The sequence below is a fragment of the Ciconia boyciana genome, chromosome 2 (genome assembly GCF_034638445.1).
Source record: "Ciconia boyciana chromosome 2, ASM3463844v1, whole genome shotgun sequence".
NCBI lineage: Eukaryota > Metazoa > Chordata > Aves > Ciconiiformes > Ciconiidae > Ciconia > Ciconia boyciana.
The window spans coordinates 48,616,065-48,688,153 of NC_132935.1; the positions used below are offsets into that span (position 1 = coordinate 48,616,065).

General features: G+C 39.4%; 1 protein-coding gene across 1 annotated transcript; it reads left to right on the forward strand.

Moving 5' to 3' along the window:
• The first annotated feature begins 16,157 nt into the window (after positions 1-16,157).
• On the forward strand, positions 16,158-40,313 carry LOC140646927 (opsin-5-like). Its single transcript, XM_072851286.1, has 5 exons — positions 16,158-16,245; positions 19,861-20,023; positions 21,447-21,574; positions 22,112-22,446; positions 39,613-40,313. The coding sequence occupies exons 1-5, from the start codon at positions 16,158-16,160 to the stop codon at positions 40,222-40,224; spliced, it is 1,326 nt and encodes a 441-aa protein (XP_072707387.1). The 3' UTR covers positions 40,225-40,313.
• Positions 40,314-72,089: the final 31,776 nt, after the last annotated feature.

Consider the following 72,089-nt stretch of genomic DNA (forward strand, 5'->3'; position numbering starts at 1 on the left):
AAAAATTTAGAAAGTGTCAAAAGGAAAACAAGAATGTGCTTTGGCACCAAAGTCACTGTTACATGGAGCCTTTCTTGTTGTAGTTTCAGAGTCTCCCTCAACCAGCTGAAATGAGAGCCAGTGTCTGTCTGTAAGGGGGATTTCCTGGAAGTCTATCAGCTCGATTCTGTGTTAAGTATAAATGTAAGCACAATTTACCAAAGCATCAGCATTTTCACTAAGTCTGTCCTAGAGCGGGGGTCTCAGTCCATCCCTTCTCAGCACCTAATATACTGCTGGAATGCCAGGGAGTTGGAAACCAATCTGCCTTACTCTTAAACTGAAGATAGGCCTTTTTTTCTCCCTCCACCTTCATCCCTTCCCTGATCAAGTTCAGTGAAATTCACTGCTGTGTGCGTTCACATTCCCAGTCATTCACATACAAAGCCACCTGGAAGGGACTTATTGTGCTGCTAAATAGGTTGGTCTTTTTTTGACAGGAGCAACCTATGTAGAAGGCCAGACAAATATGTGTTGATCCATTAATTCACCTTGCTAACCCAGGCAGATGCCAGGCAGGGAAGGGGTGACAAGACGCCTAGCACTTCCTAACCTAAAATATCTTTGAGCTCAAATCACTTTAATAAACCCAACTATTTCTGTGGGATAAAAGTTGATAATTAAAACCAAATCTAAGTCCCATTAGTTTTCCTTTAGGAGTCCACAGAGATCAAACAGGACACACAGCATAACAATGAACAGATTGCGGAAGAGAATTTGAGCCAAATTTCAGAGCTGCATCTATGTCGTGCCCACAAGGTTTGGTGGATGGGGGCCTGAGCCACAGCAGGCACTGCAGAGCACTGGGGAGCTGCCTTGTGGTCCCTCACTGGTTTTTCCTGTGATATTTCTCTCTTGTGTCCTAACTTCCAACCTTTTCTTGTATTGGGGCTGCATGGTTGGCTGGATATGGACATCTGGCCAGACTGTTTCCACTGGGAGGAAGGAAGGGGACACAAAGGCTGGGGGTATGTTGTGCGTATGACCCTGCATATTTGCACGGTGTGCATGCAGAGCACTGCACACAGCTGGAGGACAGACCTCCTCTTTCCAAAGTCCAAACCTGCCTTTTCAGCATGTACTCTGTGTAAGACATGATGCAACTCCTGCTGCTTTCCAGCTGTCTTCACCTTTCCATTCCTTTCATTTATACATAGCCTGTCAGATTGATGTCCTTGTGTGTGCAGTCACTCTCTAGGAAACGCTTCCTGGCTGGCTGTGCAATAGTAGTTTCTATTATTGCTGTGCATCACTTTACAAAGAGACACTTAAGCATCCCTTTGTATCAACACCAAAAGGCTGAGTGTGTCTACTAACTTTTACTAGAGCTGGAGCCATAGCTGCATTTAGCATTTTCCAGAATATTGCTGCAATACTGATGAATTGAAAAATTAATTCTAAGAGGTGGTGGTGGTGTTTCTGATGTTCTACATTCTGTTAATATTGTAATTACATTTTTTTCCTTTATCTGCTGAATAAATTTGGTGTCAGTCAGCAGATGTCTCTGCTGTAGCAATGAACCAACTCCCAGACAATCTTGAGCTTTTGTTTGCTTTCCTATTGTTTCATCTCACTTCCAGCAATGACAGATGACTTAATCAGCTTCAGTTTTAGCTTTTTTATATACTACTCTTCTAGTTAAAACATGCCCTTTCTTCTTCCAGCTCCATCAGACCTGTGAGGGAATGCTTTTGTTAAAAGGCCTTTGCTTTGTTGTTCTTGTAGATTCATACATCCTTATACATTGTTATTATGCATCTCGTGTATGGTGTAAAGTGTTGTGTGTATAAAATGGGAAAATACTCTTCCTCAGGCAGAGTTCCTTCAGCGATCATGTCTATATGTCTTTCTAAGAGTAGATGATCTTATGTAATGTTACTAAATATCCAGCCATTAATAGATCACCACTTGCTGATTAGAACAGAAAGTATTTTTAAGAATTCATGTGTTCGGTGAATAAGATTTAGCATTATTTATTTAACAATTTAACTGTAATTCCTCTTTTCCCTGAAGACAAACAGGAGAAATTAATTTCCTCAAGAGAAATCAATTGTTTTAGGCCTCAGTATCAAACAAATGGTTTCTGTCATTAATTACAATGCTCAGATGAACAAATAAAATCATAATTTGATGCCATCCCAATGAAATAACAATGGAATAAACAGTATATTTTTTAACCTTAATTTTTAGCATTTGTGATACAGCAAAGTGCAAATCATTAGAATGGAAAACCTCACATTTTTTTTCTCCTGCTTGCTAGGAGACTGCAAGATATTAACATAAAATCCCTACTTGAAATTAGTTTAGAGAATTCTTCAATTGATACTTCTTGGTCAATGTACAGTGGAAGTGCAGTCCATGTTGTGCTGATTAAATATATAATCCATGCAGCATTGTTCCTATTCTTAATTGGGCATAGCTATTTTATGACATAAAGTGGAAATTTAGTAATTAAACTGGCAATTCAAAATTCTCTTTGCATAACTCATTTATTGACCAGGTCTGTCACTGACCTACTGCAAGCAGGTAAATGAATATACTGAACTAATCTACCATAGCTATAGAAATAATCATCTGAGGAAGTAGCTCATATGCTGCTTCTCCTAAAAATTTGTTTCGGACATTGTAGTGCTTTAATGTTTGTGGGAAACAAAAGAAAACACTTCAACAGAAATACATGTTGAAGTTGGTCAGAATTTTGAAAGAGTTTTATTCTTTATATTTATTTCTTTGTATTTATTTCTTGCTCAGTGCACTGTTTTATTAATAGGGGCTTGGTTCTTTAGTAGTATAATCTGCTGTGTGTGTAGTGATTTTGCTAGGAAAAACAGTAGCTTGATTAAAAAAAAAAAATCAATGTAGAACGCATTAGGTTTCTAAAATGGTTATCTGGAAGTACCTGAAAAGTAATAGGGGAAAAAGAAAAAAAGCATCATAAGCAGGATCTATCCATAGGTCTGCTGCAGGCTAAGCATATTTCAATTTTTTCAACAATGATTTAGCAGAAATCTTTGCTTTGTAATAAAGAAAGAGCTGGGTCAGTCAAATACAGAGGCACACACGTAGCATAAACCTGCCCAGAATATTAGAAAAATAAAAGGGCTTAGCAGCAACTTATGCTTGACCAATGAGTTGTCACTGCAATGCTCTGACTGAGAAGAAATACTAGCTATGCCTATCAAAACTGGGCAATATTAAGTGGGAGAAGTTAGATACTGCATTCATGAAGGTATTTTGGGGTTAGGAGCCTTGTGCCCCCACAAGAGAAATGCAGGCTGAACAGTTGAGAAGGAGCCAGAGAGAGCTTCAAGAGTGATTTTAAAAAAAAAAGTTCCATCATAAGATAATTAAGAAACTCAATTTATTTTACCCAAGTGATGACCATGACTTAATCATGCTTTGCAACTATGTATTTGGGGAGTAGATTCCTGATACCGGAGGGTTTTTCAGTGGAAAATGGTAAAATGTAAGCTAGTGGTTGATAGTTAATGCTAGACAAGTTCAGGTTAAAAATAGGAAAAGAAAGATGTAAAAAATTCTGTATTGAGAATAATTAACCTTTAGAAAATGTTGACTAGGGATATTAATCTCTAAGTTTCTGCAAACAGAAATTATAATGTGCTTTTGCTTTGTAATTCAGGAGGTTAGCCTGGAGGCTGTGGTCCCTTTGCTGCTTACAGTATTTGAGCTACACAAATTTAAATCAGATGAGGAATTAACTCCTCTATATAAGTTGATATTAAAAGGCATTCTTACTCTGAGCCTGGAACATTCCTGCAAAAGGTTAATAATTTTTTTTTCCACACAGTTTTGCCCCAAGGGTTTTTTTTGTTTGAGAGTATTTTCAGATTCAAAAAGGAGCAATACACAAAAAAAGCATTTATTTCTCAACCCCTGCTCTGGCTGCATATAGAAGCAAGGTCTGTAAAGCAATTTTGAAACTGATAACTTCCAGAGTAGGAATACATAATTTCCCCAGTAATCTTTACGTTTAAAAAAGGCAATGAGGAGAAGAAAAAAGGCAATGAGGAGAAGAAACAATAAGGCAAGGGAGAAATAACCATAATTTAGTGGGATGTCTTACCTGAAGAAGAGAAAATGGAAAGAAATGGGTACCTTCTAGACCAGACCTTCTTTTTTGTCCCATCCTATCAGTTTATTACTTTTAACATGAGATAATATGATATAGAGAGCATATGATGCTTAAGCCATAGCTTCTTTATAAAGTCTACTTTTTATCCCAAATGTAGATGATGCAAAATTCTGCCTTGAAATAGATAAAATTATTTGTGCAAATGCAGACCAATTCATTAGCTGAATTATCATAACAAGCATTAATAGCTGCACTGAAAGGGCAAATGAAAGTTTATTTTGTATTTTACTTTTCAAGTGCCTAGCAATAATTCTGGCTATTTTTACTATCCTTATGACTATGCAATATTATGGAAGTGTCTGTAATTTCATTTAATTTTTCTTAGCACTATAAGTAATTGATCACATTAGCTATTTTGATGGAATGAGCAGCAGCTCATCTTGTTTAACCTGTCTAGTCTATAAATGTCTGGAGAAAAAGGAGAGCAATCAAAATGCATCCCTAAGTCTCTAAAACTTGCTAAGAGGCTAATCAGTTGAGATGCTGGCAGACCGACAGGGAAATGAATTGGAGAGTCATGGACCACTTGCACAAAACACATTGGCAACTGTTCCATCTGCTCTGGAGCAATGACAGTAATGAACAGCAGTCCACTGCTACTGCAAGCCCTTCTTGCAGGGGGGGAAGAGACTTTTCAAGTAGTCAAATTGCAAATATCTAGTCATCCAAAGAGTATAAAACCATATGGAGTATAATGGGTAACCTGCATGAATCACAGGCACTGAGGTAAGAACTTTGCTAATAAGTGGTTTTTCAGTTAATTTTTCAGTGATGGAAAAAAACAGCTGAAAAATTTTGAGTTGTTCAATAATTTCAATCAAATAAAGCATTCAGCTTTCAAATCTTAAGAAAAAATAATTAAAGTAAATCTTGAAACAATATATCAAGCGCTATTAAATTAAACATATTTAGTTAAAGTATTATCCTGGGGGTTTTTTGGTTTATTAACCAGGACAGTAGGAAAACTATGTGTGTTTTATGGAAAAATGAGTGTTGAGGTCAACTAGAACATTTAATAAGATTTATCAAAAACATTTTACACAGCTGTAGTTAATGGATTTGAGGATAGGATTTTGTGCCCATTGTAATGAGGTCACTTTTCTCATCAGCTTCTGCTTCTTGTTTCTCTTCCAATGTAGCCTAGTTTGCTAGGTCAAAACATAAATGACAACAGTAGCAGCATGTATTTGTGTGAATTATGACAACCATTTTACTAGGTAGGCATGAAATAAATTATCTTGGACCCAGTTGTTCCCTGGATACCTGTGACCTAATCAGGATTAATGAGACTTTTTGTCCTGTGAACCTGAATCGATACTGTTTCACTCCTTCAGTTCTTCGTTATAGTCAGTTCTCTTTCTAGCAAGCAGTAATATTCCTGCTTGTATATACTGATAATTTGTTTTTAAAACTTTGGAAAGGTGTTTCAGCTTGGCAGACACGGCAGTATAGAAAATAGTCTTCTTTATGACCTCTTGAGAGACAAAATTAGCAAGTTACTGCTGTAACTTCTCACTGAATTGTCATTGTTTTATTCTGTATTTGCACCATTTGTAGCCTGTGATCTGATCAGCTTTCAGAAACCTATTGAGTGCAGGGTATGTTATAAAGTCCGGTGGAGTATTATGAATTTCTAAGTTTCTCTTTATTGTTTGGTAAATAAATCCTCCATTCATCAGATAGAAATAAAATTATTTCTATTGGAAATAATTGGAATTAAACCATGCAAATTTTTTCAAGCAGGTGTACAGTTTGAACTATGTTCTTTGTAAATATTCTGCACTTAAAGTTAATATTTGTGTTTTTTATGATGTTCAGGAATGTTCTCAGGTACTCAGTGGGAATAGCTTGATTGTTGTCAAAGCTGAAACCAAGTTCTGAATATAAACAGTAGTTGCATGATTTTTTCCCCTTTTTTGCTTTGATTTTCTGCTTATTCATCTCATCCCAATAATTAAATTTTGATTCCATTTTACTAACCTTGTCTTACAATTGAATAGTGAATGCTGTTTATGCTTTGCTTTGAACAATTGCAGCTTTCTAACTAGAAGGTGACTGAATTATAGTAGTTGAATCTGAGATCTTTTTGTATATGCAATAGATTTATAGCATGAATAATAATGTGCTACAAATAATGATTTTCTTTGCTCATCCTCTGGAAAGGACTATATCTAAGAAATGAGAGTGCACACTGCACATCCCATATGCGTAAGGCCTGCGTTGCTGGAGAGCGGAGGAATATCTTATCTACATCCATATAAATTTGACCCGTTGGGAAGCATCAGATCTAATATGAATTCAGTAATATCGTGGCAGGCAGCTCACCTTGCCAGGAGAAATTGTGTATCCTGCTCAGGCAGAAAGGTTGGTCATCACTCCCCTCAAACATCAGGATTTTAGTCTGAACGCACGTAAGTGAGGTAGAAACGAGTGACTAGGCTGTGCAGGCTAAACAGTGCTAAGGGAGGGCATGGGGGGTGTCCAGCTTTAATGCATTAGCTGAGCGAGTCCAGCTAGACTGATGTCCCGCTGTCAGGTGGGAGTAACTGTCGGTGAACTTCACAGTTCTAATGACCTGATGCCATTTTAACCTAATCAAGCTGTAAGATCTGCTATTTTCTCCCCTGGACAAGCTTTTTCTCAGACTGAATGAAGAGCCCAAGTCATTCACGACACAGTGGTGCTTCAACCAGGGGTGTTGGTGGAAGGACGCCTTCGGCTGTCACTGCAGTGACGGAAGCTTTTGAGCTTGTGTCTCCAATGTACTAAATTTGGAGTGAACTTCCCTGTTGTGGTGGTCACATTACACTGCAATTCAGAAAGGAGACTTCAATGTGGTGCCACTGAATGGGTGGCATTTTAGGGCTGGGTTAGAGAAGTGTATTGCTAAGAATAATCTGTTTTATAAAAGATGGGATATGTGCATGGAAGATTATGATATTTTGCGACTTCCAATTATTTCAGAGCTTGGTCAGTGAGACAATAGAAGATTTTGAGGTGCATGGCATAATCTCTGTGTAACCCAGTGGAGTGCATGATGCATATTTTGTATCTTGCTTTGCTTCCAAATATTCATTTTGATGAGGGAGTTATCATGTTCATATTTAAGCTTAGCTGTTCACTCTGTTGCTCTGTGGTGGGTTGACCCTGGCTGGACGCCAGGTGCCCATCAAAGCCGCTCTGTTGCTCCCCTCCTCAGCTGGACAGGGGAGAGAAAATATAACTGAAAGGCTTGTGGGTCGAGATAAAGACAGGGAGATCATTCACCGGTTACCGTCATGGGCAAAACAGGCTTGACTTGGGGAAAAATTAATTTAATTTATGACCAACCAAATCAGAGTAGGATAATGAGAAATAAAAATGAAATCTAAAAGCACCTTCCCCCCACCCCTCCCTTCTTCCCAGGCTCACTTCACCCCCCAATTCTCTACCTCCTCCCCTCCAGTGGTGCAGGGGGACGGGGAATGGGGGTTGCGGTCAGTCCATCACACATTGTCTCTGCCGCTTCTTCCTCCTCAGCGGAAGGACTTCTCACACTCTTCCCCTGCTCCAGCATGGGGTCCCTCCCATGGGAGACAGTTCTCCACGAACTTCTCCAACAGGAGTCCTTCCCACGGGCTGCAGTTCTTCACGAACTGCTCCAGCGTGGGTCCCATCCACGGGGTGCAGTCCTTCAGGAACAGACTGCTCCAGTGTGGGTCCCCCACGGGGTCACAAGTCCTGCCAGCAAACCTGCTCCAGCGTGGGCTCCTCTCTCCACGGGTCCACAGGTCCTGCCAGGAGCCTGCTCCAGCACAGGCTCTCCACAGGGTCACAGCCTCCTTCGGGCATCCACCTGCTCCGGCGTGGGGTCCTCCAGGAGGTGGATATCTGCTCCACCATGGACCTCCATGGGCTGCAGGGGGACAGCCTGCCTCACCATGGTCTTCACCATGGGCTGCAGGGGAATGTCTGCTCTGGTGCCTGGAGCACCTCCTCCCCCTCCTTCTTCTCTGACCTTGGTGTCTGCAGGGCTGTTTCTTTCACATATTCGCACTCCTCCCTCCGGCTGCAGTTGCTGTTGTGCAGCAACTTTTTCCCCTTCTTAAATATGTTATCACAGAGGTGCTACCACCATCGCTGATGGGCTCGGCCTTGGCCTTGGCCTTGGTCTGTCTTGGAGCCAGCTGGCATTGGCTCTATTGGACGTAAGGGAAGCTTCTAGCAGCTTCTCACAGAAGCCACCCCTGTAGCCCCCCCTGCTACCAAAACCTTGCCACGCAAACCCAAGACATGCTGTCATGTGAAAAGCAAAGTCATTACGAGGCAGAAATGACAAGGCCAAAGAGGAACTACACCAGGGAGCTACATGTCTTTTGGGCAGGCCATTATCCACTTCAAGGCTGGGGGAGAGTGTGACCTGAAGCCTTGGCACCCAGGTCCCCCATGTGAAAAGTGTTTAGGTAGCAGCCTGTCAATATGGTGTATACCCCTTCCTCTCACTGCTCTGATCAGTTGTAAATGCTTCCATGGTCTTTGGTAACTGCTGAGATATTATGAAGATTGGAGATGTGAAGCAGGTGATGAATGCCCAATAATTTTGCAATTTGGTCTGCTGTTTCTACATGAAGAAAATTAAGGGCAGAAAGCATTTTGAGTTTGGAAAGCAACGTCAGAATGCTCCAACATGATGGGATCAATTCCTAAATGGTCTGCAGATAGTGCTGCATTTCCAGAAGACTGCTTTTTGAAATGTACTACACATCCATCAGTAACACTGGCAGAGGTTAGGGATCAAAGATTCTGTGGTTCTCTGAATTTGCAAGATTTTGATCAAATTTCTCCTCCTGAAGAAAATCTAAAGTGTAAAGTTAATAATAAGGCAGCATTATGGGATATTGAAAACAAAGGCTGGTAGCCACAAAACTCCTAAGAGATGGTGCTAATCTTGAGAAGTTTTAGATAATGGATTGGTCTATTGTAGAAGGTGAAAGGCAAAATCCTGGAGTGCCAGATCTTCTACTGAGGTCAGTGAAGTCAGTTTGCTGGAGCAGAAACAGCCTCTACCCTAAACCTCTGGAGTTCATTCCATTTAAATTGTCGAGGAAAGGTTAAGAGTGACTTATTTTTGGTCTTTTTGTGCTGATGTGGGAGTTGGTGTGATTGGAAATTGAAGCTAGACAAATGGCAAAACCAAAGCATCATCTCCTCCTTCCCCAACTAACCCTCTGAGTGACTTCCTAAGGATTGTGCTGGACCTTGTGTTTTAGGTCAAGCCTGGATAATTGCTTCAATTTCATGAAGTCCAATAGCTTGTATCAGATGGTGATCGTGTTGTGTGACCTCCTCTGATCTCTTATGAGAGGTCTCTTATGAGGTGTCTTACAGCTCTGAATGTGGGATAACTTCTTAGTATAGAGAAGTCTGTGGGAAGATTTTAATCTTGATTTTGGGGATGGAAATGTAGAAATAATTACTCTGGTCATAGCAATGTACACAACAGGGCTTTTTTTCTATTTTATTCTTTTCTCATTTACTAAATTTAACAGATCTACCTAAAAATTGTCCCCTTTTGCATGCTGTTCTCCCTTTCTGTGGTGTGGGGTAGCAGTACTGCTACACTGGGGCTTAGGGATTTCTCCTGTCACACTTCATTCAGAAGCACATAGGTTGTCATTCTCTTTGCACAACTTTTCTCATCTTAATGCATTTGATTCATGTGGATGCTTTTAATGTGGTTGGCAGGACAAATAGAAGCATATTGTCTGGCATTCAACATTTTAAGAAAAAAGAGTAATTCAAGGTAATTTATTGATTTGTAATATCAGAACTTTTGAATTGTGTCCTTGTTTTGTCTTGCAGAACTAGCCCTTGTACATTCATGGATAAGCTTCTGCACACAAGACACAATGCTCTTTGACTTCTAATTAGTCCTTTCAGCAATTGTTATTTATAGAAGGTAGAGTGGCATGATGTTGGAGATGAGAATGATTTCAGTCCTGTTCTCCAAAAATATGCCTTTTTATAACCAGAGTGGAAAATAAATTAATTTCCAAGAGAATTCTCCATAAGGTTGAACAATGATAGGACCTCAGTGCATCCATGCATGCATGCATAGCCAGCTCACTTCATGATTGCATGCTGAAATGGCAATGGGAGGGAACAAAATGAGAGAGTAGAAATCTGTATATGGAAATGTTTATTCATACGAGTGAATGAGTGATTGTGGTCTAATACATTTTTAGAGCAGATAGCATTATGACTTCCAAAGTCTTCACAAGCATGGCCATGGCAGAAAAAGAGAAAGTTTCCATGTTTGTTGGTAAAGGCGTCTATGTGCTCCTTATTTCAGGAATCTTTAATGCACTGTGAAATCATCAAAGTTGCTGTGTTGTGCTGGTTTTGGCTGGGGTAGAGTTAATTTTCTCATAGTAGCTAGTATGGGGCTATGTTTTGGATTTGTGCTGAAAACAGTGTTGATAACACAGGGATGTTTTCGTTATTGCTGAGCAGTGCTTACACAGAGTCAAGGCCTTTTCTGCTTCTCACCCCACCCCACCAGCGAGTAGGCTGAGGGTGCACAAGAAGCTGGGAGGGGACACGGCTGGGACAGCTGACCCCAACTGCCCAAAGGGCTATTCCATACCATATGATGTCATGCTCAGCAATATAAAGCTGGGGAAGAAGAAGGAAGGGGGGGATGTTTGGAGTGATGGTGTTTGTCTTCCCAAGTCACCGTTACGCGTGATGGAGCCCTGCTTTCCTGGAGATGGCTGAACACCTGCCTGCCCATGGGAAGCAGTGAATGAATTCCTTGCTTTGCTTTGCTTGTGTGCGCAGCTTTTGCTTTCCCTATGAAACTGTCTTTATCTCAACCCACGAGTCTTCTCACTTTTGCCGTTCCAATTCTCTCCCCCATCCCACCAGGGGGGAGTGAGCAAGCGGCTGCATGGGGCTTAGTTGCTGGCTGGGGTTAAACCACAACAGTGTGTAATTTCTGTTGGCTTAATTTTTTTTGTCAGGGTTACTGAGGAGTAAAGCTGTTTTAAAAAAGGGAAGATTTCGGAGGTATTTTTTAAACCAGGGCATAGTAGTTTGCCTTTATGTCACATATTTAATGGATAGAGGTGATTAAAAAGCATGCAGAACCAATTTCAAAAAAGCTTTGTGTAGGACTAAATATAATGCTTCTTCAGTATAAAAAAATAATTATTACTGAAAGTGCATTTGGAAATTTTTCTACTTCTAGTTCCTTCTTAGTCATATGTTGATGTCACTAACCTGATTTGTAATTAAATAGTATCTACCAGTTATCACAAATACTTTACATTTAATGTTGAATTATTAGCCTGTATTCATTTATTGGTTTTACCTCCTCCTACCCTGCTGCTCCATCTGCTGCATACTTTTCCTACTAGGCTATTTTCTACCTACCTTTTAAAGCTAATATATACAGTGTAGGGAAACAGCAAAGCATTGAATACTTAGGGAAACTGTTATTTGGGGAAGATGGAAGAACTGAAGTCAATAGAAGACTATCTGAAGGGCGAAAATGAGAGATTTATGATATATACTCACAATGACAATTGTTTAACTAAGAGTATGACTTTTAAACCAATTTATTGAAACTGATACCTTGAATGTAGGTGTCCAGACCTTAGTTGTTACCTGATTTATGGTAACTAACATACTATCAAAAGTTTACATTTGTAAAATAAATTTTGTAATTTATTTAATTTAAATTTAAACTTAAATGCATTTCTTGTGTGTTGCTAAGTTGTTCTAGCTGTTGAGGGAAGGAGTGAGAAAAATACAGATAAAGTATTTTTCAGATATTTCACAGGTAAACACAGGTAAAGCATTTTTCAAAAATATCATTATGTAGTTCATCAGCCCAGACCAAAAAAAATAGAAAAGCTGGTGAAACTTGTAGCTATTCACCAGCACAGCATGTTAGAGAGTGTTGAATGGTTTTTGAAACATCAACATGCAGTTTTTTTCTATTCTAGTTCCTCTTTGAAGATGGCTTTATCCATCTTTTCTAAAAGTGATGTTTTTGCTTTTAAATTATAAATTGATTAAATATTGTTTGTTTTTAAAGCCCTTCTTTCTGTAACCCACTCAGAGCTGTTGACTACTGATGTGCAAAATTAATCACTGTACTTAACTCTAAAATTACTATGTATGTCTGCAAAAAGGTAGATGCTTGGAAACTGCTTAGGTGGCAGGTTTCTGGAGACTTAGCAGCTTGGGAACTCATGATTAAAATGGCTTCACTGGTTCTGAGAAGGCACAATTTTAGTTAAAAATTACTGTAAAAGAATAGCAAGAAATATTTACAGTGCTCACAAAAATGTAGATTTCCAAACACTACAAATAAGAACTATTGGAACTGACTGTTCAGGTGATTATCAAAATGTTGTTTAATGGAGGCATTTATTCTTTTTTATTAACAAGGATGGAGTTATTTTTACTTGATCATCACTTCCCTTACCTTTTTTCATTTTCTTATTTTGATAACACACAGAAGGCTGAAACACTTATTCTTCCAATTCTTGTGAGAGCACAGAGCTGGTACACTGGCTTAAACAAGCTCTGGTGCTGGAGATATGTCAGAGAGGAGTTGAGTAGAGCAGGCTCTAGGGACTACGGTTTCCATAAAAGAAAGAGTGAAATAGGCTACAACAACCTTGAAGTGATTTTCATTTTCAGTGGCAGGTGAAAACTGTGGTATGACTGGACCAGGGGTAAAGTCAATAAGACAAGCAAGAGCCACATCGTCAGCGGCACAAAAAACACATCTTCTTGACATTTCTGAGTGAGAGCTTTTTTATCTACTCAGAAAAGTGGGGGCCACTCTTATCAAAGCCAAATTAGGAGTAGGGTTGGATGCTTTCTGGATGAGGGACACTGCATATACTGGGAATATCAGCCTGGTTTTGTCATGTCTGAACGACTCTTTTGAAGTATGGAAGTTGCGGCTTAAATGCTCCTCTGCCTGAGTCCAGCCAGAGGAGCATTTAAGCCAAGAGGGCTTAATTTTATTCCAAGAGGGCACTTTTCTCAGCATGGGATTTCATTCTCCAAAACTCATTCCAAAGACAACACGTATAAAACCCAAGAGAGTCTACCTCTGACAAGCGAGCAGACTGCTTTGGAAAACCAGGAGCTCAAGTAGATTTCCAGAACTCATGACCAGCTGAAGAACTGCATTTTCTAGGGTAGAATGTCTTTCCCTTTAGCAAACATGAAATTTGCTTTTGATAGGGGAGAGCATTGAAAATGGAGCACTAACATCTGAAATGAGCTCAGCCTTTCCTTGTGAATAGATTGCCTCAGGGAAAAAGCAGATGAATGTCCTGTCACTATTTTTGTTACTGTGTCTTGAGGGTAGTCACATACTGCAGCACTGGCCACCAGGAAAATGCTAGAGCTGAGGCTTCTGATGTGAAATCTTGCTGTTACTGCTTCTGCTTAATGAATGGAACAAATATTGGTAAAAGGAGTAAAATATAATTATTATTAATATTATGCGCTAGGCTTAAAATTCCTCCTGAGTGAACACCTGGTGAACAAACATGTAGCCCCTTTGGCTTCCGTGGAGGTGTCTTGGATTATAGCAACTGAGGAAAGAGGGTTTTATGTAGAAACAAGTGACGGACCACTGGGAGAATAAGCAGCTTATAGGAAGCTGTAGGGAAGACGGACAAGCTGAATTTAGATACTCTGCCTTATTACACTGAAAGAAAGAAATGCAGCTACAAGATCGTTATTTAATGTGCATACACACCAGTTAGCTAAAACACAGTGGGTTTTAGTGCTATATGAACTAGGAGCTTTAGCTGTTTGCTAAGATGACTTCATTTCTCCAGGTGCTTTTTCTTTGACATTTCCCATGTTATCCTCAAGCCAAACCTGTAAAGCTGTGCTGCTGCTTCATTGTGAGCTGCTGTTGTGCTGGGGATGGAGCGAGAGCATGTTGCTGTCCAGAGCGATAAGGCAGGAGACAGGAGCTTTCCCTTTGCAACAAGAAACTCAGTGGAAGCAAAGAGAAAATGAGAAATGACCAGCAGTGGAAATGTATTTACCATTATCCGAGGCAAAGGCCTGTGAATATATCTGGAGGATTTTGCTGAGCTTTTGTCATCATATTTTTGTGGTACCTTCAGTTTGCCAAGAACAGCTCCAGATAATCTCTCTAATACTGGTTAAGGCAATACAGCAACACCATCTGTGAGAGGAGGAAAAACAAACAAAGAAAAAGATTAGCCTTTGCTAGACTTCTTTCTTTCTGACCGTGCTAGAAAACAGCTCCACCTGAGGTCTTTGCCCGTAAATTGTAAGATGTGTTAAACCCTGTATGTGAGAGCATCTACATATCTGGGTTTGGCTCTAGCAGGTGTATTGCAATTTTATCACATGTTAGTGTCCTCACTTTGATCCTGCACTCATCCACAAGGGCAGTAAGGTCTGGACTGTGTCACAGGGCTGGTCCCATAGCAGGCTCCTTGAATACAGGAATGGCAGAGTAAGTGGTAACTCTGGCATTTTCCTGAGTTATGCCAGTATGTGTCTCAGACCAACATGAAGACAGTTGACAGAAGCTCTTTTTCATTAGTGTAACTCTCTTCACAAAGGATTTTGCTAGGAAAACCTGAGCAATATCCCATTGACTTGATTTGTCACACAGTATGTCTCCTTGCTGAAGACTTTATACTAACACATGTAGTTACGTTCAGAGTTGACACATAGCATACCTGAAACACAGACTCTTTTAAATTTAATAACCCACTTCCTGAAATTTGAGAGAGTTCAATCTGTTGTAGTTTAAGGGAATTGTCAGGAGCGATACAGTAAAGGAAGGGCTGTTAAGTTACATTTAGGCCTTTACTTTCTCATATACTTCATGAATTTCTGGGCTGGAGAAGCACCAGTTTCTATACATGGGTTTACAAATACACTCAATGAGACAGATTCAGAAAGGTGGAGGGCAGGGATGGGAAATAAAAATGGAATGCTTGTGGAAGGCAGAAAAAAAGAGAGAATTTATTTGGCTCACCCCTATGTAAAGTTACGAGTTAAATAGTATAAATAAGTTTTAGAATTAAGTGCATACATACACATATCTCATACATTTTTGTCTCTACTTATTAGTTATTCTGATGCTCTTCCTACATTTCTCTTTTTTTTTGGGGGGGGGGTCGTGGTGGCGGGGTTTTTTTTTCTTTATTTTAGGTTTATATTTGCAGTTCTGTACTCCTTGTTGTTAAGATTTCTCACCTTGGTTCCTCTGGTTGTTGTAAAATGATGATGACTAATATCCTGGAACAAACCTTATTAAGCCAAGTCAGGTTTCCAAAATTTAATGGACCCTTGTTCACCAATTGCATTTGTAGTGTGACATTCTCATATTTAGATAAGTCCCTCCAATTAATAGAAAATGGTTTACCTCAGCATCAGTTCTAGGCCATGATTTCATCTGTAAATTACACAGAATTACAGAATGGTTGAGGTTGGAAGGGACTTCTGGAGGTCTTCTGGTCCAACTGCCCTCCTCAAGCAGGGCCACCTGGACCCAGTTGCCCAGGACCATGTCAAGATGTTTCTTTTTAATATCTCTAAGGATGGAGACTCCACAGGCTCCCCAAGCAACCTGTGCCAGTGCTTGGTCACCCTCACAGTGAAAAAGTTTCCTGATGTTCAGAGGGAACCTCCTGTGTTTCCATTTGTGCCCATTGCCTCTTGTCCTAGCACTGGGCACCACTGAAAAGAGCCTGGCTCCATCCTCTTTGCATCCTCCATTCAGATAAATTAATTATTATTTCATAAAATAAAATAAAATAAAATTCTCCCTGTCCTTTCCCCATCAAGCAGCTTATAGCCTTGCAGAGAGCTCACAGGTGTCTGCTTGGATACTGAATTTCTAATACCATGTTTCTAATTTCTAATACCAATTTCTAATACCATGTCCTGTTTTGTTTTTCAGATGGGGCCATCTTTTGGGAACTCAACATTCCAGTCCAAAATAACAGAATCAGCTGATATTGTTGTTGGAATATGTTATATGGTATTTGGTAAGTGTGATTTCATGGTACGTGTGATTTTTTATAGAGCTTTGGTCATATTTGATGTGGTAAGGAGACTTGACTGTAAAAGTCAAGTTTGTTTCTGACACAGATGAACTTCTCTATATTCATAAAAAAGAGGAAAAAAGCATAAGGTAAAATCAGTAAAAGGTTTTTAACCTGTGATTTATATTAGGTACAAAAACTTTATTCAGTATTAGGAATATAAAGCTGGACAAGAACGCTAGTTTTTTAGGCCCTGGCAGTTCCTGGCATCCGCATGATCATTGTTAAGTCTAAACAGGAAAGCATCTCTTCAATACATCATTGCAAACCATAGAACAACATATCCTGACTCCTCATAATGCCTGAGGTAAAATACCAAAAGCCACTATTATAATGTGTCCAGGAAAGGTGCTGGAAAGATCAGGTTTATGTCCAACATCCAGTCACTGCCTTAGAAAGTGAGGTTTCTGGGGAGGTGGCTATGCTGTTAAAGAGGAGGCAAATTGATCCTCCGTTGTCCTGGACTGACTGAGGAGAAAAATCCAGATCCAATCCTAAAGGTACTGGTCAGTGTAACCATGAGCCAGCGGCCAGGAAAGGCAACCCAGACATCCAGGAGAGCAATGGCCACCCTGGCTAAGTTCAGTCAGTAGGCATGGCTGATGTCTGGTGCTTCAGAAGATGGTGAAAAACAAAAATTTAGAAGCCAAATGAATACTCTAACAGGAAAAAAAATCCTCCTTGGAATTTTCCTTCCCCAAGGCAACTAATACTAGCCCTGAAGTGTGGGATTATTGCAAAATAGATATAGCACCAACAAAGAGTGAACCTGTGTCTTTTATCCCCATTGACTGTCAATGAATATTGGCATCCTAATGGCTTCAAAGATTAACATGTTTTTTCAATATTTTGATTGAAAAATTTAAATTAACATAGGCCTATTTCTTTTGGAGTGTAGCTGTATACGGATAGCTGAGTTTGAGAGGAGACTTACAGCCCGGCTGGACAATGCATATCAGTTTAGAGACTCCCAAATTTGCAGAGCTGGTTCATCTAACAATCAAGTAATTTCTCGTCAGAAACCTCATGCTGTTTTTCTCCTGTCAGATGGACTTGAAATTTTCTGTTGTAGCTTTATTTTTGGTTTTGGTGTTTTCTATGTATTATTAACAACAAATAAGATGCAGACCTCTTTAAAGTAAAGAGGTAAATCTCACTTTCAGTATTTTATCAGACAACACTGCTGATAAAATACTGAAAATTTCATCTATGTCTGTCCCATGTTCTCCTCTCCCTTTGTTCAGCTAGTCATACAGCATAGTGTTGCCGCATAACTTCCTTTTTAACTTTCTCTTTCTGGATCCCGTGATAATCAACCATGCTCAGATCACTGAGTCTCTTTTCAGGATATATCTTCAGTATCTACTCTGTCAGTCGTGCCAAAGCTGTTGAAGAGCCCTGCTTAGAAAACTGATGCAGTATGTTCACAAGGCCATAGAAAATGGAGCTTGGAGTGATCCTGATAGAGCATTTAGTGCATTTGCTGACCCCTTATACCATTCCTGACCAAAATTTGTCGAGCCTCCTCTGAAAAACTTTCCATGAACTCACTAAGCAGTTTATTCCAGTGTTTGCTAATATGAGGAGGAATGGGAAACATGGAAAAGAGGTTTCCAGTAAGTGATATTTTGTAAAAGTTGCACATAATATTTGAAAGAAAAATTATATGCTTAAAAAGGAAACAAAATTGTTTTAGATAAAACCTCTTCCCATCTCTCCCTCCAGGAATTTCACAATGGAAATGTATGTGAACAGGCATGGCTTTGACCATACAGTCAACTAGATCCCAAAGTGACTACGATGTCAGTTGGTGCATGCTAAAATGCTGTATATGGACTCGAGCTGGTAATCCAGACAAGAACAGACACCATGGGAAATAAAAGCAAAAAATAAAATACAGTTTTTGCTAAGGAAAAGTGTGATGATTGACTCTCCTGTAACATAGCCACTGAAGATATTTGGTACACCTGATACCTCTGATGTGGCTACAATTTTTGTGTTCTGGTTATAATTAATGTTACAGTAGGAACAGTGAGAGAGCACATCCTGATAGTCTGATGATCTGTGCTCCTTGACCTCAGCCAGCCTGATTCTGCTTAGATAATGTTCCTTTTAGAGATACCAAGTGATAATCAGATTGAACTGTAATTGAAACATTGAAAAATATTAAAATGTGGAAAGAAAATGGAAATAATAATTTTAAACAAAAATATTGCCTTTTACTGTGTTTTCATTGTTTTATTTTTGAAGTCTTGGAGGAAAAATGTTTGGAACAAAATTGTTGCACATTTGCAGGAGCAGAATTCAAGGATAAATCTTTTCTCTCTCCAGAAGATTTTAAATTACAAATATCTTAAATGGGCTTAAGGAGATCGGTGATGAAAAGAAATTTAGTATCAGTGTCTAACATTACTTGCTAATCTGCCATTTCCTAATGAGAAAATATCATAATCAGTAGAACATTTCGGAAAATTATGGGTTTTTTTTTTTCCTATGAGAGTATGATTAAATTAGGCGTATTCTCTTATGTGTATAATCCAAAGCCAATGTTGGTTTGTGGTCTCTATTTGTTACCTAATTGTTGTCTATGTGTCTCTAATTGTTAACCTCAATTTCTATATCAATATTTACCTAGATACTATAGGTAAAGTGTTGCTTTTTCCAAAGGTATACAGGAACAGGCAGTGAGGTCCACAAAAGCTCTTGGTCTCGCTTCAACACCTTGATTTCACATGGCATTAGTTAAGGGACCCTCCCATTCATCACGCATGCTCGTGTTCATGGCCCTCTGAAGCTTTTATGTTTGAAAGTGTTCTTGTGTGTCTATAAAAGGCTGCCTAAAACTCTGGGTTTTTGCCTGTTGTCTGACCTTCTAAACTGATGGTCACCTAACTCTTATCTAACTTTGTGTGTCCATCATAGATTTTGATCCTGTTAGTTTAAAGGTAGAGAGCAAATTGCTTGTCTTCTACTAGACTGCTTGCGGCCTTCTTAAGTTTCTTGGCAGGTCTCATAGTAAAAGCGGCATTCCCAGAGAAAATAGTTCTATCTACACACAGGAGAGACAGTACTTAACTACATTTTTCTCTTTCATGCATAATTCAACATTCTTGCTATATTGCCTATTATTACTAGGAACTATAACAGGCACCTCTGAGAAAAATGCCTCAAAGAGAAAGGAAGAAGGGTTAGTGAATGCAGAGCTCTAGACCTGGAACTGGGAAAATGTGTGCAGTGCCAGATGGATATTGTCTCTGGCTTAATTAATGCCAGCTTCCTACAGGAAAAATGTTTTTTTGGCAGGTCAGTTAATTTAATGGATAAAATTATTCATTAGATCTTTGTAGATAATTTGATGGACAAAACAGGAAGATATCAGGAAAAATGATAATTTTTTTTTTAATTGAAATATAAAGGTGAGAAAACCACAAATATAAAAAAGAGACAAGTTTATCTGATAAATGCTAGCTATGATGATAACACATTATTCTTGTGCAGGAAAAAAAGAAAAGGATTGCTGAAAGTAAATTTTTCTTCATATTGTGTGTTTCTCTGCAGGAATATGCTCCTTGTGTGGGAACAGTATTCTCCTATATGTCTCCTACAAGAAAAAGAATTTGTTGAAACCAGCAGAATACTTCATTATTAACCTTGCCATCAGTGACCTTGGTATGACTCTGACATTGTACCCTCTAGCTGTAACCTCCAGCCTTTCACACAGGTTTGTTCACTATGCATGCAGTATTTAACATTCTCTGCAGGCTCTGGAGGTCTGTGTCAGTGATGAAGACTGAATTACCCTGTCACTTTGCTTGCCATAAAAGTGGGAATTAATTAGAGGGATTGAGAGAAGTATGCTCTGTAACAGCAGCTTTGTGGACTGCTGGTGTTAATTAGCGTTCATGTCTATTTGAGGTCACTATCTTTTTGATTTCTGCAGGGCTGAGAAGATTTTTTTCCAAACATCCACTTCCTACTGCTTTTATTCTTTGTGGGTAGTATTATTCAAGTGATGGTGAAATGCTTAATTTTTTTTTGAGTTGGACAGTGAAATTTGGTACCATGAAAAGAAAACTCTGAATTTACTTGTGATCTCCAAAAATCGTGGTAGTGATGATGCATAGAAATGTAATGTTCTGGATTAATTTTTAGGCCAACACTCTGAATTTAGAACTTCTTCCTTCCTTCCCCACTTCTCTCCTCTTTTTCCACATGAATTAAACCTCATATCATTGTGCAAGATCTATTTTTTGTGATCTTTAAAAGTTTGGGAGGCTTAGGAGACTCATTACTAGACCTCAGATAGTATTTGTGCAACCCAGGCAGTATGAAAGTGTTTGAGAGAAGGGAACTAGATAGAAAACATGAAGGAAGATCAGAACTGGTTGTCAGGAGCTGTTCTGCATGGTTTGGGATAGGATGGTATTTGTAACATTTTGGTCTATCCCAGTTGTTGCAGAATGTCCCACAACCGTACAGATGTGAATATGCAGTGCTGATTTGGCTTCCCAAATCATAATCTCAAAAAATAAGAGAAAGATATCCAGTAATTACTCAGTTTTTACCACATTACTTTCTGTGTTAAAATATTGCTAAATATATTGACTAATGGAGATGATGTCTTCAAAATCTAGAATAGGGCTTTTGATAACTGCTACTGCAAATACTGCCAGTGTCTGAATAGAAAGGGAGGAGATATAATGATTCAGATCAAATTTTTGTTCTTCTGGAGAACCTTCACAAGAGAATCTGTTGATTTTGCTGAAAACTAATTTTTAAAATATACATAAAGTTAGCAGAAATAGTAATAAGTTGTATTATTTTATGACCTAGGCCTACTAGTGACAAGCATTTTGATTTTTCTTTTCAGAATGATTTTCATTAAGATATCCTGCTTTGTTTTATAAAAATAAAAAGGTTTAAAAGTAAATCATAAAAATAAAGCAGGACATGATTACTTCACTGGCTGTAAGTTTTTCAAATGAGAATATCTTTTGTAGTTGATCATTGACCAACAAATAATTTAATCATGCAGTTTTATTGAATTTTTAAGGCTACAACTGTAAATGTATTTCTATTATTTAGTATTACATTTAAGAAAGAAGGATAGCATCTAAGAATTAACTTTCTTGGTTATTTGCCAGGTGGCTGTATGGGAAACAGATTTGCTTGTTCTATGCATTTTGTGGGGTGCTGTTTGGGATCTGCAGTCTCACAACACCAACATTACTGAGCACTGTATGCTGCCTCAAAATTTGTTTTCCAGCTTATGGTAAGCTAATGTTTCTGTCTTAAATTACTCAATTTTTCATGTGAACATAGACCACCATTTCTGGGTTGCATATCCTAGAGAGTATTTTTATAGAAGAGATCTTTTACATCCAGTCAAACAATTCTTATTTCTGTGATCATTGATAATTAGCTACAGGGCTAGATATATGCAATCGATTACTTTTAAGCTCTTTAAGTCCGGGTGATAATTTGGAAACATGGAATAAGAGTTCTGATCTGAAAGCAAGGCTGGCCTGAATAAACTAATTTTTTCAGACTTTATTGCTACATTTTGATAGAGATTTATTCATACAGATTTATGTTGTGCTAAGTATCCTACATGTATCACAGAATTCAGCTACCTAATTTTTTTGCAAATTGTTGTGAACCATGCCCTATTCTTACAAACCTTCAATATGCTATAATATTTTGAACACCTATTAAAATTATCCTTCTTAATTACCTTGCTCAGCCGCCTGCGTATGGGAAACTCCATGCAGACACGGCAACCATGACAATCTTGTTTTGTGTCTTCCAGGGAACAGGTTCAGGAGAGAACATGGACAAATCTTGATAGCCTGTGCTTGGACTTACGCAGCAATTTTTGCGTGTTCTCCCCTAGCTCACTGGGGAGAATACGGAGCTGAGCCCTATGGCACAGCCTGCTGCATTGACTGGCGTTCCACCAATGTAAATGCCGTAGACATGTCTTACACCGTAGTCCTCTTTGTCTTCTGTTTTATTCTCCCTTGCGGAATAATTGTCACTTCCTACTCTCTTATTCTGGTAACTGTGAAAGAATCCAAGAAAGCGGTGAAACAACACGTCTCCGGCCCTGCCAGGATGAGCAACGCGCAAACCATTACTGTCAAGGTATTTGAAATTTAGTCTTCGGCAAGCTGTTTTTGGCACAGCTGGGCAGCACCATTTAAGGACCAAGAAAGTTTCTGAGGAGGGAATAAAGATGGAAAAGAAAATTGGTCCTTACTGCATTTTCATTTCAGACAACATTACTGTCTTGTGCAGATTCGCTGCATGGCAATAAGTTGCTAAACATACAAATAGTAGCTGTGTCGTTTCTGGAGGGTGATAATTAAGCTCACAGAGCTTCATTACTTGTGAGAATTAAGATTTCAGACTTTTGATCAAAAGGAAGGTTAAAAATTGGAGCATGATGTAGAAGTGAGTTTGGGTCTCATGCTCTTGAACCATTGCTCATGAAAGCCAGTCTAGTTTTGAGTGAGTGAATTCTGTTTGCCCAGCTACAGGCATCTGAGGAGATCCAGGCTTAAGCTTTATGTCATTAAAGATTTTAAATAGTAGCGTAGAGATCAAATTCTCTTGTGTATAACTGACAATATATACAGGACAAAAGTCACAGAAAAGTATATTTCTGTAAATACTTTTTGAACCAAAACCTCTGAAGATTTGTGCTTCACTAGCTTATACAGTAAAATTAAACCTGTGGTTGCAGTACTTGTTGTGGAAGTGCAGTGTAGTTGCACAAGACATCTTAATTTGCCCTGTCTCTCCCTTTGAGTATCTTGGTTTTGACCACCGTGGGAAACACCATCCTCCTGTATACTGCATGGTCTTGTAACCCAAATATCTTCCTCAATCCAAGCAGTTTAAGAACTAAAGAGTTACGTCCATGTCTTACCTACTCCTTCATTGTAATAACTCTTAGATGGAACATTTCCCAACTAAAGCTCTTAAGTGTATTCCTGCCCCACTCCTGGATATTCAGTAGACATTCATTTTCTTAAGTCTTTCATTTGACTACAGGATACTATCCTTTAACTCTTTAATTAACTTCTAAGATTCTTCATAGTTTATCCTAACTGATTTCTGTACTCCTGTTCAGTGAGATCAAGATGCTGGTTACACTGTATGCTCACAACACTCAGAAATGTGCATGCATGTTCGATGCTACTTCCCATTCTTATGAGCTCCTTCTAATAAACATTGGCAAAATGAAAACAGTATCTCCTTCAAAATTTTCTTTGTGATGTTAACACAAAAAGTCACGCTGGTATATCATAGAGGTTGATACTGGTTGGGCTGCTGGCACACTAGCAGAACTGCTTATCATGTACTGACAAGTATTTCTTCTTTTTATTCCCTGATTTTTTCCCCTCAAAATTGCTCTGATCTTCACTGTTAGATTGTAAACTTTTTGAGTTACTCTGAGACTGCTTATCTGTAGAGAATCTCACCCTGGAATAATAATAATAATACAAACAGCGACTAGTTATACATGATAATCCCTTGGAGATATCTGCTAAGAGGATGGTTTAAGTCAAACTCATAAAAGCAGAGAGGAGAGACGAGAATTTTTTTTTTTCTTAAGAAACTCTGCTAAAACAATCCTCCCTAAATATGTAAATTTTGTGGTGTACTTGGAATAATTATTTATCGAACTGTAATTCTTCCTGCTGGATTTGAGCTGCAATACAGCCTACCTTGTAGCACCTGTCAAAATAGAGACAGTTTATAGCCCATTCTTCCTCCGGCCTTTTCCATCCTGCGTCTGACAGGAGGTCACTGTAATTTAGGAGTCCTGGTCCGGTTTGACCTGTGCCTTTACCGTCTGATCCAGCAGTGCTTGGACATTGCTTCAGTCTTGAAAAGCTAAATCTGGAAAATGACTTGGGCACTTAAAGTGGGACTTAGACACTTAAGAATCCAGCTAAGCCCAGAAGTATGATTATGGAAGCTCTTGCTTAGCAGCTGCCTATGCCTCAAGGCTCCAAGAAAATGCCACAGGTTCCTCTGTAAGCGTAAAGGTTTCCCAAGTTCCTGCAGTTTGCTTTAATCTGTACTGCCCTGCACACTAAGTTGCTATCTCTTTCCTAAACTGTATTAACGTAACCGGTCCATAGCATTCAATTTAGGTCCACTTTAGCCTATTTGTTTATTAGTAATTGAATATTTTTATAAAAAAAGAACGATAAAACACAGATAACATTCGCTATAACTAATCTACTTCCCATGTTAAAAGATCTGTCTGTAGTGCTTTTTTCTGTGCTATTTTAGAATTACAATAGCAAGACTTTTAGAAAATGTAATGGGAGCTGTATAGTGCTATTAGTGCTTTTGTGCTTGTGAATTTGCAAGGCTGGCTAACTACTGATACTGCTTTTGTTATTATATAGTGCCATAAAAATCAATTATAATGCATACAGAGGACACTATTGTTCTCATGTTATCTCTTCACAGGTGCATGGGTTTGCCAGGTTCTGGAGAAAATATGCTCTGAGCATATAGATAAGACAGATAAATATCATGAATGCAAGTAGAGATGTAGAAAATTGCCTCTTCTCCAGGAGTTCCTTGGGATTAAGCCATTTCAGAAACACATCCTAGTTCCCCCTAGACGTTGCAGGAGCAAAACCACCATGAGTGTAACTTCATGTCTCATCAAATATTTGTCCAAATACCATCTCTGAATTGTCTGCCATCCATTCAATTGAAATCATGAGGGGTAAGCCTTTGGCCTGGGAGATTGTGTTCAGTTTTTGTTCTGATTCAGACTTCATGTATGACCTTGGACGAAACTCCGAGTACTCAACTTGTATTTCTTTGTGGCTGTAATTTGTGATACCTCTGAAGTACCTGATTTAAAACACTGAGGTATCATTTGGCTGGAAAGGAGAAGGTTGAATGATTCACATCTCTCTTCTAATATTGTTTATTGAAGAAACTGATTTTGTTCTTAGCATCGAATGCAATGATTTCCAGAGAAACAACACAAATCTACACACCATGGAGGTTAATTGGTTTTAAATTGGGTTTCTACAATGCATGGACATAGTGCTTGGGTTTTTTTTTCCTCATTAAATTAGTTTTTGTTAAATTAATAGAAATTTTACCACCAATATTAATGGAGGATGTCACACTGCTCTGAAACTGGAAGTATTGTATATCCACTGGTACAAGCAGTCTTGAAATCTGTGGCTAATTACAGGTGGGAAGATCTCTGAGCATAATAGGAAATATAACGGAAATCAAACTGGATAAAGGTTACTCTTCAAAAAAGACCTGCAGTTTAGAATACCAGATCCTAAATCTAAATAATTCATTGTAATAGGTAAATCTACTCCTGAAGTGAAAGAAGAATTACAGCTGTTCAATGCCTTTCTTGATTTTGTCCACCTTAAAGAGATGCTTTAGTTCTAAGTGTCGTGATTTAAACCCAGCTGGTGACTAAGCCCTACACAGCTGCTCGCTCACTCCCCCCCCACCCCCGGTGGGATGGGGGAGAGAATCGGAAGGGTAGAAGTGAGAAAACTCATGGGTTGAGATAAAGACAGTTTAATAGGGAAAGCAAAAGCCACGCACGCAAGCAAAGCAAAGCAAGGAATTCATTCACTACTTCCCATGGGCACTACTTCCCATCGACCATCTCCAGGAAAGCAGGGCTCCATCACGCGTAACGGTGACTTGGGAAGACAAACGCCATCACTCCGAATGTCCCCCCCCTTCCTTCTTCTTCCCCCAGCTTTATATGCTGAGCATGACGTCATATGGTACGGAATAGCCCTTTGGTCACTTGGGGTCAGCTGTCCCAGCTGTGTCCCCTCCCAGCTTCTTGTGCACCTGGCAGAGCATGGGAAGCTGAAAGCTCTTTGATTTAGTATAAGCACTGCTTAGCAACAACTAAAACATCTCTGTATTATCAGTGCTGTTTTCAGCACAAATCCAAAGCATAGCCCCATAGTAGCTACTGTGAAGAAAATTAACTCTATCCCAGCCAAAACCAATGTAGTAAGGCACAGCAACATTGTGATTTGGCATTTGACATCAGCAACAGGCATTTCAAAGCCATTTGGAGATTAGTGGTCTGTGTGCTGTTTCTAAATGTGTGTGAAGGGAGAGAATCTGCATGAAGACACAAGCAGTCAATGCCAAAGTTACAGTTACATTACTTAGACTATTGACTGTATAGTATTTATTGATTTGAGGTGGAGGCAATCGGCTTTTTGGCAAGTGTGAGAGAATCTGGTTGACCGATAAAGAACACATTGAATATGTCTTACTGTCAAGGCTTGCTATGGAAGAATACAGACATTTCATTTGGGGAGAATATGAAATTGAGATTCTGTTACTGTAATACAGATGATCACATTTATGGTTGGCTTTTAATTTTGTGCAGTGTAAACATTTATAATAGTGAAAAGTGAAAGAAGAAGTGCTTTTAGATTCTTATGTGAGCATGGCTCAGATAAAAAAACCTCTTCCATAATGCTTTAGACCTTTCAGTAAAGTTGCCTTCATTTTTGTGTGGTCTCATTTGACTAGTTCATTTATAATGATAACCACTACATCCTAGGCTTTCCAGAAGTACAGGTCCTATGGAGTTGCCAGGCATCTTGGGCAAAAATACAATTATTTTTTTTTAAATCTGGAAAAGGTTTACGAAGGAAAAAGAGGACAGATCAAGGGTGTGAGATAGCCTCTAGTCATCCCAAGTTAATCAGACTTCTGTTACAGCCTGATGCATACCATTTTAATTCCTTTCCTCCCGGTGTAGGAATAATAGCATCGGTTGTTCTTGTCTGTTGCTTTTCAGACTTTGCCGTCATTGCTTTGGAATATTTTGCAAGATACAATTGCAATATGCCTTGGCTTTACAGCTCAGTAAAATACCAGTCTGCAGAGTGTTTAGCTGGCTAGTTTCATGATTTCTATGTACAGTAAAACTCTGCAAGATGGGAAATTATGGCCAATATTTCCCTTACCAATGAGAGCTGGAGCAAGATTAAACTACCAAACTAAGGCCACCAGTGTAGTCCTAATTAGCTGCAAGACTCAAATTCAGGAACCAGTCTTGCTTTGCCTGGTGCTTAGCCCATTAGCCTCTGCCTCTTGCATATTTCTGTCTCCAGGCTTTGGTATGGTACTTATGGTGATCTGAATACTCAGCAAAGTTTGCATAGAGAGACAGTCTGCAGTTTTCTAATAAAGGCTTCTGCTCTTGCAGGCTTTTGAAGAAAGAGCTAGATGAGCTATGCCAGAGGCTAGTCCATGAGATCAGGTGTGTGAGTCTTGCAGTCTTCAAGGACACAGAGGCTGAGTTTGGGGTCCATGTTACCTGACTCTAACATAAATTCAGTAAGCAGAAGGGACAGGTGATTTGTAGGAACCTGTCTTCATCTTTGTGAGCCACTGTGGGGGACCGGCAGCATCTTGGCATATAGTGGTGGATGAACTAGCAGATCTTAGGTGATGAAGAGCTTCATCATGCTCCTTGCCAACTGAGATAGTTGGCTCAGAAAGGTAGCATCCTCTGTCCTATTCAGACATTACTGTAGTGACTGTGCTTCTCAGAAACTTTGGAGAAGCAGTGGTTTCTCTATGTCACACTGTTTATTAGATCTTGCTGTGGGGTGCACAGCTCCCTGGTGTCCTAGGAGGACACTAAAACAAAAAATGGTGGCCTCTTATGGCCTTCAAAAAGGAGAGTGAAACCGTAGTATCAAAATAAAAGAGGTAAAACTATCAAGCGATGGGAACACTAATGATATGTTTATGTTCTCCACTATCATCTGTAACTCAGATCAATGAGAAGGCTTCATTCCCAACTTTCATAATTGCACTGGGTGCTCCTTGGTTTCTGAGAATAAAGCTTCGATGATAGCTGTTTGTGCAGGCTTCTGGCCTAAGATACACTGGTAAGATCCTCAGTGAAATTTAGGAACTGCCCTGACACTTCAGCAGAGAGGGGTGAGTGCTGGGCACTCCTGGGACAGGTTGGCTACCATGGATCATTGAGGCTCACTGGGATTTTGCCCCATGTGTGATGCATGTGTACCTGTGGATGCTGACTGAGAACAAAACTTTGCTTTTGCAAATCATGAGACATAGAAAAAGTTGTGCTGAGGATACAAGGAAGGGCAGAAACCAGCTTTGAATATGCTCTGTAGGTGTAAATCCCCATGAGGAAATCTGGCCCTAAATCTAGCACTGGCATTGCTCCTCTGAGGAAGCCTAGGTCTTCCTTACCCATATGCTTTAGGTGGCCCTAGGGCAGGACAAGCGGAGATTGTGTTTAGTTTAGTAAATATTTCATTAATCGGGATGCTTATAATGATCCTGTCTACATGACAACCAAGGTAGTCCATGATGCAAGGAGAATGGACTGCACTGAAGACACATAGTTGATGTACACATTTTAAATAAAATGTTTATGCTACATTAGAGCATTGTTTCTATTTAGAGCTACAGGCAATATGTAGTAGCGCCTGAGTACAGCAGAGGGCATATCCATTTATGCATACTTTTTGTAAGCTGTGCGCTAATCATAGGACTCACTTTAAAAGAAATAGACAGCTACCAAAAAATTTTGGGCAGTAGCAATTAGATAGCATTAAAAATATTTTTTGCCATATTTTAGTAAGACAGTTGAAGAAGAATTACCTTTATCTTGCACAACTCAGCACCATTAAGCTGAGCAGATACAGTGAGATGCTGTCTCTAAGTATGTACAAAAGACTAAATGAACAAAATAATGCCAGATTGGTTAAAAAAATGCTGCCAAAGGTCTGTTCCAAGGTCTTGAGAACAGAGTAATCATCTGAAAGAGGCCTATTGACTTGTTTTAGAGCAGACACCAATATGAATCAGGTGTTTTTTTCTGAACCATGGTACTTTAGCAGTAGTTTACTGCTTTTACTTTTTTTTTACTCTTTTGTGCTTTGTGGAATGAAGGAAGGAGTAAAATTCATGACATGAATTTTCAAAGCTTAGCTTGTGAATTTCTTATTTCTTTTACTTCTTTCTCTATTTTAGCAATGTATTGGCTCACTGACTTATTTTGCAGAAAAACAAAGTAGAGGTTGTAATAGTCCCTTGAGGGATAAAAAATCAGTGGAGTTAATTTGCTGCTTATAAGCATGTATTTGGACTAAGTCTCACAGATTTTGAAAATAGTTGCATTTACCCTGACAGAAACAATTTGTAGGAAAAACTTTCTATTCTCAGCAGAATAGCTTCACCCATAGCAATTCCTTTAAAAGTGAAAGGAAAGAAGAAAGTATCATTTTATTGGCTTTGTCATAGCCTTATCTAATTACCTTCTGAGAGCCCATTTCTCCTTCTTTGCAGCCTCTGGGAACTGAGAATCATTTAAGGCTGTGCTGCAGTAAGCATATCGCATAAATAAATTGAGAAAAGTTAAGCACTTGCTGCAAATATTCTTTTCTGTTTTGCAGACAAGAATGAATTTGGCTGCCAAAGTAAGCAAAAGGTTCTACAGAAGAGGCAAATGATGGACCATGTATGATTCACAGGAAGGCAAACATGCAGTTCTCTCCATTTAAACGACATCGTCTCAGGAAGGCTTGATTCTTCTAATTCATTAATGATCAAGACTTCCTATTCAAAAACATTTGCAATATATTTCTTAAGAAGCAGAAAATGTACTTCTAACTTTCTATTCTAAACTCTCTTTATTATTACAGTGAAGTATCCTTTATTAATAATTTTGTACTAGGAACATCCATATGCCAGCAAGGCTCTCTGTTGTACATAAGAGATACTTCAAGTCCAGACATGCAAGACGCTGAATACACTGTGTCGTGGCTTAGCCCCAGCCGGCAGCTAAGCACCACGCAGCCGCTCGCTCACTCCCCCCTGGTGGGATGGGGGAGAGAATCGGAAGAGCAAAAGTAAGAAAACTCGTGGGTTGAGATAAGAACAGTTTAATAATTGGAACAAAATAATAATAATAATAATAATAATAATGAATTATAATGAGAAGGAATACAATGAGAGAGAGAAAGAGGAACAAAACCCAAGGGAGGGAAAGAAAAGGAAAAAAAAATTAATAAAATAACATAAAATTATACAACCGCTCACCACCCGCCGACCGACGCCCAGCCAGTCCCCGAGCAGCGATCGCAACCCCCCGGCCAACTCCGCCAGTTTATATACTGGGCATGACATCATATGGTATGGAATAGCCCTTTGGTCAGTTTGGATCAACTGTCCTGGCTGTGCCCCCTCCCATTTCTTGGGCACCTGGCAGAGCATGGGAAGCTGGGGAGGGAAAAAAAGAAAGGTCCTTGACCAATGTAAATACCGCTTAGCGACAACCAAAACATCAGCGTGTTATCAACATCATTCTCATACTAAAATCCAAAGCACCGCACTATACCAGCTACTAGGAAGAAAATTAACTCTATCCCAGCCGAAACCAGGACACACTGAAATGCCACTTCCCTGCCTGTTCTAGCATTGGCCTCAGGCGTGTTGGATGGACTGGCTCTGACAGCATGCAGGTTTACCTCGTCCGTGCCTAAAGGCTACAATCATTCTGTTCTTCGTAGAGGCATAGGGTTTTATAAGCCCATAGCCTAACTCAAAAGTGTCTTTCTTAAACTTGACCAGAAACTCTCCTTTCCATGCCTTCTGTACATTGCTCCTCCTTACTGATATTCTTGATAATCCTGACAATCTTAAGCAATAACGTTGTAGTCTCCATACAGGTATATAATGATCAGTTGAAAGTGAATATTTTTCAGTCAGTTTATTATCTAGACAGAAGAATTTGCTAGATCTTCTTTGCTATAGTGAACGTATTGCTATAGCAAACATTCATCCAAGTCCTAAGGGAGTTCATTACAGTGAGGGTAAAGTGTAGTGCAAAAAAATATTACACAACTCTCATATATATTCTCAAATTCTGTGCACATTTCTGGACAATATTACTCTTCTGTAGATGAAATTTTTAAACATAGACGTTGGCTGTTACATTGAAGCTACAGCATTATATTTGGAGACCTCAGCAAGAGTTCTTGAGGCTGGTTGAAGATCTGCAGCTCGTACTGATTTAGTGGAATTTGCAGATAATTGACACACTGTCAGCTGTCAAGTCTGAAATTGTAGGCAGGTGCTAAAATGTGCTGAGCTGTAGGTGCTAAGGACTGAATGATCTAAAGCATCTACATGGTCTCCATTAAAGCTTGCTGAAATTATACACTACATGGCAGTTATATAGATAACTCAGTATTTATATATTTTATAATTAAAAAGCAAGCCCACTATGTAGTTATTATACTGTTATCTAAACATGGCATCTGTTAGAAGTTTGCAGTTATAGCTCCATGCTGGGCTATGACAAGGTAAGAAAATGATCAGCAATGACTCCTAATATCTTAACATTCATAATTTTTTACCTATATTGAAATCTTCACTTGTTATTTGAAATACTGGTTGCTGTAAACTAGTTTGAATCCTTAGGGCAGCCTAGTATCACAGGTGTAAGGTACATATCTGTTTCCTTGAATTTTAGAGTATATGAAATTTATTTTGTTGTGGAAACAAATGTCACTAGAATGCAGTGGAGCTGGTATTGTTAGATGCTGTAGGAGTGCAGATCAAGAAAACTGGGAACCCAAATGTCTTCTTATCAAATTAAGAAGCAAAAGGCAGCAGATAAAAGCAGACGAATCTGAAGAGTTGTAGCAGGAAATGGTGGTAGTTTCTGTACCTGCAAAGAAAAGAAGGCCAAGGATCACAAGCACTGGCCCAATGATTGCCCTCTTGCTTAGCTGTTAGCATACTCCCTAGTGTGGTTTTTACCCATGCCTGGGCATAGGCCAGGGGATAGGGCAAACCAAGGACTGTTTCTAAAAGGTGATATGGACAAGACTGTGGCACATTTGTCTTGTACCAGTTCCTTCTTGTACAGTCTGCTAGTATTATCCCAGCAGCATCTGCACATGATTCTAACACCCCTTCCTAGGGCATGCAACAAATACTCTCTTTCATGCAATAAAATGACTTTGAACTGAAAAAAAGTACACTGAACACCCAATAATTGTGTCTTAAGCCCACCAAGACACCACAAGAGAATGCTGGTGAGACCCAGGACCCAACACTATGCAGTGTGGAGGTGACTAGTCTGTGCTAGATCCAGGCAGTGGTCCCTGATCTTATTTTATTTAGCAGTTTAGCCAGTGAGACTATAAAACCCAGTCTTCATGTCCAGGATACACCTCCGGGTACTGTGTGTTAGTTGTTAGATGGAGTCCCTTTTTAACACGGCTGGAGTGCTGGGAAGAGGTTCTGGGGGTTAATTTTTCTTTGCAAGCCACTCCTGGCTGAGTAGCACCATGCAGGAGAAACCTTTATGTCTGCGTAGTTTAAGTAGAAAAATGAGTGATAACACCTTCATTTTTCCAGCAAGAGAACTGCCAGTGTCAGGCAGCCCCTTGGCCTGTTGCCCCCCCTGCCATGACAGTGCCCCATCCTGTCCCCAAGCCTGCAATACTCCTTTTGGTGCAGTCTGGTACTGAATGAATGACGATGAAAGATTAGATTGACTTTTCTCATGCTGATGCTTTTATACCATGCTTAACAGGATCTTAACATGTTCTAGTGATTGTCAATCTTAATTCCTCTGTTCAGTGTCTGTGATGTCAAATCTGTTTGCCTTACTAAGGACATGAATTTGCCCAGTGAGACTTCTGGCTTCTGATTAAATCTGGAGTAGTGGGCTGCAGTTTGGGCTGAAATTATTATTTTGAAAACTCCTATGATTCACAACATTTCTAGATTTCATGTTATCTAATGCAAGTAGTCCAGCCTGCCAAGATAATTCCTCAGGATGCAAAAATGCATGAGGCTTGAGGTGACACTACTGATGCCCCTTTTGCAGTAAGCATGCTTTGCATCTGTTTATACTGGCCAGAACAAACTGGACCCGACTGGGGGAATCGTTCTGAGAAAGATGAGTGATGATTCAGACTTGCAGCACTGAGGACCAGACGCTTACATGTTGGTTCACTTTTAGAAAATACTGTTGAGGCATATGATATGTTTGGGTTTTTTGAACATGGCTGACCAATTCATACTAGGACTACCTACAAGGCTTTTAAAATCCTTTCAGCCAAACTGAGTTGCTATAATCCTGCCCAGAACATAACTTTGAAATAATGCTTCACACCAGTTATTAAATGTATAGACAAATAGACTTTTTGTAATGCATGTGCTCTCATTCTTCATGTACTTTCTCTCAATTATAATGAGTAATGCTTTACAATATGGGTAGTTTAATGCAAATTACCTTGGTGATTGTGTTAAGGGAAAGATGAGACCAAAAAAATGAGGAGAATGACTGGTGCATTCTGTGTTGGTTCCTGTACAGTAGAAGCGCAAAGCTGGAAATCTGTTTCTAGACATTGGTAGTTCTCCATAGGCCGGAAGACATTGTTATTTGGAAGCATATTGGAAGTGACAAATACTTTCCCTGATGGCCGGTGGAAAAACATGAGTAGTTTCAGAATTCCATTTGTTGAATGTATCAAGCATGGTTGGTGTCTTGTGTTTCTAGTTGTAATTTTTATAAACTTGATGGACAGATTGAGAAGTCTGGACTGGACATGCAAAAATACACATTCCTTTGCGAGCATGATTAGAGATGCATGAGAAAAAGGCATTTTGTTGTTGTTGTTTTTTAACAAGTTTAGATACTCCAGGGGATTTTGCATGTACAGTTACAAGATATGTATGCATAATTTTAGTATGCATGTACACAAATGCATATATACTTTTGCATGTGGAAATGCGTCATTTTCTATTGAAAACATGGGGCAAAATAGCTCCACAAGTTAGGCATATAGAAGTCAGACAACAAGGATTCAAATAAGATATTTCTGTCATAATAATTTTTTGAATGAAAAACATCAAGTGGTTCATGTTTTTCAAGTAGTTCTCAAAATAGATTATTTGATAAGATCTGTTTTTCACTTACTTTAAGCCAGTATCTTTTCCAAGCATTGTGTGTTCTTACTAAAGAAACTTACTGTAATCCTAAGAGGGAAGCTGTGAAAGATTTGTACATGTGCATAGTTTCCACTTGTTTCATGGGAACAAGTAACATGACTTTGTTTCTGGTACACTGACACCAAGGTACTGCTGCCTCTTTGTGCCTGGGTGACTGGCTGAGTGTCATTGCATCAGGCATATTCTCACCAGTGGTTCAGTCCTGTAAAGCATCATTTACTTAAACCTGTCAACAAACTGAATTCATGCCGTCTTATTCAATATGTACTCCAGTAAACATCTAATTTGAAATAGTTGAATCAGATCCTTAGCTTGTGCCAACAGCCAGGGCTTGTTCCAGTCTGCATGACTGAACTGACATACATCAGCTGAAAATCTAACTACAAAGATGACTTAATGCTGCAAGTGTAGAACACCTATTTTCTTTTTCTATTTACCTGTAATGTAAAAATATCCTCTGTAACTTGTGTTCTTTGCTGTGAAGCTCTTCTTATAAACCATAATGTTTTCCCCATGTTCCAGCTCAATCGTAATTCCCCCAGAGATTTTTGCCTGTAAATTTCTGAGCAGTGTCACCTGCCATTATATTTGGTATGTGAACAGTATCCTTGTGCTTGATTTACAGACACGAAGAAATTTTTTTCATTTGTAATTGTGTTTATTTGCTTCTCCAGGAAATAGTTTTAAGAAGGTTTTTGTATATAGGATTTGCCTACACACAAGGGCAAAGTTTAAAAAGATTTTTGAAAATTCCTATGCCAAATCATATGGTTCACAAGCTACGATACACTCCTGTCTAGGCTAAGAGACACAGCAAGGATGAATCACTTCTTGCCTTACCATGGGAAATTATTATAATGCTATATGACTACATTTATATGAATTTTTACATTTTATGTAATGAATTATACTTGGCAAACTACATGAGTTATGTCAAACTTCTCAGTCAGAATGGGTGCTGGGTGTGTAGGGAACACTATGTACCCTGTGATAGTATTTTTCTTACGTCCCTGTATGAGGGACAGGACTGTAGGGATTCTTAGCATGGAAATACAAATAATTAAAATAAAAGTCTGGCTTGCAAGATGTGGGAAGAAGGCATTGCCTTTTATTCATACTATTGCAGAGGAACAACGGGACACTTGATGGTCACTTTGATAAGAAAAAATGTTAGAAATTTCCATGGATATGTGCAGTTATGAAAAGATAGAGCTGAAGCTGTTTTTCATAGAGCTGAAGCTGTTTTTCTCTCTATTTCCATGATAAAATAAAGACATCACAGAGAGTCCATTATAGTTCATTAAAATCATCTTCCTATTAACACTAAGGGATTTTGGATGGCAAACCTTTGATTGTACTTGCTACAAACTGTAATGAGTCACTTAGTGCCTTTTGGAATAGTTTCCATAACAACTAAATTTTTTTATGCCTTTATATGAGGCCTGCACATATTTTTCTAAGTCACATCGTCACATTGTTCCTTAATCAGCCACACAACTTTATGCTGGATTTCCTTGTGTTCTGTACAGGCTCCGTTTGCTGTCTGTTACTGCAATTTTAGCAGCTGTGTATTATAGGCTGAGGCTACAATTAGGCAATATGTCTCTTCTTTGCTTTAATGAGAGGTGCTGGGCTCAAGTCTAGAGTGAAATTATGAAAAGGCTCGGCTGTAGTCCAGCATGCCTGTTGTCCTCCATGGGTCTCATTGTGTAGTGATGCACAGGTGACTGCTGCCTCAGGTGGTATCACCTTCACAGGAGGAAATCCAAGGCCAGAACTGACATCTGTCCCTCAAGTACAGCATAAAGATAATTGAATCAATCACACAGTGAAATGGGGTAGTTCACCCATCTCATAGTGTTAAAGTCATATTCACTTATGAACAGTTCTCCTTGGTGTACATAGTTGATGTGTGGCCTTTGTGAGTTAATGAAATGAAATAAAAGAACAAATGTACAGATCAATTATTCTGAACAACGGTTTTGGAACTCATCATTGGAAATAACCTACCTGAGCCAGAAGTAAAGTTTTTTTTCTGACGTATTCACAGAATTATAGTTGGTTATGGAGGCTTGAATTACGGAACCGATGTTGCTTTGTTTCTATCCTGCTACTTACATTTTTAGGTAACCTTCGGCCACTATACTGTGCAATGAATTAAGAAACTTTTTTGGAAATCATCAGCAAAGTTGAAATATGAACCAGCAGGAAAAAAGGAATATTCACTCACAAGTACTATGTCCCCTACAGTGAAAGAACTTGTGGAAAAGATTATTTTGCTTTCAAAACTTTTCTGTTATTATCTTTGACCAGTTTATATGCAGGTAATTGAAATCCCTTATTATGGATAACTCGTTATGCTTCGTTGCCTCTGTTTTCACTGGAACAGTGTATATTCAATAATCTTTTTCTGATCATTTTAGGAAAACTGACCACTGCAACTTGCATGTGTAGTATTTCAGAGGTAGCTAAGATACGGTTATACAAATACACCATGTCTCCAAGAATGCGTACCAAAGTACCTGTCTTTGAAAGCATAGTGTGCCCATGCAATGTTCCCCCATTTGTTGTCCTTATGCAGTTTTGCTGTTGTTCTTATTTGCCCACAAAAATGCAAACCTGTCCTTTGTTTTGGCCCTTTGGTGAATTTCTTGTGAATATTCACACAGTTGCCCCATATCTGCCTCATTAAAATTCTCCTCTTTTGTTGTGCATATGAAAATCTTGATGCTGTTTGCCATCTTGTTTGGCATCACTGGTTAGCTCTCTCCTCATACCTGTCTTCTTGGAACCATGTTGGTCATTTTGTTGATCTTAAGGAGATGGAGGTACTTCATCAAGCACCTGGCTTGAAACTTCTTACCATAGGCAGAGAGTGTTAAGTCCTTTTGAGCTCTGTTGTATTAAACTCCAGACTTCTCAATATGTGGCATGACAATATGAATAATAATAAGAAAGTATCTTTCTACATTCACGTACGTATATGTACAGTTGATATGCTTCAATATCTCAAAGGGGGTTCCTTGTGCCTCATTGTGCTCCACTAAAAGTTAGTTGTCTTAAGTACATCCTCAAAATTTTCAGTGACAAAGACCTGAGAGCAATCCGTCACATCTATTTTATCTAGACGTGATAAATCTATATCACATCTATAGATTTTTGAATGATATCAATTACTTTCAAGAGGTATGTCTCTCTTTCCTTTGACATTATAAAGAACCTAGAATGGCTTAGATTTAGCATATAAGTTTTTGGATAGCTCAAGTTATGCAAGATTAATCCCCTCCTTGCTCTAGAAATGGCATTGATGCAGTTTGGGAAGCTGGCTGAGAGCTCCTTGAAAATATGTGCCAAATGTCTTTTCATAGGAACAATGTAAAGCCTATCGCAATCCCAAAGATTAATTGCTACCATAAATAAACCATCTGGGAAATGCACCAATTGATTCTAATGTCCATTTCTTCTTAATGTGATTCTAAAGGGCAAGGCATATTACTTGCCACAGAGACTGCTATTAGTTTCAGTCTTGAATACTGGCCACAGACAGTTGAGGATTACAAAACCCATGCATATGGCACCAGCATATCCACAGATAGAGCCAGACCTCCAGCTGATGTAAAGAAATAGAATGCTATGGAAACAAAGAGAAAAACTAAGTTCACCCCATCTTGTGGATTTGCCTCTTCATCATTTCTTAACTAGTCTCATTCTGGCAAAATACCTTGTTTCTCAATTCTGTCAAATGACTTCAACTTTGGAATTCATGTGAGCTCTAACAGGTTAGAGCTCTAAATGGTTATTGCGCACAAATGGGAAATTTCTCCTGTGCCACTGTTATTATAGTGGATGGCTTTCTAGAGACATACGCAAATTCATAAACAGATTTTAGCCTAATAGAAAAAACAGTTAAATGCCACAGACGTTCCTCATAAAACTCATGGTATATATTTCTTGGCAATCACCATGCATTTCTTCTTGCAAAAAAAAAATTTGTGAGACTATTAAACCTAGGGAGAAAATAATAGCATTTGGAGGAGCTCTCTATGACTTAAAAGAGTCTAATGTGTGTTCCTCTGGTGTTAGTGCTCCGGGCCTCTTTCATTCTCACTCTGAACAGAACAATGTCATCTCTCTTAATAAAAAACCTTGCAATTTTTGCAACCTTGAATCTATAGCCAGAGCCTCACTGAGAAAAGTAGTGGATTTGCAGTTAACTGAGCTAGTTAGCAGCTCTGTACTCCCACTTGCAGAGGGCAGCTCAGGCAGGTGGCACAACTAGCAGCCGAAAACAAAAGTACTTTCCTTATGTATTTTTTTCTGTCCCTGGGATCCAATACTACTCTAAATTGAATGGATTCTCTACTGTCTACCTTATTTGGAAATACATACTTTTGGCAAGAATGGACTTGTGAAGCTTCTTCAAGAGCATGAATATTCTTGTTTCTGTCTTTAAAATATATGTGCATTTCAGTTATAAACAGTGCTTAGAATGGTGCCCAGCAGGTTAGTCTTCCTATACCTGCTGATGCTTACACTTTACTTTAGATTTCTCGAGCTTTATGTTTATTGCAGATCTGATATTTATTCTTGCATTTTATATATGTCCGTGATAATTTGTACAAAAAAAGGTTGTTTTTGTTTGGTGTTTGGTGGGTTTTTTGTTTTTTTTTTTTTTTTTAAAAGGCCTATCAAAGCTTTCTTCATAGAGTTTATTAGGACAAACAATTGTGCAGTAGGAGTTAACTTAAATTCATTGATTTGATTCACCTTCAGGATTAACCCAGTTTTCTGCTGCCAGATGCCTGTGTGTGGCTCCAGTTGAGCACCAACAGTAGAATTATGGAAGACATTCTGTAGCCAGGAAAACCAGTATTACTCATGAATTAGACAGTAGATAGGAATGCCTTTGCAATCCAGACAAGCGTTTCCACAGAATGGTATCTTTTTCTTTAGGTTGGCTTCCTTTTGGGTCTAAAAAGAGTTTTCATGGCACTTTAGTGAAGAGGAAGAGAAATGTAGGAGCTGATACATTTTAACTCTGAAAGTTTCAGATAGAAGTAAGTGTCAGGCAGAATTAAGTTGCTAGAAAAATATGCATTTGGAGAGCAGTTGAGGTATGATGGAAGAGTTGGGGAGACTTTTAACAAGGGAGTTCAATCAAGTGATATTTTTATGCATATACTATTTTGGTGGCTACTTTTCTCATGCATGCAATTTTTTAACTCACTGTTTTTTCCTTTTCTCTGCAAGCTGAGTGTTGCTGTGTGCATTGGATTTTTTGCTGCCTGGAGCCCTTATGCCATCATTGCCATGTGGGCAGCTTTTGGATCAATAGATAAGATTCCTCCATTAGCCTTTGCTGTGCCAGCTGTCTTTGCAAAGTCCTCCACACTCTACAATCCAGTTATCTATCTCCTCCTGAAGCCCAATTTCCGAAACACCATCGCCAAAGATTTCACAGTTCTTCAGCAGTTATGCATCAGGAGTTGGTTTTGTGTCAAGGCACCACAGAACTGCAGATCAACTTTGAACACCAGCCTGAGAACATTTAAGGGCAAAAATGAATCCAGCCGTAATTCTCTGCCAATTGTGGAAGAATGTTCTTATTTCCCCCGTGAAAAGTGCAGTGATACTTTCGAATGCTTTCAAAGCTATCCAAAGTGCTGCCAGGAGATGCTAAGCTCTGTGGAATGCCCTCCTCAAGAAACTGTGTCCTTGGAGAGCAACCTCCAAGCAAAAGTGAGACAGGCCAGTAAGAAGTCAGTAAAGGTGATTGTGCAGGGAGAAAAAAGCACTGAAATGGATACCTTGGAAATCACCTTGGAAGCAGTACCTATGCATCATACGTTTACAGACCTCTAGAGCTGCTTGCATGAAGCCCTCTGACAGTGCTGTTGTTATACTGGATTTATGAATGTAACTTTTGCTAAAGAGTCCTTCTACTACTCCACTTTCTAGACTATTTTCCTGTTTTTTCTCCTACTCTTTGATGGGACATGTGCTACAGCATGGACACGCTATAAATGCTGTATGACTCTTGCCATGCCAACTTAAGTACGTTGAGCTAACTGCGTTCACATCATGAACTATGTCAGACAAATCCTCTCTGCATTTCATAACATCCTTTTACTCCATTTTCAAGAGAATACACTAACCATTGAGAGGTTTTCCATAAAGCATTATTACCCTTTCTAGACTATGTACTTCTTATATTCTGTCTGTTCAAAAGAAATAACTCAATGTAGAGTTTTAAAAGGACAAGCTCATGCTGGTTTAATTGTTATAGCAACTGAAAAGGTAAATGCTAACTGAAATGCCTGTTTTCCAAGAAGTCGCGCTGAATGACTGCATATGTTGCATTTGCTGGGAGGTATAGGTGATTTTGTTCCTTGCTTTGAGATGAACAGGCAGCTTCTGACCTTGTTCCACACAAATGAAATCAAAATATTTCTGGTAATTCAAGATAGTATGTAACTTTTGTTTACCTTTTGGTGTAATTTTAGAACTTGCCCTGGGACATTATTTATTATTCCCAGTTTCCTGTACAGGACCTTGGAATTAGGATGTGAAGACCTGTCCCAGAAGTACCATAAGGGGCAAGAATCTCTGCTGGTGCAAACCACTGAAACCTGTGAAAACTACCCCACGTGAAGATCCCAGTCCTCCAGGAGTTCTTGAATTTGGCTTACAAGGACAATGCTGCAGAGTAAGAATAGGCACAGCTCTTCTTTCCCTTGTTCTTGGGCTCCTTTTTTCTCCCCTGGAAGAGGAAGGAAAAGAAAATGAAGGGGTGTTGGAGAAAGGGCTTTTGAAATGGTTGCTTCTGCTGGTTAGGGAGGATTTGGTTGAACCACTGATCTGTTTCACAGCTTGCAAGCAAGAAGCACTATATCCTCTACTGCTGCTGTGAGAGCAAGGGCATGCTGGAAATGCCAGGCTCTCATTTTAGACAGGCTACAGCCAAAATTACCATAGCTTTGTTATTAAAAGTGATTATAGCTTTGTTTTCCAGCTGGGGTTACTTTGGGTGGATAAGGCAGTCCTCCCCCCAAGGACTTTGCCATCTGCAAAGCCAGTTCATCCTCCGCTCCCCAGGAGACACTACCAAAGCCTCAGGGGAATACCTATATTTTTATAACAATAATGATTCATTAGCAACACATTTTGCTGCTGTTTCTGTGGTGACTTGAAGAAAATGTACCTGATTGCAAAAGGGACAGCCATGTTAAACTCTATGAAAATGTCCAATTAGCCACTTTAAGGGATTTTCGGTTGCTATAGAGTGCATTTGGCATATTTACTTGGGACGTAGAGTTTTCTGTCCTGTTTTTAAACTGCCCTCACCAGCCCCCCCCCCCCCCCCCCAGCCTCCTTTTATCCTCAATGTTTTTGTATATGAACAATCAGTAAGATGCTTTTTATTGGATTTCCACGATGCATATATGTTTAAAATACATGACTTAATAAAGAGTACAAAACATTTACAGGGCATTACAGAAAAGAAACCCTCCCCAAGGTAAAAAATACTGTGTCTCTTCAGGAACTCCAAAAAAGCAATCAGAAAAGGCATCTGGTTTTTGAATGCTCAGAAAGTCCTTTCAGTGCGTGTTTTCTCCAAGACTTCCCAAGACACGTGGGTCAGCAGCACGGCACAAACAGGAACCTAGTTCTGCGGGCTGCAATTACTGCGACTGCTGTCTCTGACTTCAGATGAGGTGGGATCAGGCTTTGAGGACCTTTAGGCAATGCTGACATTTTCAGATGGTGAATCAGTGAAAAATAGGAGTGGAAGCTATGTTCAGAGGTCATCTGGTCCTTCCCGCTCGAAGTCCCATTGACGTCAATACACAAAGCTGAGTATGTGAATAAATCTCTGGAGGACTCGCTGACAAAGGCGTATGTTTGGGGGTTTTAACTGGCATATCATTGCAAAGCCTAAAAACGTCATGCTATCAAAAGACAAAAAATCATAATTTGCATCGTGCGGAGGGGCTGCATGCCCCGCTTCCATACAGATTTTTGAAATCCCAGCCGTGACATGTGGCTCTTTAAAATGATCAGAAAAATGTTGGGCATTTTTGTGCTCTTTGAGCTGTTCTGCTTGTTAGCTACACGGTGAGATAATATTATGAGCTATTAGTCTAAACCACAAATACCATTTTTCTAAGACATCTACATAGGAATGCTAGGAAAGTAAGAAAGTTTGGAGTCTCCATGCCTGCATTTATAGTCACTTTCAATTTAGCATTCTCTGTGGTGGAAGCCAAGGCTGACTTGCACTAGATGGTACTATTTTTTTCATGGAAAATATGTGAACATATATTTACATAATGTCCTTTTGTTAATGTGAAGAAAAAACCCACTGTATCTTTTTAGGTTCCTTCAAATTGGCATTGGACTGTCTCAACCTGGCCATCAGCTCTGAGTATAGAGTAAAACATTTACGTAGAAGGTGACATTCAACTTTGAGTAGAAAAATGTAATGTTTTAAAAATGACTGTAGAATCCATGCCAGCTCTTTTTATAAGTTAATGGGAGCAACATTGTGCCTTTGCAGAGAATTTCCCATATATTAGACACTAAGAATGACAGTGCAACTGAGACAATGTTCCCACTATGTGGTGGGGAAAGTTTTCCTTCTTGTGTGGGTAGCTTTTTCTGTAGTAACCACAATCTCCAAAAAACTTTCCAAACCTGCCAGTTTTTGGATTTTCTCATCTGTTGTTCATCAGGGTTAGTCATAAGTTACTGCTAGTAAGTGTATGTGTAAATCAAATGCTTTCGATTGCAGGGGCTCTTTATTATTATGCATTAAGGTCTGATGAAAGAGTCAAAGGATTATTGGCATTAAAAAAATATTTGAACAAAATATTTGTTTTTAAAGATAAACCAATAAAAGTTATTCTCACCTGACAAATGAACTTATCATTTTTGTTGCTGACAATGTATTTAAGTACACTGAATACAACATTTATGGCGTCAGTGGCAGAAACGGTAAGGCAAACCAGTGGGGTTGCTAGTGTAGCATAGCATGGAAGACGTACTGGGCCCTGCCCGCCTGTTATGCTTTTTGAGGGGGAAACAGTGTTTTTCTAAAACTCAGTTGCTCAGAAAGGTCACTGATCTTAGCCTGCTCCTGACCAGAGGGGACCGAAAGTCATTCCCACCTGGTGGGAGCATTGGTGATGCAGATAGGCACAGCTCACACACCAACAGACAACGTGACTTCATTGCACACACATAGCTTAGCAAAGGCTTAGTACTGAAAGTGTGCAAAAAAATCCATCTTTGCTTGGACTGAAGGGATGAAGGGGCTCAGCTGGCTGAGCTGAGGAGAGCAGGGCAGAGCTGGTGGCTCTGGGCTGGGGACGGTTAATCCTTGGGCCAGAACAGCGGGACCAGAACTGCTCCACGATCACAGCACCCTCACTTCCCTTCTGTATTTACCTCTTGCATTCATTTATGGCCTTGTGTTACAGAGGATGGTAAGTTTTGGGGTGGGAAATGCTTTCTCCTGTGCATGCAAAGGATGCCAAACCAGGTGAGGGACACCAAGTCTTTTCTCACTGCCACAGGAGGGCTGAGGAGCTTGCCTGGAGGCAGTGTGGAGAGGCTGGTGCTGCTCTTGGCTTTGCTCTGTATCCACTGTGGACAGGCAATGTGTGCTGTACGCAGTTGATATAACATATTTTGGGAGCATTATGCTTGCTGTTTAAGCCATTTCATGTGCTGGGCAGTGATGTCCTTGCAGTGGAAGGAGAGTCTGTCAGAGGTTGTAGAAAGCAAGTGAACTAGCTGGCTACATCCCATCTCAGCCAGAAGAGCTGGAAAGAGCTCTTCATAACTTTTCTGCCACCTTGTTGCTCCTCCTGTGGCACTTTTCCTCCCTTTACACTGTGTCCTTTCCTGCTGTGCTCTCTCATTCCTCTCCGCTGTGCTCTCTGCCTTCCCTCAGCTTTACATTTCTTTTCCCGAACTTTCTCTCTCCTCCCCACTCCCCAGCACTCAGAGCACCCCTGGGGAGCTCTGCAGTAGGCACCTGGCACTCTCATTACACCCAACAGAGCAGCAAAAAGCTATGAACTGCCCAGTTTCTGTGTGCAATGTCAAACCTTTGTGATTGATGGCTTTTATTTTTCCGATCGCTATCAGAATTGAGGTGGTCTGTGTAGGCCAGAAGCACATGCTACATGTTTCATTTTTTTTCTTGTTGACTCTCTGGCCTTATTTTAGCAAGGTACCAAGACTGCTTTTCTCTAGCACACCTGCCAAGATGACATGTTCTTGCAATGGGTTTGGAAGGGAGATTGGGATATCCCCATTATTTTTTCCCCTTTAGACAAAAATACTATCTGTAGAGAGCAGCAGTAAAGGCATTACTGCAGTACATGCTTCTCATGTTGTGGTCCCTCTGTAAGAAAAATATGCCTTTTCCTAGAGACGAGCTTTTACCAAAGAACTCAGTGATGTTCCTCCTGTCACGTCATGGGTAAAGGACATCTGGAAGGAAAAGCCAAAAAGAGAGGCTCTTTGGATAGGAAAGCTATGGTTGGCATGCTACAAGTTTAGTGCCCCTAGGAAGGCTAGAAATAGACTCTTCGGATACAATCAACTGCATAAGCAAGCAGGATCTGTATTTTGGACCAGTTCTGCGTGCTCAGGCAGTGCAAGCAATGCACCAGTGAGACACAAGATCAAAGCATTACATCTCTGAAGGGGACTGCAGAAGGGCACTTCACCCACCAAAAAAAAGACCATAATGTGTGGGATAGGTTTTTCAGTGAATTGCAAAATGCAGCTGTGAGATAGGTGAGAGAATTGAATGGTTTTGGGTGGGGTGGAAAAACACTGCTGGAAATGTCAAAACTGTTCAATTTTGAAGTGAAAAGCTTTGATTTTCTCAGTCTGGAATCATAAGGGTGTTTTGGTACCATTCAGAAGGTACCTCCCCAGCGAGTGGAAGGATGCCCTGGTGCAGCCTTTCGGTAAGACCCATAGAGACCATTGGACTCCTGGAGATGTAGAGGTGATGCTCGTCTGCTGGAGAACTGCTCCTCTGCCGGTGCACCAGCCTTGAAGAGAAGCAGGCAGCTGCCCAGGCCAGCAGAGCTGAAGAGCCAGCTGATGATCTGGGCTTCTCCCTGGTCCATAGTCTTAGTGCAATCAATATATTTTGTTCCAGATGTAAAATATCTGGGACCAATCCTGTCCTTCCTGCACCGTGGTGATTGCATCATTATTGCCAATTACACTTTGCAGTTACTAATGGATTTTAATCTTATTGTTTTATGAACTGCAACTAATTAATCCTCTCATTCCTCTCAGCTCAACAGACGCTATTGAGAATCGTCTGCATTTTTGTTTCAGATGAAAGACCACAGCAGAGATTTCAGGAGACTTGTCAGTGTAATTAGAGGAGTCAAGGTGCTGGAAATTGGTCTCCCATCACTTGGAATCTGGGAACAGCTCTGGCTACACATCTGTTATTTGGAGGAGTCACACCGTAAAATTAATAGCTGTGAGCTGAAATGACGATGAGTCTTGTTGTCTTTTGTTTGATGTGTCTCACTTTCTGATGAGGGTCAGGGCCAAGCTATTCCATTGACAGAGAGACACTGGCAGACACTGTCTGCCAGTCAGTTGTTGAGATTTAGTTCAGAGAGACTGACAGAAGTCATCCTGAGTGCTGAAACATTTTCCTTTTCAATTATCTTATTTCTCTGCTATGACACTCTGCTTCCTATCAGGCTTCATGCTGAGATGAGGCTGTTGCTGAATGCTAATTACCTGCCGTTCAGGGAAAATGACGGTTTTTCTACAGGCAATTTTTCCAATTCTACATGCATGAACACAGACAGCTTCTCTATGGACTGTGGTCACAGTCAGTGTACTCTCTGATGTACAGAAGTGTACAACAGAAATTATTATGCTGTTTTAAAATGCTAGCTAAGACCACAGCTTAAAAATGCTTTGCTTTTCATTCACTGTCCTGTCCATGGTTCCCCCACTGCAGTTCATCACAGTTAGGTTTTAAACAGCTTTTTATGTCAGGCCAACTCCAAATGGCCCCAGACCTGGGGAGGGGGTTCCTTCAATATGCCCTGGCTGCACCTCCAGTAGAGAGGCAGAGCCAGAAAGCTGGAAGACAAAAAAAGCCATTTAAATACTTTTGCAGGGGAAGTTTGGTCCAGGCCCAAGGTATCAGGAAGCATTCTGCACAGCTTGATGCAGGTTACATATCTCAGCTGATTTTTCCTCCCAAAAATACTTTATTCTTTTCAGTTTTTACCTGTGTTGGATTAAGTTCCACTCCTGATTACAAGTGGATTTTCTCCCTTCATTTTTTCCTATAAAATCCACAGTCCTGAGTCGGGATATTTGTGGCAGCAAAACTGCATGACAGTTTTGTCATGCAGTTTTTTTCAGTCTTCTTGAAGCAGTGACATTGCAACATCTGCCCTGAATGTGGATTTTCCAGGTGAATTTCACCCGCCTTGCCAGCTGGCCGCTTTGCGAGGCAGAGGGAATCCTGCAGCAGCTTTCTGCTCCCACAGTGCCCGCACCAGAGCGCTGCCTGCTCGGCAGATCAAAATAAACAGCACTCCCAGCTAAACCCAATATGACCAGGCCAACGAAACCAAGGTGTTAACCAAACCATAAGGCAGAGGATTTCCCAGCAGGTACACCATTAGTTCCTATTTTCTTTTCAGTCTGGTCCCTGACCAGCCCAGCTGAATGGGAGCTGGTTTTGTTCTGCTTCTTTCAATTTTCAGCTCCCTACCTGCATCTGTGGTCTTGCAACTCACTCTGCGCTGGCAGATTGCTGTGTTGGCCCAAATGCATTTGTTGGTGCCAGCTTTCTGGTATCCGTATTCGATGGATTTAGCTAAAAAAAGAAAAACAGAACTGAAATAAAGGAAAGATGTTCTCACTGTACAGACTGTACTGTTTGACATGGGACAGCCTCGTTATGGCTTATGTTACGAAACTGTTATTTCCTTTTGTTGTAACACTGTGCATCCTCTGAATGTTTCCAGTGAATGTTTCCATAGTGAGCATTAATTATCACCTAATTTTAAAAAGCTGTATAGGCTATGACATATGAGGGTGGTCACAACTGGTTAGAAAGGTGAAGCAAAATGTAGAGCTGTTGAGTGATCTATGTCCATTAAAAACCACAACAAGACTGAAAATAGCAAAACCATTTTAGTTATGTATTCACTATTTAGCAAGTCTTAAAAAACAAAAGGTAGAAGAACGTATTTTTCCCCAGGGAATTCCTTTGGAAATATGACTCACTATTCAGTGGTTGTTAGAGAAGTGAAGACAATGTCTTTTCTTTCGGCATGGATGGAGGATTCAAAACCTCCATCCTGTTAGGTGGACTCGCGTGTATAAAGAAGGAATATGTGAGATCTGCAAGGAGCTCAACAGGAATTTTGTCTTGGCAAGGACTGCAGTCTTTGCCTAAGCTGAGGACAAAACCCCTCTGCCTTTATGATCTGCCACAAAAGCTTGATTCAACTCTTGTCTTTGTTAAATCTTTAACAGTGGGTTTCTGATTTGAAAGCCTGGCAGTTTTATGAGCCTAGAAAACCCCAATACTTGCGTGCTGGGAAGACTAGAAGACTTGGCTAGTTCCTTTCAGTGGTAAAGAAGAGGAATGTGTCCTCATTCACTTCCCAAGTCTTACGGAGTGCAAATGAGGGCTGTAGTATTGTTATCTGTGTCTTGATGTCTGTACATTTACTCTGCCTCTGAGACATGTTCCTGAACTGGCTACCTCTGCGTGGAGTGACTCTTTCAGGCTGCTACATTAAATAAGCGTGGATTCGGTGTGTAGTTCTTAGGTATGTGAAGAGATGTTACGGATGGGGTGACTTAATTTACTCTGGAGATTTTGAAGGTTACCATAGGCCCATTGGAGATTAAATCACCCACATAGTTCAGACCTCTGCAGAACCATATTTTCCACATCATTCTGCCTATCACAAACTTTAATTGAGGGTTATACTGCAGGGAATCCAAAGAGGCTGAATTGTAAGTCATTAGCAGTGGTAATTATTTTTGTTTCCACTAGACTGCAAAGGATATGTTGACTTTTTAGAAGTGAAGAAAGAGAATGGACCTTTTCCTCCATTATGCTGTACTGGCTTTAGGCCATTGTAATTCCCTTGGCAGTAAAGTAGGGTGGAAGGGAGGGCTCAGAGGTGTGCATTGTCACTGATCCATCACGATCCTTTAGTCCAGTACACAGAAATGGTGCAAGGCTCTGGCATCAGGATCTGCTTAGCGCAGGAAGGGAGGGCTGCCTTTTTGGCCTTCTGACTGTGCTGATCCTCCTTAGTTTGGAGAGAGCCTGGAGCATCTCGGCAGCTTGTCTGAATTGTGTTGGCTGGGCTCCCGGCCACCTGAAGATAGGCTTGCGTTGGCCAACCTTTAAAGCAACCAAATTATTTTGAAAATATTATTTTGAAAAATTAATGTCTTCAGTCATGCTTTTTATTGAAATATGAAAGTTAAAAAATTTGAAGTTTTCAGTTTCTAGTTGCCTGTAATCAAAGCCTTAAGTATTTTCTAACATAGACATTTTAGTAAAAAATTTGTACGTATTGTTGCCAACAGAAGAAAACATAATTTTCAAAATTTTAAGGTTTTTCAGAAGTTAAGAAATTTTTCCTCTGATATTTTAAGGAGCTTTACAGAGGAAATTGCATAAAGGGACTCTGGAGACTTTCTCTTCTGCGAGAGCAGGTTCCCAAGACCCTGATGTCAGAGAGGAACTATGGCAATTCCATACACAATAGCTTGCATGATGCAGGACAAAAAATTATCCAGTAATTTGTGCAGCATGGAAGTGAATTTACACCGGGTGGGCTATTACTCTAGGTAGGATAGCTGAAGCCCAGCTGCTCTAAAAAAACATGTTTGCGTAAGTGTCTCCTTGGGAAAGCTGGTGGCCTCCCTCTGCCACTGCAGTGTGCCCTGAAGTAATAAGTTTTATTTGTCTTTGGAGCAAATAAAACCAATGACAATTATCTACAACAAACATCATTCTCAAAATGCTTTGTAATCATGCTGAATTTTTACTACCAGGTACTAAATTAATATAATAATAAAAATACAGTTTAAAGTTCTTCCTGAAGAATTCACTATCTGTGTGAAATTGTTCACAGAACGTACAGATATTTGTGTCTTCTGGGAAAACTTAACAGAGGGAGATGGAATAGAAATGTGACAACCTGAGGTGATGTGGTAGGATGCTGCACGCGCTGTAAAAGGTGGAGTACTTAAGTTTGCTGAAACTGCAGCTGTTGAACCACTTCTGTGGAACTGACAATGCGTAACTCCACTCTTTCTTACTTCTTTGTAACCTTAATTTGGAAACCATTTGTGCTAGGTGACTTTGATCTCGCTTAAGCCCTGCACTGAAGGTTACCACTTGGAAGTAATGGGATGGTTTTACTAGTACAAAATTCAGCTTTGCTTGTATAACAATGTCTGCCCCAGCAACACTGTACTGATACTATTGTAGAAGGAAATTGCCCTTAGCACAGTGTCGTGGTTTAGCCCCAGCCGGCAGCCAAGCCGGCTGCTAAGAGGTATAATTGCGGATTGTCTCCATAAGATGATACCCAACGTACAATAACGGTTTCAGTACAGCACTTAGATACCAAAATAAACCCAAGGTCACTGTTTTAATAACAAATCTCACAGGCAAAACATCACCAATTAAAGCAGAGCACAGCAAAGTACAAAAACCAACACCGATCTTTAACATGTACAGCAAAAAAATGAGCATGGTGCAGATCAGGTAAACCAATGCTAGGAACAGATGGATCAATATCACGTCCCACAACTACTAACAGATCTGAATTCCTTAATACGCTCTGGTTAATCTGTTATTATCTCAAACCCTTTGTGCCCCACGTTGGGCACCAAAAAGGACTGTCGTGGTTTAGCCCCAGCCGGCAGCTAAGCACCATGCAGCCGCTCGGTCACTTCTCCCCCGGTGGGATGGGGGAGAGAATCGGAAGAGCAAAAGTAAGAAAACTCGTGGGTTGAGATAAGAACAGTTTAATAATTGGAACAAAATAATAATAATAATAATAATGAATTATAATGAGAAGGAAAACAACGAGAGAGAGAGAGAAAGAGGAACAAAACCCAAGGGAGGGAAAAAAGGAAAAAAAAAAAAAAAATACAACCGCTTACTACCCGCCGACCGACGCCCAGCCAGTCCCCGAGCAGCGATCGCTACCCGCCAGCCACCTCCCCCAGTTTATATACTGGGCATGACATCATATGGTATGGAATAGCCCTTTGGTCAGTTTGGATCAACTATCCTGGCTGTGCCCCCTCCCATTTCTTGGGCACCTGGCAGAGCATGGGAAGCTGAAGGAAAAAAAAAAGTCCTTGACCAATGTAAATACCGCTTAGCGACAGCCAAAACATCAGCGTGTTATCAATATTATTCTCATACTAAAATCCAAAGCACAGCACTATACCAGCTACTAGGAAGAAAATTAACTCTATCCCAGCCGAAACCAGGACACACAGGTACAGCCTCTGGCTTGAGGTCCAGTGAGTATCTCTGCTACTATTCAGTGTCAGCCTTGGGAGTGCAAAGAATCACAATATGCTCTCAGATCCATCTGTCACCTGCCCATATTTCTTCGATGGTTAGTCACAGAAACACCCGTGCAGAGCTTGCAGGCGGCCAGGCTGAGCGGTTCTGGGAGCATCCAGACCATCTAGTACCCCGCTACTGGTGCACTCTAATGCAAGAGCAACTGCTCCAACATGCAGCATTTTGCATGCTCTATGAGACACCAGGCAGCCAGGTTTCCCTTATGCCTTGCTCAAAAAGCAATATGGGCATTCCCAGGGCACTAAGCTCTTTACAAAGCAGACTTTTCCCAATACCCTGTTAAATGTGGAAGTTAGAAGCTAATGGATGTCCAAACTACTTTGTATGTTTAACATATTGAACATTGGATGCTCTCATGTAGTGAAAAGAATCTCCTCAGACACTGTTTTTTTCACTGTTAGCTAAATATGAATCTAGGCTAAAACACTTGGGGAAGGTTGGAGAGGGGAATTGCATACAGCTCCCCTAGTTCCCTCATGGGATAAATCCCTCTTTCTTGTAAAAGGTTCAGGAAGAAAATAATGGGGCAGTGCGCTAGCCTTTGAGATGCCTCTACACACATGGGAAATGAAAAGAAACTGGAACGAAAGGCATGACATAACTGGATCACAGAGAGCTGGTACAATCAGTCTGCAGGACTAGATTACCGGCATAAAAAGGTGATGCCCTTTGGGGAAGGAATGCCAGAAAAATAAGGGAAGAGAGTTGTGCTTGCTCTATGTCTAGATTGAAAATATCTGCTTTGTATCTCAGAAAGAAAAGGCTTGTTGAAAGATATGGAATAAAGGTAAATGGAAAATGAACATGTATGAGATTGTGGTAAGAAACTGGCTACAAATTGCCTATTTGGGAAGAAGTGGAAGGTGTGTCGTTTGGTTTGAACTCACAAACCCACAGCACTAAGTGAATTAAAGGACTTGAACTAGTTGAATAACTACTGGGAGATAAAAAGAGACAGGCAGACTTAAAAAATATAATAGAACACAGTTTTCAGAACAAGCTGGACATAAAGTTTGTTTAAACTATGGACGTTATTGTATGAGGTAGAGCTATTTTCTGTGTAGTCTTGAGTAATAAGCAGGAATTGATTAAAGTATCACAGTGGAAGGAAGTGTAGGTTAAAGACAATGAATGTTTGTTTTTGTTTTTTTTTTTTTACAAAATTTGACAGAGAAATAGTAATAGAATAAGGAGAATGGATTTCAAAAAAGTAACACATCCATGAGGCTGGCAGGCAGGGAATTTTGGGGATAAATCTGAACCTGACAGACCTGAAAGTGAAAAAGATATTGTTTCAGAAGTGAAAACAGGCTGTGTGTATGAAGGAATAATTCAAGAATGTAAAGAAAGTGGAGGTGCACAGCAGACCTCAGATAGTAAGAGACAAACAAATAGAAAAGATTCTGTCAGAAGTGGAAGAGAAACAAAGGAAGTACTGGCCCTTAGCAGAAAAAAAAGAACAGATAAGAGGGAAAGCAAAGAATGTTGAAGAATTCAATTATTTCTTCGCTTCAGTCTTCACAAAAATTTAATGCAATCAGATACTTTTAACTAAATGGTTATAGAAAGGAAATACGTTCACAAGAGGCTGAAGAGCAGAATCAAGTACATTTAGCTAATGTGGATGTGTTACAGTTTATTGGCAAAGCAATGCTAAAAAGCATCTTCTAAGGGAACTAAAAGAAACAGCCAATATAGTTTGTGAGCCACTAGCACTTATCTGGAGAATTAATAGAGGACAGGGAAGGTCTTGGCAGACTGGAAAAGGATCAACATCCTGCATTTTTAAAAGACAGAAGGTCCATAGCTTTCTGGTTTTTTAGGCAGCTGAACTTTGATCGCTGGAAAGATTCTGCTCAAGTTATTAAGCTTGATTTGCAAGATGATAACATGGGTTTATTGAGAACAGAACATAATAAAACAGTCTAATTTCCTGACAAGGTGTCTGGCCTGGTGAACTAGAAAAATGTGGCTGATGGACTCCGGCTTGACTTAGTAGAGTTTTTGGCAGTGTCTTCCATGACATTCTTAAAAGGAGGCATTCTTAAAAGCAGGCAGTATATATAAACGAGGTAGTCACCAAAACACACAATCACTGTATGGAAGAATATAGTTCTCAAAGAGAAATGGTGAATTTATGTCAAACTGGGAAGGTATTTCAAATATGGAAAGACCTGTCAAAATATTTTGACATTTTGACTATTTTCATACCCAGGTTGTACACCAGTTACAGATGACATGGTGTTGGGAAAGCTATCAACCCTGTGGAGATGTTAACTGAGTTTGCGATTCCTCTGAAGTCTGAAAAAAGAGTAAATTGGTATCATGCCACCAGTAGGAGAAGTTCTTCCCTAGTTAAATTGTCTCATTATCTTTATAAAATATGTGCATTACAGTTTTGAAACATCACAGTTAAATCTAAAGGCTGCTGATTAATTTCTATAGTCAAACTTGTACTTTTTTTCCCCAGAGAATGAAACACACGTTCTTCGATATCCACTAAAACTTACTTTATCCAAAAGGTCAGTGGCCATGAATAAAGTCTCCAGTCCAAGACATCTGCACATCAATCAATCTGGACTGATTTTTGTCCCAATTGCTTTTTGCTAATTGTTCTACTTTTTCCTTATGCTCGATGTTCCCTTATAGCATGATTTTAATGGACTGCTCTTCAAATGAAGAGCTATTTCATATGGGATTTCTGATGTTTTTTATCCAACCACTTTACACTTACGTATATTATCAAGACCATGAAAACAGCCAATCTACCTCTTTAGCATTCTGCTAGGTAGTTTGAAACAGCTCATAGCTTGATACTTAACATTAATATGTAGGAGGCCTACAGATGGCTTATTCAAGAACAGATATTCATATCAGAGATGAAAATGAAAGCTGGAGCAAGTAGGATGTTAATTTCCCTTCATGGTAGTTTTCCACAATACAATCCCAATAACTGTGTAATTCTCAGTGAAATAAAATTGCTTATTTTTCCTGGAGTTGGGGACTAGAAAATTATGAGGGCTTCAGGTCCAAGGCAGTTCAAATGGTTGGTTTACCTGGAAAAAAAAATCGGAAAGCTTCCAGTCTCTCAGCAATTCAGTACCCTGCCAAGTACGTTGGCAGGAAAGAAGGTGGAGTATGAAAGATGTCTTGAAAACACTTTTTCACTGGTAACCTGCCTGACTTTTAACCTTGAAGTTAATTGAAGTTGACAGTCCTCCATAAGGTACTTTGATTTAAAAAATGTACAGCTGTAGAATATCTAATTGGAATTTTTCAAAAGAGCAGTAACTGGCAAGGAACATCGGAAGTCTTCTCATTTTCATTGTGTTTGTTGCACTATGCCTTTGTCTGAGACTTCTGATGTAACAGCTGAGATGAACAGAGAATCAGATCATCTTAAAGTCCCATTGTCCTTTTCCAGGGGTGAGAAGATCTAGGACTCAGACTGTACTAGAAGGATAATAAGCAGATACAGTACACAGATAAAAGTTAAAAAAATCAGATATAAAAGTGATCCTTTCACAGGCAAGGGAATTATCAAACTAAATATAGGTGCATTTTTTTCTTTCCCATGTCCCATATGAATTTTAGAGAATTTGTTAAAAATATGTGGTTGGGTACTGCCTAGCTCTTCTATACCAGAACTTTTAATGTGAGAAGAACAGCACAGTACCGCGGTGGCTGGTGTAAGGAAATGGGAGGGAGTAAATCCTCTGGGGCAAAGCTGACTTTATTTTATATGTACTGCCCATGGATTAACAAAGTCAAAACATCCGAGTGCTGAAGAGGAAAGGAATTGTTCAGGTTGATTCAAGGCAGTGCATTTTACGTGAAAAGAGATTTTTACTAGGCTGCTCTGAAACACTCTTAACGGAGAGGTTGAGTGACTTAGCAGAAATGCATTTGAGGAAAACAGGCAGTTCTTTGCATGAATCTTTCCTAACTAATTGGAATACTTGCAAGTGAGCTAGAAGATTGCATGTGGAAACCTTGGCTAGGTAGGATTTTATTCAACTATAGCAAGCTAAAAAAGACAAGAAAAGTGTAACCAACTCTTTTTTCCCTTCCTCTCACCTCAGTTTTTTTATGAGGCTGAGGGGTCAGAGCAAGGCCAGTTTGGCACAGTACACCTTCCCAAACTCCAATTTCTCTGATCTAACTAACAGATTAAAAAGGATGGTAGTGTTTTGTGTGAAAGCTTATTTTCTTCCTGTTTTTTCCTTTCTCTTTTTCCATCTGATTCCTTAAGAGATTAAAAAAGCATCAAACCACCCCTCAAGATCTATTCTGCATAACAGGTTCTGTATGCTCAGGTTTAAAATAAAATCTCTACAATACATGCAAAAGGATTTGCCAAGCTTGCATAAACTCACCTTTGCATTTATGTATAGCGCCTTCTAGTTTTAAAATGTGACTGTTCCATTATATGACTAAACTGGACATGACCAAGGACACCCAATAATCTCAGTCTTTACCATTTCCTCACAAATTCTGTTCTTCACTTTTATTATTAGATTTAAGGTAGCAACTTCTAAGGCTGGCTTTCCCATCATTCTTTGATGACTGGGCTGCTAGTTTTGCCCCAGAGTAAACATATTCCTGGCTTGAAATAACAGGCCTCTTTCCTTAATGTCAGTAAGTGACAGCTGTATTTGTCAATCAGGGCAAATGACTTCTGTCAGCGCCCAAACATTTGCTGGCTTTGTCACTTCTCAGTATTTTACCATGTATACTCTCTACAAAAATTGCTTCAATTTTCTTGCATTTAAACATTCCTTAGTGGATACTGGTAGTGCAACATTTGGACAACAGTCTCAAGTTTGAGAATATATCAAAAGCTATTCTTTTAATGAATAACCTTAAAATCTACCTAGCTACAGGGACAAATCTATAAGAAGTTATACATTCATAGGCAGGTGTTGTGATGGAGTACATCTGCCTGGGAGGAAGGGACATACTCTTTGATTTTACTGACATAGCATTTATCATGCGATGTATCATATTGAGTGGCGGTGAGTTCTCAGAGTTAAAGCAAAACACCCATCCATTCCTCACTTGTCAGTGTTGTCTGTCATTCACACTGAAGAGAAACAAGGTCTTCTTTGTCTCTTTAAACTTGAAATAAGTCAAAAATGTTCAAAAGAATTTGTAGGGCAGAGCCCACTGAGGAATCACTCAGGAGACATCAGTCTAATCAAGTACAAAGCTTCCCAGAGCTTCTGGAATATGACTTCATAGTAATACGAAAGAACATGTTTGTATTCACAAAACGGAGTAATTAGGACTGATTTCCCCAGTGCCCTGTAGCCTATAAACACAGTAACACATTTTGCATAGTTAAATTCATAAAGATTCAAGTCTGAGAGTTGCTTCTGGAGGCAGGGACATTGGCTATCATAACAACAATCCCCCCCAGAGCCTTGGAGGCTTCTCTAGGCTGAGAGAAATGAGCAGTGAGAGGAAGGGTTGCTGGCACAGACAGGTGAGTTGGTGGTGTCTGAGACAGGATGGGGTGTCCTTTCACAAAACAGGATCCAAACAGTCAGTCTTCTGGATGTTTAATGCATCACAAGAAGTGTGGCAATAAGGTATTTTCCTTACAGTACTAGCAGCAGCTTAAGGGCTCTGATGTAATGAGCACTGCCAGATTTCACTGTGCTGCTCTGAGATGTTCTCCCTACCTGGAGGGAGCTTCTGGCAAAGGTGTGGGGAAGGTGCACTGAAATGAGCTCTGGTGGGAAGTCTTGGACAAACCTACTGAAGTCAGTGATTATGGTAAGCACTTTTTCAGCCTCGGCAGAAGAAATACCTAAGGACCTTTTGCCTTAAAACCCTGGCACATCTCTTAGTAATGGCTAGCAACTTGGCCCAATCTGGCTACTTAGCCTGGGGAATATTTAGGCAACTGTAGTTGTATTAAATTCTCAAGTGTTTCTTTCCTGCTACTTTTACATTCAAATGGTGCTACTTTTGTAGATAACACTGGCAAGAAGGGAAGAACACCACTTAAGATTGGCACTTCTGATTGCTATTTTGGGACAAGGAACATGAGAAAATTGCATCTCTGCAGGCCTGGTTCATCTGCCTGAAGCTTGAGTCAGCAATGGACTCTAGCTGCCTAATGCCCGCACGGGTCTGCTGAGAATGGAAATCTGCATGTCAGCTTTACAAATGGATGTTTTCTCAAAGAAATCTGAACAGTGAAGTCCTGAGCCCAGCTTTTCTTTTCCTTTCTTTAGTCACCTTAACAGACAGGTACAATAAAGTAGTAATAATACAATAAATAGGAAAATAATGTAGGAACCCTGACTGGGACAGACATAAGCTTTTGTGTGTGTGAGCAAATAAATATTTCTGAGAATGAAGATGCATATGGGTGTTCAGATACATAAAATCATGCTGGAAATGCTCTCCTGGCTCTTGGATGTATTCGCTATTGGCTCTGTGCATTTACATTTGAAATATCAAGTCAGGAGATTTTAATTCTGGTATTTTTAAAGTGAAATTAATGTATTGATTCAGAACAGCAGTGAGGAGAAGAAGGAAAAAGATGTGGGAGAGAAGATACACAGGAAGAATGTGTTGTTTTGTCCACATCGTCATGTACTGACGTGATTAGTACCTCTCCTCTGATGCTGAGTTTGATGCTCTGAAGCTGAAGAGGGGATGAAGTATTTGAGATCTGTGTGTATCATCCGCTATGTGTGACATAGCTGTTTCATGATTATGTCACTGTATCATACTAGTAAGCAAATTTTTATGATGTGTTGATGTTAATAATCATGCCTGCCAGAACCAACATACTGTGACTAAGCCTCCAACCAAACTCCTAGAGCAAGCACCCATGCGTGTAATAACTTCCTACGATGTCAGTCATCCTGAAACAAAGAGTCTATCCAACTATCATTCAAGTGGAAGCTGGCAGAGATGATAGGCTGAGATACAGTCTTCAAACTTGCAGAGACACAACTGCAGTCTTAGTTTCAGTTAAAGGTGATAGAACGATCCATAATGCTTTGCTGCTAACCAAAAGTGTTAGTCTGTGCAAAAGCACGCTTCAAGCAAGTCAAGTTAGCCCAGCCAGAATGTGCCATTGTTGCTACCGTACAGTGTCTGTAATTACACAGAGCTCCTAGTCACCTATGCTTGATCCACAGAAAATCTTGGGAGACATTTCTCTGGGAGATACTGTGCTATCTTAAGCAGCAAACCTACCTGGCACATTCATCAAATGCTATAGTGACTGATTCAGAAAGGGGGGCAGGTGTAGAAATGATGCTGCCTTATTTAATTTTACTACATGAATTTCAGGTCAGAAAAAATAGTGGGTCTTTTCCAGACCAGTGCGTGCTCAGTTCCACAGCTTCATGGAAAATGGTAGCTACAAAAGCCAACACTCTGGTACTTCTTCCTTTCTTCATTCCTCAGAGTTTGATTCCACCTTGAATACTACAAAAGTTTTAGGAAACCAGCAAGTCTTGATATACAAAACCTTGGAGTGCCAGAAACTCTGTCAAGCATGTCAGACCACAGTAGGGAAGTATTTCCACTGAATTAAATTAATTGGAAATAAAACGTATTATTAGAATCATACCTAACTCCCTCTGATAACCTCAAGAAAAGCCTACAGTAGTGATATGATTAAAGAGGTGATGGGAAAATCAAGTGACACAATTTGTTGCTACTGACGTTTTAAAATTAGATGGAATCTAATTAGCCCTTCACTGAATGAAAGGTGATGAATTACATATTCTGCTTAATTGCTTGTATTAGAAACAGTTACAAGTCAGGAGGGATGTTATCTGCTTTGTCCTGCAGCAATGATTACCTTTTTCTTAAACAATAACAAAAACTAACTAGTCTCTTTGGTAATCAGTAACTTGTTTTGTAATGTTGTCAAGGTATTCTTGCTACACCAGTTTCAGTATTTTATAATGTGTTCACCTTTCTCTTCAAGGAAGATGAACTCATATTTTTTCTTATTTATAACAATATGTTTTAGAATATACAGTACTTGCAAGGTGTGTGACAGGGGACCAACTTTTTCTTCTGTGCTTATTTGGTCTTTACCTAAAATGGGGGGGATCCAGCTGCTACAGAAATACAGATCCATAATGATAATGGATGTTTTATTTTCTCCAGTGTTATGAAGATTCATGGTAGATCCTTTTAAACTGAAGCAGTGTTACAGGAGGTGAGTGTCTGGGCTCAGTTCCAGCAGCTTAGACTCTCACTCCCTGCTAATGCTGCTCAGCTGGTAACACTAGTTATTACTGTGCTCTGTTCTAGTGAGTGCCATCGGATTAAATATTCGTTAGAAACTCAGTATTATCCTTACAGCTTTGCCGACCTGAGAGACTGCAGGCTGGCATGAGCCTGCTCTGCCTGCAGACTGCACCACAAGGATGCAAGCCAGCTCTAATCTATAATGCAAGTGGCCGTGATACCCTGGTATTGAGTCTGAGCTGCTAAGGCTTATAATGCAAGGCTTATGTCAAACTGGGTGCTGTACTACCACCATGGGTTTGCTCATTCTAGAGAAGAGAAGACTAAGGAGAGGTGGTTTTAAGTGCAGTCTTCAGTGACCTAAGGAGGGGTGATAGTGAAGACAGACTCTTCTTGAAAGTATAAAACGAAAGGACAAGGGGCAATGAGCACACATTGCAGCAAGGCACAAGGGAAATTCCAGTTGGACATACATAGGGAAAAAAGTTCTTCATCATTAAAGGGGTTCAGCACTGCAAAAGTTTGACCAGAAGGTCCGTGGAATCTCCACCCTTGGAGACTTTCAAAGCTAGACTGGACAAGGTGTGAGCAACCTGCTCTAACTTCGAAGTTGCCCCTGTTTGAAACAGGAGGTTGGACTAGAGGACCCCAGAGGTCTCTTCCAATCTCAACAGCTCAGTGGGAAGGGGGCACATCCTACAGATCCTGATGTTATACATATTCCCTTTTCCTCTGTCTCCTTCTTATGCACTGATTTTTATGTAAAAAGACATTTTTCAGCATTGCAGGATTTAATTTAGAAATTGTTTTGTAATAGTAACTTACTTCTTAAGGGTTGTAACAGCATGAGTGCAAAATGCTCTAATCCTAGGGTCCCTAATCCTCAGGGAAACAAATTTGGGAGGAAAAAAATTTTCTTGACCCTCCTGTCATGCCACAGAATTTTGAGCTGGACAGCAAAAGAATAAATGGGGTTGCTCTGCTGCATATAGACCATAGAAGAAGGATGGCTGAAGCTGGTACAAGAATAATTCTTTTTCAGCTCATCCAAGGAGAGAGGCTGTTCCATAGCAGATCTTCCTCTTCTCACAATGCTAATTGTTGTTCTGGCATTAGGCTCCCTTTGCAAAAATGTAACTGTTTTTCCTGGCTACAATCTAGATGAGGGGTTTGGCCCCACAGCTGGGAGGTTTTTCTCTTTCCCTGGTAAGACTTGATGTTTAGTTCCTGTTATTCTGTGTGTTACATAGCACCAGTCTGCAGAGCATCCTATCTTGCTCTGGTATTTAATCTGCCTTAAGATCACAAAAGCAGAAGGGAAATGACTGGTAATATGAACTGAAGACCGTCATTGTCTTTGTTGACCTGAAAGACAATAGTTATGAAAGAGCGAGGACCATCAGAGATGTTGCTTTGCTTTATCCAGAGTGTTCCAGAGAATGGTGCTCATCTTAAAAGACGTCTGAACCAGTTTTCACAGGATATTCTGTTTTTAAACAAAAAGCATGGATAACTTAACTTTTAAAATAACTCTGGATTGCATGTCATGTACCCCAGAACTACTGACAAATCATCTTGTAAATGCAGAGCAAACAAGCTGCACAAAGGAGGCAAATAAAGTCATGTTTTTGAGAAGTATTATATTAGCATTAAGAAGAGTCCTAGATTTTGGTTTTTGTTTATATTTTTACTAGTTTTCTATTTTTCGTGATGGCTTCAACATTGGAAATGAAAACATTATGGACTGTTTCTATTCTCCTGTAAGCCTTTATGAGCACTTTTTATACATACAACAGCAGTTGACTGCAATGAAGACAGAGGCCCATTCCCTATCCTATGAAAGAGATGCAGAAACCTGTTGCTGTGGTGCTGATATGGAAACCCCCTCACCTTTCTCAACACAGGTCAAAAAATGAAGGAGTTAAGGGGGGAAAACCAAGTCTGTCTTTTTTTTTAAGCTGATCAAGGTCAGGGAGAGGTATGTGGTTAAAAATGTCTGACAGTCTGGGACTTTGTATTGAAACAACTGTCTGTAAGTAAAATGGGGACAATAATTTTCTGACTCACAAAAATACAATGAAATTGAATACATTTATAATCATGTTCTGTCATGATTTTGGGATGAGGGACAGAAATCTATCAATCAAAAATAACGCAGTCCTAGTTTACATTGGCTAATGCATGCTGATATACGTGGAATAAAATTATGCATGTATAGGCATGTCCCCAAGGGAAGAGATGTAAACAGCAACAGCCAAGTATAATATGGGCTGCTTTTTTACTTGCCAAATTAATATTTAGCTGCTAGAAGACATTGGTCTTTTCTAGAGCCAGTGAAATTAATGGCAAGACTTCAGTCGACTTCAGATGGTTTTGGATGCAGACCCGTGTGTTCTGTGCTTCACATGTCATATTAAAGAATTATGTCGGTTTTTGGCACTTTTACCTCCACACACCTAAGACATACTGTACTTTGATTTCCAGTCTTTTTGATTTACACTAGTGACACATCTGTATCATATTAATAGACTGAACTAGCATAGCATTTGCATTCCTCAAAGCCTCTGCAACCCAAAAGTGGTGGAGAATATGCTTTTTACCTGATACTTGGTCCTAGAGAGCTTTCAGAATGACAGGAAAATTGCTGAAAAATGTAATGGTGATCTTGAAATCTTGAACAGTATGTGTGAACCATCCATTTTTTCATCTTTAGGAAGATGTGTCTATCTGTATTTCTGCAGTGCAACAGTACTTGGTTTTCAACTCCTTCACTGATGTATTTGGGTACTGCCTCTAGCATTAGAGCACTGGTTGGCAATGCAGATAAATCCTTGAAGATAGGTGGTGTCCTTTTCAGTGCACGGATCTCCATTTTCCTATAAATATAGGTAGATTTTTTTTAAACTCCCCTTTAGGCTTGCCTTTTCTTGCTCTGCCTTCATTGATCTACCGTGAAAATACTTTCTTTCTTTCTCCTTTCATTGGATTTTTTTCCCATATTTCACTTCCCTCCCCCTTCAGTTGGTTAATTTACTACTATGACAATGATTTCACTGCAGTAGGACTCAGATGAGCTTCATCCAAGAAGCTGGTTGATGATACCATAGAAAATAGTGCCTATATGTGTACTGAAAAGTTGCACCTGCCCCAGAGAATTTTTGAAACTTACATTAAATAGTAGGAGAGAAGGAGGATGAACTGGTTTTATATTAAGCCCATATCTTTGGAAAGTTCTTATCCTATACAGTGGCCACTATTCCTGATGAGATTTTTGGCTGTGACAACCCCTTTTGCTAGGTGTGTGACTCCACTACCTGAAGGATGGATTTCATACACGTGTGCAGAAAATCCTTATGGTTAAAAGCCCTTGCTAGGACATTTTGCTATAGAGCCTGTGTACCCTCTTGTGTGACTGAACTGGTACTTTCTTTGTATCTGACCTGAATGGTCAAAACTTAAACCAAAATCACCTTTCTCTGGCAGGCTAATTTTGACGGAAATGACCTGCAACACTTTCTTATCCTAAGTTTAGGTCAGTAAAGATTTCAGATTATAATCCAGTGTTATATATTCTTCTTCTAAATACATCACTGTCTATAATTACATTTCAACAGAATAAAACATCTCGCTCCTTAATACTGTGCTAATTATTTACACACATGTTGACTCTTAATGAGGTTATTGACAATTAATTAGCTAGCTGATTCAAGATGATTTGTCCATTTAAAGTTTTACATTTTTTTCATAGCTTTAATAACCTGTTCCTTTCAAGAAAAAGCACCAAAATTTGTTTCATTCTAAGCTATATAGGTAGCTGCTAACCAAAGACAAGTACTACTAACGAGTGCCAAATTGCAACAAATTTTGTTTTGATTGCTACAACATAGACATTTACTGTCAATGTTTTGCATTATATATAATAATTTATGTGATTGAAGTTACTGTATAAATAAACTTTTTCTGTTTGAGGATCAAAATACATAGTTTCTTCACCTGATTAGAATTCTGAGAGCTCTGAGGTATTTCTGTGGATTTTCTCCAAACTTCTGCTAGTATTTTCATATATATATAGGAATAATTAATTAATTAATCCTATATATAGAATTAATATATATACACGTATGTGTGTGTGTGTACATATATGCACAAATACATATACAAAAATACACACACACACACACATATATTTGGATAGTGGCTATCTAATCAGATCAAGTTTTCTTTCAGAAACATCCCCTTTACAACTCTTTTGGTCTGCATCTTCTGAAAACTGCCATCAGCAGAAGTCTTCTGTTTGCATCTAGGATGCTGATTGTTGTATCATATTGTGCCAGGCCAAAATGCCAACCTGGGGGCCCTTCTGCTTACAAGCAGATTCTGTGATTGTTGACAAGGTCTGGCTTCCTGGAAACCCCATTGACTAGCAGCCACGATATTTTTAGCCTTAAATTATTTTTGATAGAGTCTTAAATTACTGTTATACTACCCAACTTATGACCCAGATGGACTCACAGGGTGCAGTTCCTGTTTTCTTCATTTTAGGCTCTTTTCTTTTCCTTCAGCTTCGTTTACTAGATGCCAGTATGTAAAGTATAATGTTCATTCTACTCCCTATTCTCCCTTCACACATATTACTTATTTGAATGACTTGCTTCTGCTTCCATGCCTTCTTTCAGCCAGCATGGCCTCTTCTACATCGCAATCCCATTGTGGCTTTCTTGGGGGTAACTGGTAGTGTATCTTGAAACAAGCCTCATTTTTCACTAACACTTCCTAGCATACATGTGTATTCCCAGTCACTTATGCAAAAAATGGGGTTTGGGACTTCAGAAAATGGTTATTCTGGAGTCCCAAGCATGTATGTTACAATGGGGCCATGTTTTAGAGATGTAATCGTCATCAGGGGAGCAGTACAATGGCTGATTTTAGGTGTTGTAATTAACTCTCCTTTGCCAGTGTGGGATTCAATAAGCAGTTATTTCAAAGTGCAGGACTTTCTATGTTTACAAATCATCATCTACTACTTTTTGCAATAGTACAAAACCTACGTGAGATCTCTATGAATGTCTCCAGGTTGAGGTCATTTGTGAGAACATGACTTTTTTCTGTGCATTCTGGTACAGGAAAGTACATCTTGTTAATGTTTAGGAGCAGATCATCTTGTTAGCTAATGAGGTGAGGTGGACAGTAAAGATGCTTTCTAGTTTCCCATGTAATTAATTTATTTAGAAATTTTATCCATGGTCATTAAAGTTCCGGAGGTCCTGAATTGTCAATGTCTCTGTAGAAGGGAATGGTATTTTTAGTTTTAAAGCTTCTTTTTCTGCTCCATATATACATATGGACACTGAAACAGACGTAGATATATACACATGCTCTGTCCTGCTCTTCTGTTCTAGTGGAACAAGTTTTAACTATCAGTTGTAATGAGCTTCAGGCAACCTCTTTTCTTCAGCTCTGTCTCCATTGTCTCACTTGTTTTCTCCAAACATTAGTTACATAGACCATTAAATATTCTTTTATTTCTGTGCCCCTTTGTACTTGCCATTGTTACATGCAAATGTGTTGGTATTTTAGTGCAGAAACTGTGGCCTACATCAGCACTCATATGGAAAAGAACTAGACACCCCGATGGAAGTTGACTGGAAGGCAAAGAAATAGAGTTGCAAAATTCTTACAGTAAATCTTTTCATTTTCATTCAATTTAATAAATAAAGTTTTTAGTTTTGTTTGGAGGCAACACTGATGTGCTTTGTGCAGTGCAAATTTGTGCAGCTAGCTCCAAGAGGTTGAGTCTGCTGGAATGACCACACTGTGCAATGCCATATGGAGACAGTATCACAGGTCCTAAGAGAGGTATATTTAGGCTAATTAGCTCACGATTGTACCACTTCAGCTGCAAAACGTGCTTCCAGCTTTAGCCGTAGCTCTGCTGGTGATCTTTGCCTTGTGCTACATTATGCACATTTTCTGCACACATGCTCAGATGGAAAGCAAACTCCATCAAGAAGTTGCATCTTGTCCAAAGGATCACCAATGAAAATTGTTTAACTATGTTTGTCTTTGGTCAAAGCAAAATATATAATGAGAACAGGGTTCAAACCACAAATCAGTATGTCTTTCAGTTTCATCCAAAGCCAATGATTAGTTTGACTCTGCTGTTTAGTTATCAACAAGATACAGAGGCCTTTTATCCACAACTCTGTTATATTAAAATGAACTAACTCATTAAGATCTCAAATGGACCTTATCCAAAGGTCAGTATGAATATTTACATTGATTTCTGTGGACTCAAAGTCAGCCAAAAAACATTTATCTAATAGTCTTATGAGTCTTCCTCATTTGAAATAGCCTTCTTTTTCCTGCCAGCTTAACTGATCATTATCAGTAAAATGTCAGACACTGGCCACAATAAAGCCAATTGGAGCACAGCTACATTAATTTCTAGCTAAGTAATGTCTTTTTCCTATATCTCTTCATGCAAATTGTTTTCATTTTAAGATGGTTATAATTTACAATGCATACTTTATAAATTGCATTAAATGCTGTTGGCTTGTCTGGCAAGAAATCCTGTTCACTTACATAAGGAGAGGACGGAGGGAAGTAGTTATGAGAGGGAAATGAAGAGAGGTAGCATCAGACGCCACTGACAATAACATTTGGATATGTGAGTGTGTGAGTTCCTGTTCCTCCATAAACCATGAATCACAATCTGTAGTGGTAAGCTGAAATTCCCAGAGAAGTACCAAAGACCTATATTCATTTTATTACCGTTCTTGTGAAAGACTTCATTGTTTTCCCAGGCTGGGCTCTTGGAGTTGGCTTGGACCTGTTCCAAGCAAATGTCTTGCCTCTATGTTTCTGAGCGGCTTATGTTTCTACCCAGTGGTTGTGCTATGCTACTGCATGACATATTACATTAAGCAAGAGATGAATTTTAAAATCCGCATCCTTCAGTGGGCTTTTATGACTTTTACATGTACTTTTTAATATGACAGGCTTATAACTAAGCACGTTAGGTCTGTGTGGATGTAAGACTAATCCAAAGTAATCTCACAAGAATATTTTTAAAGGACTTTGAGACATTGCATTTTACAGACATTATGTTGTATTGAATTATAATTTGGTGTGGAAGGTGAAGAAAAAACCATCAGCTTTCTGCCTTCTCATATCCACAGTGAGATGCAAGGTACGAGCTGTAGTGAAATATGTTTTCCCAGAATGCTTTAAAAGAACTTAAGAAGTCAGTGTTCCCCACTCTCAGTCCTTTCTCTGGTTACCTCTTGTAGCCTGAGCTGACAGAAGGGAGCATGTCCAGTGCTCTGGTTCCTCAATCTCAACCTGGTGTTGTGGCACAGACCATTTATTGCAGAGCTCAGCCCGCCGTTCCAGCATATTAGTATACACAGCCTTCCCTCCTGCTCTGGTTTGGAAGCAGAAGGAGTAACTCCACACAGAGGAAGCAGACTGCAATTCTTCCATTAGTATTAAGTAAAGCTTGTGGAGATCTTAAATGCCCTCTTCACACCCAAGGTGCACATTGATGTCAAGTTAGACCAGGAAGATAGCAGCGCTTCTCACTTCACTTTAGCCATCACCCCAAATCTTGTCTGCTGGAATCTTTCAATCAGTCAGGGATGTCAGTGACCCGTAGGGCCTCCTTCCTTGCATTGCACTCTGTGGAGCCAAAACAATATTGATGTGTGTTGTAGCCAAGACTGTTGCACCACCACAGGTGTCAAATCTGAAGTTAGTGCACATCCCTTTTTTCTCAGGAGCTCTTCTTTTCTCAATAAACAAGAGAAAAGTGGAGCACAACTGTACCTCAGAAAGCACTGACTAGATCATTTGCAGTTCATCTTGTCAATTCTACACATCAAAAAATAAACTTAACTTCTCAGTGTAATGTTGGCTATTGAGGCTTGCGTTGATCAAGCTCATTGTGGAAAGCCAGTTTCTGAGTCCTGAACAATTAACTAACTGAAAAGACCAGCCTGCAGCTTGAAACAAAAAACCCAAAAAAACAAGCCCAGGATAAAGTTTTACTTCTCCCTCCATTGGTACAATTTTTCAGTAACTTGAATAGCGTTGTATCTTGACTGGAGATTCAACCGAAGTAGAGATACTGCCCCATTTTACACGTGTTTCTTGTAAAGTCAGGCTGGACACACAGGTGGGTCCAGAGAGGGAAGACAGGCAGGATCCTTTCTAAATTGAATGTGACAGATACCTGCTCAGAATGGAAACCAGTTTAATTAACTGGAAAAAAAGAGAAAAACTAGAGAAATTATTGAGGCAAACAGCACCTGGACTGCAGGGAGACACTATGCTCCCTGGCCAAAAGGTAAGTTTAATGCAACTCAGGTGAATGGTCTCCTTACCTAAGCACCATGGTTTTGATGGTGATCAGGAGCAGATACTTTGAGAAAAATATAGCAAGGCAAGTATATACTTCTGTTTTTCCACATCTATTTCCAATGATCTGTCTCTAAGGTACTTCCTAAGACAGAGTTTAGATTTAGATCATAGAGTTTCACAGCTCTTGATGGACTCTTCATCCATGAATTTGTCCAGTCCCTCTGTGACCCTGTTCATAGCGGGTCAGCAGAAGCAACATCCTGTAGTAGGCAATCCTACAGGTAAAAATAATTTCTTTGGGTTTGTTTTGAATCCATTACCCAATAAAATGAGCTTCTGTGGTAAACTCATGTTTCAAAAAATTAACTTGGTTGCAAAAAGAGGTTCTGCATAGAGAGTATTTCATAGCCATCTCCTATACAGGGAGAGGTTTTTGTTTTCCTAAATGAGTCACTGGACTTATCTGGGAAGGCAAACCCTAAGTTTCTTATTAAAATTACAAAACCAGACATTTCCAGTGCCCTTTCGTATCAGCAGTTCCATGGCAGAGTTTTATGTCACACATGCCAAGATTTTCACTGTTTCGTGTTAGTCCACAGTGGTTTCTGGGATGAGTAGAACAATTATGCCAGTCCAAGATCACTTATACACATGAGGAATGCTTGAATTCAGCAGTATTTGGCTGAATAGCTGTTAGTCTTAACTGACTTTCTGTTGACAGAATGGGTATCAAGTCTTTACACTTTCTGTTCTTTCATCAAAATAGGCACCAAACTTTCATCAAAATAGGCACCAAACTTTCTCTTCTTTTCAAGCATGGTCATCCTCCAGAGGAAATGCCAGAGAAATAATTTCAGATTGTTTTTCAACTTTCATGTCACAGTAGAAAAAAATTGCATGGGGAAAAGATCCTTGTATGTGCTAAGAAGAGAAAGATTCCCGTGAAGAGTCAGGACGGTAATAAACTCCTAGTGACACATAAGGCTAACTTCTGATAGAATAAACTTTTTTTTTTTTTTTTGGTAGATTCATGTCTTTTTCTCCCACCCCGCCTCTTTCTTCCTCTAGTTGACCCATTTTTCTTCTTTCTTACATATTCTCCTCACTCTTGCAATTTTCACCAGCTTCATTTCCCATGTTGCTTTTTTTCCCCTGCCTTTTTCCTAACTCTTTTTTTACCAGAAGCAGAGCTGTTGATGACTAGATATCGTCTTATCCAAGAAATGCACTTATTGGTTGCCCTAAGCAATTGAATGCCTGCCCTCATAGACTGAAAGGGTGACCATTACTCTTTAAAAATTCCAGCACGTCTTTGAGTACTTGAGATCATCTTTTTACACATACTTTAAAAATAATATTCATTTATTTGACTCTGTCTCCTTGTATGGCTGCAACACATTCACGATGCACGAATCAATGTGGTAACATCTTACGGCTGGCTAATACCAATGCTTGTACATACTGCTTTTCTTCTGACTTTCAAGCTTAATAAAAATGCTTGCATTATAACTCACCTCAGTGAAGTAATTATGTGTAATTGCATAATTACCTGTTACAGCTGTTTGACTTACTGGCACTTATACTAATTAAACTAATGTGATGCACAACCACAAGTTAATTTAAAACAAGGAAACCATAGAACGATCCCTCTTGAGGGTGTCTACACAGGCAGTGGTACTGCAGTTGAACAGAAAGTGGAATGTTGATCCTATGTCTTGTCTTGAACTTATTACACAGTTTACTTTTAACAGGTGACAAGATACAGAATTAAATAATAAACTGTGTAATAATCCTACACAAAACAAAATACAAGGCTCTGGAATGAAAATAAACTCTTTTGCTCAAGAACACTTGCCAAACTCTGACTAGCAGGAAGTAATATTTCTTGCAGGCAAATAATCATACATTTGTTTATTATAAACATCTCTCAGTGGTGGCCAAAGCTAAACTTGGATTTAGCTCAGTACCTGCTCGTATGTTTTATGTTCCTCTAGATTAAAATTCAGTATTTGAGTCTTGTGCTCAGTCAACTATTCTGACATGCAAAAACTTTAATGGATTGAATTTTTGATTATACAGTGAACACCCAAATCATATGGACAGGAATAAGATTCAGAATATGAACTTAAATAAAGAAAACTTAAGGATTAACATAATGAATAACAAACAGAATGCTGTCTTTAAATCTATGTTTTTGGAGACATTAATAATCCTACAATTACTTTACTGAAAAGAATGTGTTACTTAGTTTTGACTTAGAAAACCACAACTTATGTACTTACCTTCTTGATTTGAAAATCGGTCTGTGCATTTCTTCAAAGAAAAACGTCAAAAGCTACTCTTGCTGCAACAGATGAGCAAAACCTTCATTCTGTTTTCCCCCTCAGTCTTTGCATACTATTGCATTTTATGACTATAAATAGAGGCTCTGGTTGCTGTGATGCATTTTACTTGTAATAGGAATAAGCAGACAAGCACATGTCTGCCATGTGCTCTGAAAAGCTGAGAAACTTTCCTGTAGTGAACTATTTTGGAAGTCTAAATCTTTCTCTAAGGAGGACAAAGTTTTTCTGAGTTCCTACAGACTTCTGCCCTCTGGAGTTGAGTCTGGTGTTCGTTATCACTTCATACATCTAGGAAGTAGGTTGCCTGGGTAGAAGAGACTTTTGAGAAACCTGTGCAAGAGAAGCACTTGACTGCCCCAGGGGAGAAACTCTAGGACCCGTAGCAACATTGTCTGCTCTTTACAAGTAGCAGTTCAAACAGTTCACTTAAAAAGTAAAAAAATATATGGATGTCCTTGAGACTGAAGCTGCTTATGCAAACTGAGAGTTGCTTGGAGAAGACACCAGCTACAAGAAAGAGCAGGCACCTACTATTTTATGATTCTTACAACTTATTTTATCTTGATTTATACTTTTTTATATCTTTCAGCTTCTTTGGACGGAATTAACTGATAACCACCAGAGGGTCTAGTAATCTAATAAGGTATTACAAATGTGCAGTACTTTTCTCCCAGGGTTTTACCCATTCTCTGAATTTTCTTTCACAGCCGTTCTTTCTGAGGGGTAATTTGAGGCCTTCTGCTACGCTTGTGTGCCTTGGATGACCAGAAGGTTTTAATGCTTCCTTTGGTGATAGAAAGCAAGTGTTTTTATAGACTGCTTCAATCTGCCATTTAAAGCTGTGAAATTGTAAGACGCATACCAATGTGTTTTGATAGTTAACTGGCTAACACTCTATCGATGAGACTTTTTATTAGCTAGATACTGATAGTGAAGGTATTGATTTTTTTTTTTTTTCAGTTTCTTTGAAAAATGAATGGAAATAGTCCTGATGGTAGCATCACATTTTAAGGCTGCTGATAGCAAAAAGAGGCAGCACTTCAGACCTCTGAAAAAAAAGATCATCAGCAAATGGGAACAGCAAAATCATTCTATCTTATGCAACAAAAGAAACCAGAGGAGCAAGAATAAAAGTCTTTCAATGAATTTGTACAAGTAATTTTTTTTTTTTTAATTTCTGTGATGAGGCACTTGGATATTACATGTGCTCTATAAGAGTTGTTCTTTGTAGATGATGAACAGAGAGATGAGTATTAATATATATATAAATTTGTTACTCTACGTTTCCACTAAAGAGACAAGTTAAACAGAAACTTGAGTTTTATTTACCAGGAAGATAAGGGTTCATCTTGCAGTGAGCAGATAAGATTGTTCTAGTTTAGTGCATGAGAATGCCTAAAAAACATTTAGAGATCAGTATTTTTTCTTCTCAGACCCAGGTTTTCCACTGCCAAAATAATTGACTTGACTAGACTTATCTATAAAATTCTAGAATTTGTAAAATGCTATTTCATAAACTATTATGTAAGCCTGGATTTCAAATAACTTGAACTGGATTTCAATCAACGACATCACAGAGGTTTTGAAAAAAAATTGTACTATAGCTGGGAATCAGTGAGATGTTCATCACTGGCACCTTCTCCTTGAAAAGCAATTTTTCTGCAGAAAAGAAAAAAAAATCTCAAACCAAACTGCTGATATGATGCATCAAATATCAAATAACACAATTTATCTTTTTCATTTTTTTTTTTAACAGTGCTGAGTTTTTCAACTCAGGAAAGCCAGGTGTGAGGTGTTTCAATAGAAGGCTAGCAAAAGTGATATACTAAGGAGAAAACATCTGATTGTAAACTTTAAAAAAAATTAAAAAATTGACACAATTCTGACTATGTTGCAACTTTTCGGTTTTTGATTTGGCCTTCAGAAATCAGCCAGCTTTTGCTAGAGGCCTTCAGATTCAACAAACAGCTGGGATGTTCTTAATATGCTTTTTAAATTAAATATGGGAGTCTACAGATACCCATCCCAAACTGTTCTCCAGCTTCTTTGCACTGAACTATTGCTGCCATAGCTGACTGAGTTCACCCCAGTTTATGGTACACATGGACTATTATAAATATTTGAACTCCTATTATCCTGGCTTT

Excerpts from the sequence above, each read along its gene's own strand:
- LOC140646927 (XM_072851286.1), top strand. The coding sequence starts at position 16,158 with ATGGGGCCATCTTTTGGGAACTCAACATTCCAGTCCAAAATAACAGAA. Across the intron at positions 20,024-21,446 it reads ACCTCCAGCCTTTCACACAG|GTGGCTGTATGGGAAACAGA; the intron begins GTTTGTTCACTA and ends GTTATTTGCCAG. Across the intron at positions 21,575-22,111 it reads AATTTGTTTTCCAGCTTATG|GGAACAGGTTCAGGAGAGAA; the intron begins GTAAGCTAATGT and ends TGTGTCTTCCAG.